Source organism: Eptesicus fuscus, chromosome 18 (genome assembly GCF_027574615.1).
Source record: "Eptesicus fuscus isolate TK198812 chromosome 18, DD_ASM_mEF_20220401, whole genome shotgun sequence".
Lineage (NCBI taxonomy): Eukaryota > Metazoa > Chordata > Mammalia > Chiroptera > Vespertilionidae > Eptesicus > Eptesicus fuscus.
Genome location: NC_072490.1, coordinates 6,758,674 through 6,826,603, shown reverse-complemented (window position 1 = coordinate 6,826,603; position 67,930 = coordinate 6,758,674). Strand labels below are relative to the sequence as shown.

Genomic DNA, 67,930 nt, shown 5'->3' with positions numbered 1-67,930 from the left:
GGTGAAGATAGCCCATAACCCATAACTAAAGAGGCATGAAGGCTGGGGGTTGGGATCATCTGAAACCAGGCTCACTCATACATCTGGCATTTGAGGCTGGCTGTCAGCTGGGACCTCAGCTGGGGTTAGATAGAGATCAGAACACCCACACATGGCTTCTCCGGGTAAGCTGGGCTTTCTCACCATATGGTGGCTGGGGTCCAAGGCTGAGCATCCCAAGAAAAAGCCAGCCCATAGCTGTATCATCTTTTTTTTCTTTTTTAAACTTATCTTGGAAACCACACAGTATCATTTCTTCCACAATTTGATGGGAAACAAGTCACTAAGGCTGCCTGTATTCAAGGGGAGAGGAATTAAATACTCCCTTTTGATAAGAAGATTGTGAAAGAGTTTGTGGACATTTTTAAACCATCACAGCTAATATGATTATTGTGGCCCTTAGCATAGTTTAAGTTCTAGTAAGTGAACTGCCCTACTTCTTAGCCTCAGCTCCCTGTGGAAGGGCAGGGATTCATTAAGGTGCCTGCACCCCGCTGCTCCCCACGGGAATCCTGCAGAGTTCACAAAGGTTACAGAAGCGAATTTCCTCTCCTAGGAGCTGGCCCTGACCTTGGTGCTCCGGCTTCTTTGGATGCCATCCCTGCTTGCCCCATAGAAACTAAGGAGAGGGACCTGGGCAGGGCAGGTGGTTTTACCAGCAGGACCATGACCTCCACTGGCTGTACTCATCCTGGGGCTGTGGGTGACCATGAGGGTAAGTTATTGGCTTAAATAAACTCACTCACAAGCCTGCACTGAAGTTGGGATGGCAAGGTCACTGTCTGGGAGTCAGGTCATGGGCTCGTGGTCTGACTTCTTCCTTGGCCTCAGGTTCCCCACTCTGTCAGTTGGGAGTAAGTATAGGTCTATGGGTTGGGCATTTGGAACAAATCATCTTATTATTTAGGAAGCTGGGCTGGAAGCCAATTTCTTCTTCTGGCAATGGTTGCCCAGGTCACAAGCTGCTCTCATAGGAAACAGGGAGAGACAAGGCAGAGAGAAATCTCCCGCCTTCTTCTGTGGGACATGAATCCTTCTCACAGTGTGTTTGAGATCCACAGACCTGGGGCCTAACCCCAGAGAAAAGTGTGTGTGTGTGTGTGTGTGTGTGTGTGTGTGTGTGTGTGTGTGTGTGTGATGTTGGGGTGACTTCTTTAGGAAAGACCCAGAAAACCTTCATTTCAGTGATGGGGCAGGGAATAGGAGGAGCACCCACAAGAACTGGAGAACAAGCTGGGAGGGGGGGCTCGGGGGGATGAGAAGGTGCAAAGGGGTCATGCCCAGGCCCCATCTGGCCTCAGCTGCCCCTCCTCTTGTTCCTCTCCAGCCCAGTTTATGGCGGCAGTTTCCTGTCTTCTCTCAGCAGCTCTTCCAGGTGAGCCTGAGAAAGGCTGAGGGCCCCGCGTGCCACGCCTGAGTCAGGGAGCTCTATCAGACCCTCTAATACAGCCCCAAGGGCATAGGACATCGGCCTGTGCTGGTTCCCTCACAGGGAGCTCCAGGACCAACCGGGCTGCCTGTGACACAGTGTGACCCTCGGCACATCAGGTCCCCCACACCAGGCCTCAGTTTTCTCATCTGTAAAATGACCAGAGTTGTCTAAAGCAGTTTTCCTTAAAATGAGGCTCATGAATCTCACGGTCAGCAAGGGTATTTCAGAGCAAAATCCAGCCTGGGGTTTTTGCTCTGAAATACCCTTTCCCCAGAAGCGGGCCCTGAGACAAAGATGTGAGTGTGGGTGTTTCGCTTGGCAGGTGAGCCCAGGAAGCACCAGTGGAGGAAAGAGAAGGTGCACAGTGAAGGAAAGGGACCAACCCAAGGTGTGTGGATGGGCTTTTGCAGTTACGGCTCAGTCCCACTGGGACCTCCGGGACGCGGTGTGGGACCGCCTCAGAGCCCCCCACCCCAGCCCACTAAGGGTAAGGGCTGCAGCCAGGGGAATCGGCTCCCTGGCACTCCCAGCCTGCCCTGTGTGCCAGCTGAGCACAGTTCTGAGGCCAGAGAAATCCCCCGGGGCTGAGAGTTGCGTGTGTTTACGGGGAGAAGCCATCAGCACACGTGAGTGCGAGGGCACAGAGGAAGGTGTGGCAGGGTCTGCTACGCAGACAAGCGATTTTGTTCATGCACATTTCACAAATGTGAGATCAGCAATAATTTCCATAGAAACCCATTACCTTTGTAATAATTATCATGGCCTTGTAGGTGCACCCGTGCCACCAGAACGGAGTTGGCCAGTTGAGCTCGGTTCATTTTTAGTAAAAAGAATGCCCTTAACTGTAGTTCAACTTGCTAAAATATGATTATTTTTTTATATTTATTGAGGTGACATTGGTCAACATGAACATATAGGTTTCAGGTGTGGGTCTCTATGTTACAAGATCTGTATATGGCACCATGTGCCCACCACCCTAAAATATTATTTTTACACCATTTTCTTGTTATTGCTTACATTTGTTATATTTTCATTTTACGGGTACTATTATACAGTAGTATGGCCCCAAATCATAAAGATGGATCAGTAGTTCCAAAGAGGCTCATTAAAGCAAAAAAGCAGTATTGAAAATAGGAACAAAAACACTGCAAAATAAAATGTGATTATGTATAGCAGTATAGATGAGGTTGCAGAATGAGATAATTTTATACGAGCAGGGGAAAAAGTATGAATAAGAAAGACAGCTATGGGAATGAATATCTGCAATGGGATTTTGTTAGCTGGTAATACATTTCCTCGGGTCCCAAAGGCACTATCTATTATGCAACTTTGTCAAGTAGTGGCACAAAGCCCATTGAGACGTTTGCATCAAGTCTCTCCAGAATGTGGAAAGTACTGATGTCCAGTGTGATATCAATGCATTTTATCATTAAAGACAGAGAAAAGATCAAAACCAGAGAAGAGTCATTAAAGTTGTCCAACTTACACTGAAAACCAACACAATTCACACTATGGCTTGTGAATTGAGTCATAGGCTACTGAGAAATAGTATGATCAGAGAAAAAGTAGAGCAAGCCCTTGACAAAACTCCTCTATCAAACAACACTTTTGGACGTCACATAGAATCAATGGCACACAGTGTGAAAGAGCCATCGCTGTCCTGAGAGCTAGCAGACAATCGCTTTATTGTTGAATTAAACCACTTGTGGCAAGCCTTGTTCATTGTGGGTCCAGAATTTATGCCGTCCCTTCTTCCTTGATAACAGATCTCTGATTTTGATCCTTGCACCCAGATCTCCAGTCTCAGGCAATAAATGACAAGTGGCCTGAATCAATCATGACCAGCCCATTTTCCACGTTCCCAATCTCCCTTGCTGGTATAGGAGACCATGAGACCCAGTTCTGGCCAATGAAATATGATGGGAAGTCTGCTGAGGGTACTTCTATAAAAATTTTTGGATTTCAAAAAACAAACAGGCAAACATGCTGGGACCTCACTTCCCCTTTCTTCCTAACTTAACTGTGGTCATGATCCTGGGGCTGGCACACAAGGCCAAGCCTGAGAGTTCTAGACACCAGCACTGACATTACTGACGTGACTGCCTGTGAGTGGCTGCCTACTTCCAGCCTGCCTGTTCTGGCACAGAAGCAAACCTCTCTCTGTTCAAAGCCACTCTAATACGGTAGTTGACAGCATTCCTAATGGGCATACCGCTGATGTGTCTGCTCTCCAGATATTTGCAGAAAACATGAGAGAAAGGTACCGGATGACTTTTTGTTCTATTTGCAAGATAAGATAAACAAGGACCGGCTCGCCTGGCTCAGTGGTTGAGCATCGACCTATGATCCAGGAGGTCACGGTTTGATTCCCGATTGGGCCATATGCCTGGGTTGTGGGCTCGATTTCCGGTGTGGGGCGTGCAGGAGGCAGCTGGTCAGTAATTCTCTCTCATCATTGATGTTTCTATCTCTTTCTCCCTCTCTCTTCCTCTGTGAAATCAATAAAAAAAATACACACACACACACGCACTGAGTGGCCAGATTATTATGATCTCTGGACGCATAATAATCTGGCTACTCAGTGTGTGTGTGTGTGTGTGTGTGTGTGTGTGTGTGTGTGTGTGTGTGTATTAGAGGCCCGGTGCATGAATTCGTGCATGGATGGGGTCCGGCCAGCCTGGCCAGGGGAAGAAGACATGGGCGGTTGGCCGACCTGCCTGCTGGTTGAACTCCTGGTCAAGGGGACAATTTGCATATTAACCTTTTATTATATAGGTTATATACTGAGTGGCCAGATTATTATGCGTTCAGAGATCATAATAATCTGGCCACTCAGAGTGTGTGTGTGTGTGTGTGTGTGTGTGTGTGTGTGTGTGTGTGTATTAAGATGAATGAGCTATAGATCCCAGTTGGGTTTAGCCATGGGGAGCCTCAGCAAGAAAGGGAAAGGGAAGAGACTGAGATCAAGGCATTTAGTCCCCTGGGTCCCTGTCTGTGAGTCTCCATGTGTTGGATGCATCCTTCACCGAGGGGCCACTGAGCCTCCCAAGGCAGCCAGCCCACATTACTCGGTTCTCTCCTTCTGGTGAGCCTTTCCTCCCCTTTCCTCTCCAGGTAATAACAGCTCTGTTGGCGCTCATGCAGGTTATTGCACCATTCCTTGGGATGCTCCTACACTCACACGTCTGTGGATAGTCTTTTTGAAAATAAGCTTTCCTAAAAGTACCCTGTTTTTTGAGTGTGCTATTATGTATTGGTAACTGGCTGGTCAACCAGCATCAATTCACAGGTTTAAAAGAAAATACACACACACACACACACACACACACACACACACACACACACACATAACTTGCATGTGAACGCCAATCATACACCACTGTATTTATAAACACCAGCTGTCAGGCAACAATCTGGCTCCTGATCTCGGTATGTGTGGAAACAAATAGCAAGAAGGGTCAATGCCCTATATTCATGTCTTCTCTGACAGACTGTCTTTTCAGACACCGTGGGGAGAGATGGACAGCAAGTAAGAGACACTGTTAAACAGTATGCTGCCTGTTAAGGGAAATATATTCACATGAGGTTTTGATATGAGGCGATACAGCATCCCTTTGTGCTATCGCTCTTTGCTATAGGTGGTCAGCTCAAGCAGCATCTCAGTGGCATGTTCAGAATCTTGATCACTCCAAACTCTTGGCCCCAGGGCAAGACTATCACCATTTCTCACGTTGAAGATAAGATATCAAGAATTCAAAGACAGAACTTGAATTGCCAAGGCTCAGCCTTTGAGAATATGACTCCTTCCTACATATGAAGGGTTTTCTTCTCTTGGCAGAGAAGTAACTCAATAGAAAGGCAACCACTAGAAAAATTAAAAGCAGACTATAAACCTTCAAATCACCAGGCAAAAATACAAACACATGTGCGCGCACACATGCATATCAAAGAAAACAAAAAAATACACATAGTAAAACAGAGAACAGAGGAAGCATTGAAATAGAAAACACAGAAGATAAGATGACAGAATTAAGACTAATATATCAATTATATCAACAAATATAAATAGGACAAACCCGTCCTTATAATAGAAAAAAGGTTCTCACGTTGGATCAAAAAACAATGTCCTGTTGTGTGTTGTATAGAAGAGATACATCATTACCAAAACAACCTGGAAAAGTTAAAAATAAAATGTGAACCAGATAGAGAAGAAAATACTGAGCTGAGGCTGCAGTGCTACCATCAGTCAAGGGTAAATTTAAAATAAAAATGTTAAGTGAGACAAAAGGAAGTTAAACAGAAGAGAGAACAGTATCCATGTTAAGAATCTAGTTTTTAGAAATCTCTATGCACCAAATAGCATAACTTCAAAATCAAGAGTACGAGATGATAGTTGAGAATAAAAATACACAGAAGACGCAAGTAGAAATGGGGTGAAGAGTACCTTTTAATTGAGCACATCAGCTCATGAGCTAGTAAGAAAACAAAAGACATGGAGGAATGTGGAGCATCTGAATAATATTAAATATGATTGAGCTTGAGGTGCAAAAATCTCAAATAAAATACAAGCAATATAAATCATCAATATCTCAAAAAAGTCATCACCTCCAAGTAAGTTCATCGTAGTAACATTCAGGTGGTTCAATAATATTAGGGAATCTAATAAAATTGACCACATTATTAGATCACAGAAGAATGATATAATTTCTTCTCAATAGATGCCAAAAAGAGATTTGATACATATCTACATCTAGTCCTGCTTAAAACAAACAAAACCATAACAGAATAGCAAAAGTATGTATAGATGATGTGATTGGAAAAGATGATCACAATAATCAGAGACAATAAGAGAATTGAGGGTGGTTTCCAAGGTTAATATAAAAAACTCGGTAGCCTTCTTTTAAAAATACAACTTATCAGAAAATATAATAGCAAGAAATTGAAGTGACAATAGCACTCAAAAAGATAAAAAGTTCAGAAAAATATTCAAAAGACCTATAAGGGTCTTTACAAAGATAATACTAAAGTTATACAGGGAACATTCTATACTGTGCTTTTGAATAGAAGGACACAATATTAAAATGTCAGTGCTCCCGGCCCGGGTAGCTCAGTTTTTTAGAGTGTCATCCTGATACGCCAAGGTTGCCAGTCTGGGCACATACAAGAAACAACCATTGAATGCATACATAAGTGGAACAACAAATTAATATTTCTCTCTGTCTCTGTCTCTCTCTCTAAAAATCAGTAAGTTAAAAAAATTTTAGGGGGGAGGGGGGAGAGATCAACCAAAGGACTTGTGTGCATGCATATGAGCCTAACTAATGGTTAAGTTCAACAGGGGGTTGGGGCATCCGTGGGGAGGGGTGTGGGATGGGAATGGGGGAATGAGGACAAATATGTGACACCTTAATCAATAAAGAAATTAAAAAAAAAATTTTAATGTCAGTGCTCAATTAACACATTAATTCAATGTGATCCTAATTAAAATATATTGACCCTTTAAAAAGTGGAGTTAGAGGCACCAACCCCTGCAGTCAAAAGTCTGAATATAACTTCTGACTCCCCCAAAACTTAACAATAGTCTTCCCTCGGTATACACAGGGCATTGATTCCAGGACCCCCTGCAGGTACCAAAATCTGTAGATGCTCAAGACCCTTATATAAACTGGCACAGAACAATGCGCACAGTCAGCCCCCTGCATCCGAAGGCTCCCAACCGTGAGTTGAAAATACTGTTTTCCGTCAGTGGATGGTTGAGCCTTCGGATGCAAAGGATACAGAGGGCAGACTGTATATTTATTGAAAAAGTCTCCATGTAAGTGTGAAGTTCAAACCCATGTTGTTTAAGAGTCAACTATATTCATAGGACTTTTTTTACTTGTCAGTGGAAATTCCTAAAAAAAAAAAAAAGATATGAAACTCAACTGCAGAAATAAATAAGAGCCAGGAAAGCCCTGAAAAAGAAAAGTAACACGATGGGTTAGACCAGTGGTCGGCAAACTCATTAGTCAACAGAGCCAAATATCAACAGTACAACGATTGAAATTTCTTTTGAGAGCCAAATTTTGTAAACTTCAACTTCTTCTAACGCCACTTCTTCAAAATAGACTCGCCCAGGCCATGGTATTTTGTGGAAGAGCCACACTCAAGGGGCCAAAGAGCCGCATGTGGCTTGCGAGCCACAGTTTGCCAACCCTCGGGTTAGACCTATCAGATGACAAAACACACTATGAAATTATAATTTGTGAAGCAATGTGGTACTTAAAGATGAAATAAGTAGATATAACCCAGTGGACCAGAATGCAGAACCCGAAGCAGATCCCAATATACATGAGAAGTCAATTTCTGTTAAAGGTAACTGATGTGAAGGGGAAGGTAAAGTGGGAACCCTATTCCATTCCTTAAATCAAAATAAATTCCAAATGGATAAAGGTTTTAGTTATTAAAAATAAGACAATAAAATGCTAGAGAAAAGAACAGGTAAATTTATTTATAACATTATGATAGCAGTGCAGCACAACAAAACCAGGGTCCCTCAATTGACTATACAAACATTCAGAACTTCTGTATGGTAATAAAACATACTAGAAACCAAGGTAGACAATCAACCAGGAATAAGTGTAACATGTGTGACAGGCAGAAGGGCTTATTTCCTCAATCCTCAAAGACTTAAAACAACCCAACACAAAATAGGTAAAGACTTGTAAGCCAGCAGTTTAGAGAGAAATACAAATGGCTTATAAAAGTCTCAACTTCACTCATAATTAGAGATATGCCGATTGAAACAGTAAGATATCTTCTTTGTTTCTCCTATCAGATTGGCAGAGATCAGTAAGTTAGATAAGACCTAATGCCAGGGAGGGTGTTAGGAAACAGGCATGTTCAGCTACTACTGGCTGAGTGAAATTGGTGCAACTTTTGGGAGGATGATTTGGCAACATCTGTCAAAATCCTTTGACCCAGAATTCAACAGCTCGGGTTTTTAATCCACAGATCTATACTCAAAAGCCTTCCAGTTTAGCCCAGCCAGTGTGGCTCAGTGGTTGAGTGTCAATCCATGCACCAAGAGGTTGCCCATTCGATTCCTGGTCAGGACACATACCCAGGTTGTGGGCTCGATCCCTGGTAGGGGGCATGCAGGAGGCAGCCGATGGATGTTTCTCTCTCATCGATAAACAAGAATGTTCCCTGTAAGAACTTTCATGCCTACATCCGTAGCAGGAGCCTGGAGAAGTAAGTTCCTTTGAGTAGAAGGAGGAAGAGGGAAGGTGGAGATGGACAGGATTCTCCCCAGGACTGGAAGGATAGGGCTGTCCAGAGAGGGGTGTTTGAGCATCCTAAGGAGATAGGACCTTAGTCCTTACTCCCAGCCTCACTAAAGACTCCCTGCCTTCCCTCCCACAACAGAGGGTGCCACCACCTACTCTGGGTAAATCCATAGGCTTGGATAAGAGGTGCATTAGCCATAAGCAGACAACATGGATGAAACATCAGAGAGCCAGGCCTTCCTGGACAGAGAACGGCACCCTCATTTGTGAGACAAGCCTCGGAGGTAGTGGGGTTGGGGAAGCACATGGGAGAGTGTCCCTGCTGACTGAGGTTGAAGTTCTGGGGACTCAGCTGCTTTGATTTGACTTTGACAAATAACATCTTTTCAATAAACGTTGCTGGAAAAACTGGGTATTTACCTGCAAAAAAAAAAAAAATGAAGTTGGACTCTGGCCTTATACTACATACAAAAATTAACTCTTAAATAAAAGACCTAAATGTAAGAGCTAAAACTATAAAACCCTTAGATGCAAAATAACATGCAGCTCCTGGCAACCTAAGAATCATGGTGGAATAAAATTCTTCCCCGCCCCACTAATTTAGACCTACACCATTGAACCTGACCTGTGAGCCCCAGGCGTCCCTCATTGATAAGGAGGTAGACTTACTGGTGGGAGGCTGAAAACAAGGGCACCGATTGTCATGCCCTCTCCCCCCTCTTATCACGGCAAAACCTGCATGGAGTGAATCAATCTGGAGTGTTGAACTTGACTTTTTACATGTGTACATACTTGTCCAACCACTGCCCAGATCAAAATAAACGTCTCCAGTGTCCAGAAGACTCTGGTGGCTCTTCCCATTCACTACTCCCTAAGGTAATGTTATCTGTCACTGTGCTTTAGTTCTGCCTATTTTTAACCTTCATGCAAATAACTGGAATCGTCGTTATTCCTCTTTTATGGTTGGCTTCTTTTACTCAGTACAATGTTTTAGAGAGTCATCCCTGTCATTGAATGAGGCAATTGTGTGTGTTTTTTTTCCAGTGCCGTGTAAAATTCCATTGGATGATAAATCACAATTTGTTCCCATGAGCAGGTTGGATATTTAGGTTGTTTCCAGTTTTAGGCTGTTATGAGTAAAGCTGCCATAACATTCTTGTGGCCTTTGGTGAACATAAAAACCTTTTTTCTCTTGGGTATATACCGAGGAAAAGAAGGATAAGATCATAGAGTTTACCTATGTGTGATCTTAGCAGGAACTGCCAAATTATTTTCCAAACTGTATCAATGCACTATCCCACCAACAATGTTTAATAAAGCTGGTGAATGTTCAATCTTGCTGCATTGGCTACTATTTTTTAAAAAATCCTTTTAATTTTAGTCTTTCTGTTGGGAACTCATCATTAATTTTTAAAAATATTTAAAACTAGTAATTTTTTTATTTACCTAAAACAGGTGGTCCATGGATGCTGAATGCTTGAGAAACCTGTTGGACTCTCTCAAGTATCCAGCAATTCCCTGAGGATGGGTGGGTGTGTTCCTGCCGATGTATGTGCCATAGTCCTAGACGGATGCTGCTTCAGACCCCACCCTCCTCCACTTGGAACAGACCCTTTATTTCCCCACCAACAGGAAGCGCTTATTTGGGATCCCAGAGGGAGATGGTTTCCATCATCGGCAACATCTGGGCAACATCTGGCGAGCCCATCCCAGGTCAGAGAGGCTTTTCTGGAGAAAACGCACCCCTTGTTTGATTCTTTTTAGTCTCCTGTATTTCCCCTTTATTCTCTCCTCTCTTCCTGGCCCCAAACCCCGTCACCCATTGGGCTCCCTGGCCCCCAATCCCTTGCCAACTCCCTGGCCTGGTGCCCAGCAGGATGCAAACCTAGGCAGCCTGAGAAATCCTCATGAACTCCAGTGCTCAATCTGGCCCCGTTCCCTGATCAGCAGGCAGGGTCTTCTCATTCAAGGAATGTTGAAGCTGGTGGGGTTCTCTGGTCTAGTGCTTCCATTGACGAGAGAGAGAGAGAGAGAGAGAGAGAGAGAGAGAGAGAGAGAGAGAGAGAGAGAGAGAGAGAGAGAGAGAGAAAAGAAACCAGAACTCCACTCTAGGTCACAGAGATTCCCTTTCTCCTGGGGACCTGGCCAGAGAATTAGAGACAGGAAGGAGGCAGCCCCAGGGAGGGCGTAGCTGAGTGCCTGATGGGGAGGGCGGTGGGCATCATAGCCCTAAGGGCTGAGTCACCTCTAGCAACGGACACCTAGCTCCACAGCCTCAAACGCCCTCCTGAGCTGTCTCCGCCGTCAGCGGTGGCTTCAATGCACCAGCCTTAAGCTGATGACCCTTCCATCGCCACTTCCAGCCCGGCCCTCTCCTGCAGCCCCACCTCCCCGCACGCACTCAGAGGGCACCTTTCATTCAGCCGGCAATCTGGCCGAGGGCAGAACACACCCTGGAGCTTTATCTAGGGTGTGTGGGGTGGGGAGTGTGGAGGTAAGGCTGGGAGAAACTTAATGAGATAGAGAGCAGACGACCTCACGTGTACGTTAAAACTATGTGCAGCTGGACCGACGTAACAAGCACAATGCACAAATAAAAAAGCAATGAACACAAATGAAAGACATTAACGTGGAGGTGGGAGTAGGAAGAGAGAGCCCTGAGCCTGCCAAGGTGGGCTCGGGAGTTAGTGGAGACGTCACCCTGAGGGCGCTGCGAAGTCCCCGGGAACTTGGCCCCAGCTGTGCAGGCACCTCCCGTGGCTGGCCCCCAGGAAGGACAGGGACGGTGGCTTCCCGCAGCCCGCTTTTCTCCTAGGGCTCCTCCCTGGAGAGGTCAAGGCAGGCAGGCCCCTCTCGGCCCCTTCTACTTATACGCCTCTGGCTGAAGAGGGGTCCCCGAAGGCTCCCTGGAGGAGGCATTGGAAGCTGAGGCATTGGAAGCGATGGGGTGCTAGTCAGCAGCAAGGGGTCAGAAAGGCGAGAGGGCCGGCTGCAGCGAAGGGGTGAGGGTGGAAACGCTCAGGGACGCGTGGTGGGGAGGGTGGCGTCTGCGGCCGGGAAGAGAGGCGGAGGGTGGGCTCCCGGGCCGGGGCTCGCTGCGGGGCGTGCACACGTGCCCCTGCGGGAGAGCGGGGAGAGCTGGCTCGCGGTCCGGACAGGCCCGGGCGGAGCAGGGAGGCCGTGCGCCGGCGGGGCGGGACGGGGCGGGGCGGGGGCGGTGCCTCCGGGGCGGGGCGGGGCGGGGCGGGGCGGGGGCGGCGCCTCCGGGGCGGGGCGGGGCGGGGCGGCGGGAGGCCTGGCCGGCGGCCGGGCTGCGTCAGCGCGGCCAGCCCCGGAGTTTTCCACTGACGACGAGGGCGGAGCGGCGGGCGGGGCCGCGCAGACTGTCTCCCGCCGCCGCCGCTGCCGGACCGCAGAGCCCGGGGAGGCTGGGCCGACGGCTGCGGGCCGAGTGGACGCGGGGTCGCGGAGCGGAGGGCGTCCCGGCGGGACGTGGGTCGCGTCGGGGTCCGTGGAGAGCACCTGGCCGGCAGGTAGGCGCGAAGGGTTCTGGGCCGGACCGGGCGGGGACTTTGGGGAGGGGGCGTCCCGCGCGGGGGGCGCTGCACCGCGGGCCCCTGCCGTTTGCCCCCTGACACCTAGAGCGGGCGCGGGGGCCAGGACAGCCCAGCGGGCCCCAGGCGGCGTGACACGGCCGGGGTCCGGGCGGGCGGGGGGGAAGGGGGCAGGGCCCGGAGGCGCAGGCTTCCCGCTCCCCTCCCCCCGCCCCGCCGCGGGCACCCCACGAAGTCCCGGCGCCCCGAGCCCCGCGCCGGCGGCGGCCGAGCCGAGCCGAGCCGAGCCGAGCTGCGCGCGGAGGCCGGGTGGCGGGGTGCGCGCGTCCGCGGGCGAGTTCCCTTCTGACCCAGTTGCGGGAGAACTTTTCAGAAGTTCCTCTCGTGGCCGGAGCAGGTGACATTTGTCGCTTTCTTCCTCGGGCTCCCCCCGGGGGTGGATGCTGGGGCTGCGGCGCGTGCCCGGCGCCCCGGGGAGGCGGGCCCGGGAGGGAGTGGAGGGATGAGCGAGGAGGAGGCTCCGTGAGTCACGGACCCCGGGCGGGAGGGGGGCGGGAGGAGGGCGGGGGGAGGAGGGGTTGTGTCGTACACTCACCTGTTTGTCAGTCGCCGTCACACGCGGAGGCCACCACGGTGAGTCACGGCGCAGCTCCGCCGGCCACCCCGGGCCCCGCAGGCTGTCTCCCACGCACTTCCTCTCCCCTCCCCAGCACGCACTTCCTCCCCGGCCTCCGGGTCTCCCCCCCGGGGGCTTTTCCACCGGCACCCACTGGAGATGCCGACTCCACGGCAACCGGCACGCACTGAGTCACTCCGGCTCCCCGGCACAGTCACACGCAGAGCCCACACTCCCGACACCGAGGGTCCCTCCCCAGCTCCACTGCCCACCGACACCTCCACGCAGATGTCCCACCGCCCTCCAGCACCCCTCATCCCCCCCTCGGCCCCACATCCTTCAGATCCCTGCCCCCCGTGGTCCCCACCGCCTGAGGTCACCCAGGCCGTTCCCCGGTCTCCCGTGTCCTTGTCCTGTCACCTCTCCCTGAGCTCGGGCTGCACCGTGTCACCCCCGGGCACACCCCCTCCTCCCGTCCCGGTGCTGAGCCATCTTTTTAAAATGCAAATCTGGTATTGTCACTCCCTGCTTCCACCCTGCGGTGGCTTCCTGTGCCCTCGGGGCCGAGGCCTGACCTGGGCGCCCTGGCCCTGCAGCACCGCCCACCGCACGCCACTCAAGCTCTCCTCTCACGTCCCTCACTCACGTGCCCCCTGTCTGAACTCTCTCTCCATCCTTCCCGCGGAGAGCCCTGGACCCCTCCTGCCCACCCCTGCCACCCACCGTCGCAGCACACAGCAGGGCTTGCAACCTCTGATGGTACCCCTGCCCACTAAACTCAGCACCTCAGGGGGCCGCACTCATGTGTGTCTTGCTCCCTCTGTGCCCAAGTGCCAGAGCAGTGCCTGGCACCTCCGTTGGAGTCCCATAATTGTTTGTGGAATGAATGAATGAATGAATGAATGAATGAGAGTGCAGGAGGCCGGGCCGGGGTGGAGGAAGCAGCCGCTGTCAGGTGCAGTTTGCCTGCTGCAGAAGCAATGGCCTCACGTAGCCAGCAAGCATCTGGCACCTGCCCAGTGCCAGGCCCTGGAGGCCAAGGCGGAGGAACTGTCCCCGCCCCCCCTCTGATCACTTTCAGAGGGAGAGGTGGGGGAGGGGTGTGCCCAGGCTTCCTGTCCGCCCTCTGGGCTGCCCAGGCTGTTTCTCCAGCCAAGCCCCATGGGGGGGGGGCAGTGCTCAGAGGCGCCCTCCCCCTTCTCCCAGGAAGTAGTTCTTGAGGGCCCCTTCGGGTCTTGGGGGAAACTGACCTGCCCCCCCCCCCCCAGGTCAGGGGCTCTGAGGTTAAAAGACACATGTTTCAGATTCTTGGAGTTAGAAGGCGGCTGCTGAAGGTGCCCCCTCCCCAAGACTAGCTTGGGGTGGGGGCTGGGGCATTGGGACAGCTGGAGTGCACAGAGGAATGGGTGTGACTTCAGAGGCCCCGAGATTGTCTCTTCCCCTAAACCCCACCCCCGCCCGCCCCCCACAATAGCCTTGGTTTGTTTGGTGCCCAGGGTGAGGTGCCCTTTCCTGGATGCACACGGTGTGGCCTGAGTGTGGAGATAGTTACGGTGAGTCGGGTGGGGAGGTGTGCCCCCCTCGCCCTGGACTGTCAGCTCCTGTGTGTGTTGGCAAGAAGGCGGTCTGATTCTCAGGGCCCAGGCCGATCCCGGAAGAAGCCTGGTTCTCTTTGATTCCGGGCCTGGCTCCGGGGCTCCGGGGGGTGTGGTGTTTCTGTCTGAGCCAGCTCCTGGGAATTGCTTTTCCTTCCTCCAGGACCCCGGGCGGGGGCTGTGCTCCCTGGGAACAGGGCCACGGTCGGGGATCCTGATTCCTGGGTAGCTGCTGGAGGCCCCTCCCCCACCCTCTGACTCACTGTCTGACACTTTTCTTGGACTCTTCCACTATCTTTCATTCCTCTTTCTTGGCTTCTCCTTGTCTCTGGCTGAGTCTTTTTGTCTTATCGCCTGCCTCTGCCTCTCTCAGCCTCTGGATTCCCAGGTGGGATGGTGGCTCTTCCTTCTTCCCTCGCCCCAAAGGAGTATCGGGGAGGAGACGGTTTCTGGTTTGATTCCAGGCCTGCAGATCCTGCGGGGGTTCATCACAAAGCCTGCAGCGCAGCCCTGGTTTCTCCATCTGCAGTTTTGGAGCTTATAACCCCTCACCTTAAGTTCCCATTCTGTAGCTCTCCCTGAGGCAGAACCAAGGTTAAACCTGCTTCCTTGACCTCTCTCTCTGTTTACTTGGGAACAGGGAGCCTCCGGAGATGCATGTGTTGGCACCTGCTTTGGCACCTGCCTGAAGCAGACTTTCTTCTCCCTCAGAGCCACCCCCTTCTGGGTACCCTTCTTGTTCAAACCTGCAGGCTGGGGGAGGGGTGTGAACCCCGCCCCCCTTAAACTGACTGTGACAGGAGCTTGAGATCACACTGACCACTCGCTCCCTCCCCCCACCCCAGAGAACTCACGTGCTTAACCTTTTGCACTCGGATGTCGGATGTCGAGTGTGACTCGACACGGTTAGCATCGAGATTAAAATTACTCTTTGAATGTATCAATAATTTGAAATATAAAAAAATCCAAATAAGTTTGTATGAAAAGAAACTCCCAGTTTTTTATTCTACTGCCGTGCTTTGTCAAATCTGGGGTATTTAAAAAATTAAATCCCGAGTAGAATAAAGGAATCGAGAAAAAAGCAAGCGAGTGCAAAGGGTTAATCTTGTTTCTGCGCGACACAAAGCACCCACCTGCCTACCTCTGATGGTCCTCAGTTGCCTTCTCTATGCCAGGCTCCGTTCTAGGCCCGGGCACCATGACAGCCAGGCTGAGAGGCCCCCAGCCTGGGGAGAGGGAGATGAGCAATGAGGCCACTGCAAGGTGGGGAGGTGAGGGCTGTGATGTGGGGCTCCCAGGACCCAGAGAGGCCTGTAGTGAGTGAGGAGGAGTGGGGGTTTCGGGGAGGCCCTCTAGGAGATGATAGGCCAGGAGGTGAGCAAGTTGTGGCGATTAGGGGCGCCCCAAGTTCTGCTGGAGTGTCAAGTGAGAGGGGGGTGGGGAGACTCACAGGATGAGCCTGGAGGATGGGCTGCAGCTAGGCCTGCTCTGGCCTCTCAGCCTTTCGTGGAATCCCCTCAGGGGATTCTAAACATGGAGGTGGCAGGTAGATAGGGGGTTTAATAAGATTACTCTGGCTGCAGGGCAAAGAATGGCTCTGGGGAGAGGACGTGGGTAATAACAGTGGGGGTGGAGACACAAGGGTAATAAACTTCTTAAATTGCAGGTGACGTACAGAAAATGCATGAAGTATATGAATCTTACACGCACAGCTAGATGGATTTTATGGTTTTAGACACGCATGGAACAAATATCAACCCAGATCAACTTAGAACATTTCCAGACTGCCCCCCCTCTCCCCTCCACCCCACCACTTCCCCAAGATTCCCTGCTGGCTGTTCTAGTGCATCCCTCCCCTCCCCCAGTAGTAACCACTGTTCTAACCTGCATTACCAGTGATCGGGTCTGCCTTTTCTTGAGCTTCATTCACATGCATTCTTGCGCCTGGCTCCTTTCATCTGACGTGGCATCAGCGAGATTCATCTGTGTGTGTGTGTCCCCAGGAGCTCATTCTTGTCTTCACGGTGCAGATTGACACAGGCACTGAGCACTGAGCACTGAGCACTGAGCACTTGACATGAATTGACTCAGGGAAGCCTCCTAACCCTGCGAGGTTTTATGACAGAGGGTTGGAGTGTCGTGGTTAAGGAACTGATCCAGGGTCACTCAGCTAATTAAGAGCTAAGCCAGGGTTAAATGCCAGCAGTCTGGTTCTGGAGCCAAGGTTCTTAACCCTGTGCTGGGTGGCCTCCATGATACCTGCCGAGCCCGCGCCGGGCCTTGGGCGGATTAAACGAGTTAACGTGTGACGGGAGGTGGATGGAGGGAGAGAAGAGGGAAGAAGGAGTTGAGGATGGCTGCAGGTTTCTGGCTTGAGTAACCGGGTGGGTGGCAGTGCTGTTACTAAGATAGGGAACACAGGAAGAGGAACAGATGGCACGGGTGGGGGGGTAGGGGGGCACAGACAAGGGGTTCGATTTGGGGCCTGCAGAATTTTATGTTTCTAGGGAACAGCCAGGCAGAAATACCAAGTGGGCATTTGGCGTTGGGGGAAGGGGGTCTCAGGCTGGGGTGTGTGATTAGGGAGCCACTCAGCACCCCGTAGACACATCTGGAGCTTGGGAAAGGATGGGCCTCGTCGGGAGACTGGTGGGGACAGCGAGCCTGGGTGTGGTTTGTCCCTGTGTGTCTGAGCGTCTCTGGCCTGCATGTGTTGTTATATGTGTGCAAGCCTGATTCTGGGTCGCCAAGTCCCCCCATCTCCTGGGAGAAGCTGCAGGTCAGCTGCGAGCTGGGTTGTTTTTGTTTGTGGTTTAAGCCTGGGAGGGGGTGCCGAGCCTGAGAACGCACCGCCGAGAAGCCCCCGGAAACACCTGTGTGTCCTCTTTCCCCTCATCCCCCACCCCCACCCCGGGCCCAATGTGGAGAGTTTGCAAGGAGGCCAGCCCTCTCTTGCTCCCCTTGTGCCTGCGGGGACAGGCTGTCCCTGCAAAGAATTTTATCCAGTCAGCCTACCCAGTAAGTCCATCGACAGCACACCCTCTAGGTCTAGGGTGCAGGGACTTGGTGAGAGGGAGGCTGGGCAAAGGGAGAAAGGGGTGTGTAGAAAGGACACCTGAGGAGGGGAGATCGCCAGCCTTCTGGTTGGCTTTTCCTGTTCTCTCTCGTTTCCTGTGATAGCTGTGGGGGAGGGGCTCCCCAGCTCCGGGGCCCCTGCATCGTTTCCCTTTCCTCTCGGTGACCTCCTGGGGGCCGAGCCCTGAGTGCCACCGGATGTGCAGAGACAAGGTAGCTGTGATCAGCCCTTAGGACGGCGTCCTTCGGGGATTCCCAAGGGGGTGGAAGGGACTGTTATTTGCCTTGGTATTTAGGGGAGGGAACCCCAAGTCCCCTCCACTCCACTTGGATGGGGCCAGCCAGACTGTGGGAGTCTGGTTGCATTCCCGCGGAGGACTGCGACCTGCAAAGGGGAGCCCGGAGCAGGGTGTCCTGGGGAGGCTCCAAGTCACCGAGCTACAGACTGGAGAGAGGGGGGCATTGTCCTGGCAGGTCGGTTTCACTGGAGAGTTTTTTTTTTTTTTTTTTTTAATGGGAAACAATAATTTCCATGGGAAGTTAATTCAAACAAACAGGGCTAGATATTAGAGAAGGCAGATGGAGGTGACCTTGTAAGACCAAACAGGAGATAGGAAAGCGACATGAAGCCTGGGTGTCCCCCGTGGGGCGGGGGTTTCTGAGGGAGAGTCTGAGCAGGTCCTTCCCGGGAGAGGAGGGGCCCGGGAAAGGCCTGGGTGTGGGAAGCAGGGCCAGCGGCAGAGCAGCCTGTGTCCCTCCCGGGGTGTCCTGGCTGGCCCGGACCGGGACCGGGGCCGCAGGGCGGTGTGCCTGTGGGTGTGCTCTGAGGGGAGGGGGAGGGGGAGGGGGAGCCATGGCCGCGCAGACAGTCTCTCACACACACACACACAAGCACACAGATGCGAGCCCTGTGAATCACCCAGCCCGTGAGTCAGCCCCCAGGATTCCTGTCGGGGAACGAGCGAGGCTAGGCAGAGGTCTGTCGGTCCATCTGCTAGTCTGGTGTGTGCGCGCCTGTGTAGGTGGCTGTGGGAGGTGGTGGGGACGGAGCCTGGCCGTGTCCTGGAAGGGCTTCAGGGCCGAGGGCGGGGAGTCTCCAAGCACCAGGACGAGGGTTCGGGCCTCTCTGCTCTGTCTTGTGCAAAGGAGCCCCCTGGGGATGTGCCCCCTGCACATAGAGCTCCGGGGCTGGGGCGGGAGGGCCTGGGACACCTCTGAGGGTCAGGGGGAGAGGGGACGATCTGGGACACCTCGGAGGGTCAGAGGGAGAGGGGACGATCTGGGACACCTCGGAGGGTCAGGGGGAGAGGGGACGATCTGGGACACCTCGGAGGGTCAGGGGGAGAGGGGACGATCTGGGACACCTCGGAGGGTCAGGGGGAGAGGGGCCGATCTGGGACACCTCCGGCCCACCTCTGAGAGCTTTCTCCTTCCCGTTCCAGGCTGTCTGCGCCCGGGACCCGCCATGGCTGGGTTGCTGAAGAGGAAGTTTGACCAGTTGGAAGAGGATGACTCCTCACTCTGCTCGTCTTCGTCTTCGTCCTCCTCGGGCCACCACTCTGGCTCCTGCTCCCCAAGCTCTTCGGTCTCCCCAGCCTGGGACCTGGAAGAGGAGGGCCCCTGGGATCAGATGTCCCCGCCTGACCGGAACGTCTGTGGCCCCCAAAGTTTTACCCGTGAGTCCCTACTCCCCTGGGGACCCCACCACACACCGCCCCCCTCCTTCCTTCCTAAAGATGAAATCGGGAGGCATATGTCAAAGCCATCCTGGGCACTGAGGAATGCCCACTGTCCAGAGGCGCTTGGTCTTGGCTACATTCACCTTTGACCTTGGGACTCCCCTGTTTCAAAGTCATGACATTCAGGGCAGAGCTCCTGAGAGTGGCCCTCAGCCCTCCCGCCCCGGCTCCTCCCTTCTGTTCCAGTTTCGTTTCTCCAGCTCTCGCCCTGTCCTCCTTCCAGCTGCTCTGCCGGAGCCCCACGCCCGCACTTCTCCGCTGCGAGGCCTGTCAAGCCGGTCCCTCTCCTGTCAAAATGCCACTTGGCTTTACCTGACCGGAGTGAAAAGGTTATTTTTCAAGCTGGCAGATTCTGGTTCCAAACTGACAGAGGAGTCCTGGGAGCAGTTTCTCAACCTTTGCTTTGTATGATTGCTCCCCCCAGGCCCAAGGAGCCTTTTCATTTTTAAAAAATATATATTTTATTGATTTTTTACAGAGAGGAAGGGAGAGGGATAGAGAGTTAGAAACATCAATGAGAGAGAAACATCGATCAGCTGCCTCCTGCACACGCCCTTCTGGGGATGTGCCCGCAACCCAGGTACATGCCCTTGACCGGAATCGAACCTGGGACCTTTCAGTCCGCAGGCCGACGCTCTAACCACTGAGCCAAACCGGTTAGGGCCCCAAGGAGCCTTTTCAGACCACGTTTTCCCTCATCGCCCCCACCTGATATTTTATGAGATGATGTTCGTTTATGTACTACCTGCATGTCTGCATTCCGTATAAAAAAGTATGATTTTTAGCACATAGATCTAACGGTGCATTAACTGACGAAACGACTGTGGGTTTATCCTGGAAATAGAAGGATGTTTTAATATAAAAACCAATCTCATAGTTTGCCAACTGTCTGTGTCAGAGGAAGAAAAATGTAAGAGCTACTCTAGATGCTGAAAGAATATTTGATAAAACATAATGTTCCTTCTAGATAAGACTCTCGGTAAGATAGACATAAGTGAATTCTACTTAAATGGTTAAAAAATAGGTTTCATCCCAAAAGCTGGTTCTGACTAATGAGGAAATACTGGAAGCATTTCCCACTAGGTCAGGAACAAGAGGAGGATGCTGTCTGTCACCACTGCGGGTTCCCATCGTCCAGGAAGTGCTAGCCAATTCAGCTCGCAGAGGGAATGAGAATTCTGTGTATTGCATTGGACAGGCCACATTGCCCCTAATGTCTCTAGTAGCATATGTAAAGCGCTCCTACAAATCAATAAAAAAAACAACAACTAGAAAACCATACAAGGGACCTACAATCTGCTTATAAAGATGGGAAAGATGTTTACACTTACACATGCTCTCCTTTCATCTGGTAATAGCTATAGGCTGGGATTGGCATAGGGGTGGTGCCCAGTTTTACCAACTCTAATCCCAGCCAGGCTGGCTCCTCATTTTTTTTTGGCTTCTAAATTTGAATCCATCTCTTTTGGGGCGGGGGTGTGTGTGAGGAGCAGTGGACCAGGGTCCTCTTCCAGGGGCTCGTGCTGCGGATCACAGAGAACTCATGCGCGACCCCCTCTCTGCTTGCCTTCCAGCCTCGTCCATCCTGAAGCGGGCTCCCCGGAAGCGCCCAGGCCGCGTAGCCTTCAATGGCACCACCGTCTTCTACTTCCCTCGGTGCCAGGGCTTCACCAGCGTGCCCAGCCGCGGTGGCTGCACTCTGGGTATGGCCCCTCGCCACAGTGCCTGCCGCCGCTTCTCCTTGGCCGGGTTTGCCCAGGAGCAGGCCCGGGCACGGCGAGAGAAGCTCCGCCTGCGCCTGAAGGAGGAGAAGCTGGAGGTGCTGCGGTCGAAGGTAGGAGACCCCACTGAGGTCCACAGGGAAGGCCTAGCCTCGGGGGGCGGGGCACCAGATGCAGGTGCTGGTTTGCTCGCTGTTTGGGGGAAGACATGCATGGGGCCGTGGTGGCTTGATCGGGACCTGTTGCCCGGATGATGTGCAGGCAGAATGGGGCATGGTACCTGAACCTGTCTGACCTCACTGGGGAGGAGGGTGTGGAATTGACGGACACTGGGGGGTCGGTGTATCTGGCGGGGGGAGGGCGTTGTCCATGAAATGGACAGGAAATCTCTTCGCAGATGCCCTGAGGGCAGTGTTCTTGGCTGTCCTGATCACTGGGATACCCTCAGTGTCCATCCAGCCCAGAGTAGCACGTGGGGGGCGTTGGTCGGGTGACTGGTGGCTGTGGGGACTGAGACCACCGCGTCTGTGCCTCTCACATCCCTCCTCTCTCCCCTGGATGCAGCTGACAGAGGCTGGGGTACCTGAGGCGGAGGCCGGCCTGACACTGACAGTGGATGCCATTGATGATGCCTCTGTGGATGAGGAGTTGGCAGAGGCCATGGCAGGTGGCCGGTTGGAGGAAATGACCTCCCTGCACCCCTACCCAGCCCGGAAGCGGCGGGCCCTGCTGCGGGCTGCAGGCGTGCGGAAGATCGACCGGGAGGAGAAGCGGGAGCTGCAGGCGCTGCGCCAATCCCGGGAGGACTGTGGCTGTCGCTGCGACAGGGTCTGTGACCCTGAGACCTGCAGCTGCAGCCTGGCGGGCATCAAGTGCCAGGTACGGTGGTCGGGCTGGGCTGGGAGCGGGAGCCTGCGCTGGGGGGCTGCTTCCCTGGGCTCCTCAGGGTCCTCACCCGTGCCTCTGCCTTCTCTGCAGATGGACCACACAGCGTTCCCCTGTGGCTGCTGCAAGGAGGGCTGCGAGAACCCCAAGGGCCGCGTGGAATTTAATCAGGCGCGGGTTCAGACCCATTTGCTCCACACGCTCACCCGCCTGCAGCTGGAGCAGGGGGCTGAGAGCCTCGGGGAGCTGGAGGCCCCTTCCCTGGGCAGTCCACCCAGCCCCGGTGGGCAGATCCTGACCCCCGCTTTCCCACTGGCCAACCCGCCCGTGAGCAGCGAGCTGGGAGACCACAGCTGCAGCAGCGACATGACGGATTCCTCAGCAGCATCGGGCACTAGCGAGCCCCCCGACAGTCCTGCCCATCCAGCCCTGCCTGACCCTGGCTCCCAGCCTGGCATGGACGACGACAGCCTGGAGCAGATCCTGAGATTCAGTGACTCAGACGCGGGTGGAGAGGAGGAGGAAGAAGCGGGCGTGGGGAACCTCGACAACCTTAGCTGCTTCCACCTGGCTGATATCTTTGGTTCTGGTGACCCCGGTGGCCTGGCCGGCTGGACCCACAGCTGTTCCAATACCAGCTTCACATCGGGCATCCTGGATGAAAATGCCAACCTGGATGCCAGCTGCTTCCTAAACAGTGACCTTGAAGGGCTGGGAGAAGGCAGCCTCCCTGGCACCGAGGTGCCGCCCAGCGTGGACGCCGGCCAGAGCAGCTCAGTGGACCTCAGCTGGTCTTCCTGCGACTCCTTTGAGCTGCTCCAGGCCCTGCCAGACTACAGTCTGGGGCCCCACTACACCTCTCGGAAGGTGTCTGACGCCCTGGACAACTTGGAGGCGCCCCACTTTCCCTCACCTGCCTTTTCCCCGCCTGGGGACACCGGCGTTTGCTTCCTGGAATCCATCATGGGCTTGTCTGAGCCGGCTGCCGAGGACACTGGCTTCCTTCTGGGACTGCCGGTTGTGTGAGGACACTGCCCTGGCGTCCCTGCTGGAGCCCGTGCCTGTGCGAGGACTAGGGTGCCTTTTCCCGGCCCCGAACGCCCTGTTGCTGCTGTGTCATAATTTGGGGGCTCCGGGGTGGCCTGTATGTAACCGTCTCCCATTGGCTGACTCACCCATGTGGGCATTCCTGATTTTCATGCAACACTCTGGATCGATGTATTATTTATTTTTGTAACTTTCTGTGCTGAAGAGAGTGGGAGGGGGCTCCCCCCTTCGGCCACCCAGCCCCTGGTGCCCAGTCTCTCCCACTTCCATGGCGCATGCCAGGAAGAGGAGGGCATGATGTTTCTTAGCCTAATGACAGCGAGACAGGGCTGGAAACATCTACCTCTTCCGGCTTCTGCCACCCTGAGCCCTCCCCCCCCCCCCCGGGTGGCTGAATCCTCTGGACTGTGAAGACTCTAATTTATTTCCATAATTTATTTGGAGACAGGCAGCTTAGGCTTCTCATCCCTGGCTGGTAGGCAATGCTGAGGTCAGGGTGGGGCACGGACCCCGTGAGTCCCTTTCACCTTGTAGGCCTGCAGCCCCGCCCTGCCTGGTCTTGGGTGTAGACCAGATGTGGATTCAAACCCTCTGTCTGCTGTGGCAGCTGCCTGGCTCTGGGTGGTTGAGCAGGCAGAGGTTAGCCTCGGACAGTGTTTGGGCAGAGGAGGGACGGAGCTGACCAACCGTGACCCACTCGGCCCCCTCCACTTCCTGTCCTCTGCCCCATCTCTCCCCTCCCCCAAGGGCCATAGCCTTTAGTCCCGGTCCATCAATGCAGGAAGGGGAATGCAGGAGGCCGAGAGAGAGCCAGGGGCCGCCTCAGTGCCTCCGGGCCCACCGCATGCCCTGGAAGACAATCTCAGGGCTTTCTGGACACTGCACTCCGCCCGGCCCACCTGCCTGCTCCCTGGGCCAGTTGGCCAGGGCCAGGGGTGGTGCCTTATGGCTCTTCTGCCGTTCCTTGATGATGAATTTTGCATCCTAGTTTCTATATTGCCCCTGAATATTGTAACTATAATTTATTCATTTTTCTCTGTGTCTGTGCCAAGGAGCCCAGGCTCTGCGCTTGCCTTCTCACCCAGGAGGCCGTCAGCCTGCGTGCTTGTGGGAACACCTTATGCCTGAACTCACAGGCACCAATAAAAAGGCTCTATTTTTAATGGTGTGGTCTGCGTTTGTGGGGAGACAAGAACACGGGTGTACGCTCAGGAGGTCGGGGGGAGGGAAGGGGAGACGCCCTGCAGGGCCGCGTGGGTACTGAGGCTGTGTTGGGAATGGGAACGAGGACACAACACGCTGGGCCTCCTTCCGTGCAGGCCAGGCAACCTGCAGACGAAGCCAGCTACGAGAGGCTGGCTGGGCTCACGGAGTTCTCCCGGTGGAAGAACCCCTCTCTCTCCAGGGGTCTCCGGGGTGGGTAGTCAGACAAGCTGTGTGCTTGGATGGGTGAGGGCACGCACTCCCACTCACCCTCACGGAGCTGGGGCTCGAAGGGTGAAGTCGCCGCCCCTCCCCCAGGTGGAGGCAGGCAGAGGGGTGGGGTGGGTAGAGGCCTTGTGTGGGGCTGAGCTACTGAGGTCCCTGGGGACTTGAGCACCACACGCCGGAAGCTGTAGAACTTCATCCATCTGCACCAGCCAGACCTGTCTGACCTGCCCCTGGCCGCCTGGGCTGCAGGCCAGAGGAGCAAGCTGCACTCTGCCCTGGTGAGCCCCCCTTGAGGGGCAAGGTCAGCCTCCCTCTTAGCAATAATACTGATTTGCACAAGTGCTGGGAAGGGGACCCAACAAGGAGACCGGACTTCTTGTTCGAATCCTCTGCCTCTGTTTGTACTCTCTGTGGTTTACTGGTTAAACGCACGGACCCACAGTGCCAAGTTCAAATCCCAGCTCTTCTACTACCAAGTGAGATTTCTTATGCAAATGACTTCCTCCTCACTGTGCCCAGGTGTCCTCAGTACTGACTGTGCAAATAACCCTGCTCACCTCCTAAGCTTGTCTAGTTCATGTATGTACAGCACTCCGAAGAGAGTCTGGAACATGCCTCATGACTTCCATGCTCTTTTCATGCTCTGGCCTCTATTTCTATGTTTTAGCCTCTTTTTTTTTTTTCTCTTACCAGTTTTGTCACCTTATTTAGGTACATCTCTTGCCTCGGGACATGCACACACATGGCCATAAGGTCAGTGGCCACAAGAGGACTCAAGGCTTCGAGTCTGGCCCGTGGTGGGGTAGGCTGTCCTTGTGCCCAACTTAGGCAGGGACAGCCAGGTCTTAGGCTTCTCATGGTGGACACCGAGTTGCCCTGTCTCCTCTCTCACTGGCCCCTGGATTCCTTTTGTAGAGATTGCTTCAGCTTGCGTGATCCCCAAGCCCACCTCTCCAAAGGCAGTGAGGCTCAGCTCTGACTGCCCTGGGGTCTGGGTGGCAGCCTCCAGCAGCTCCAATACCCCAGCTGTTAGGCCCTGCGAGCTCCTACCCTGTGGACACAGCCCATGGCTAGACTGAACCTGCTCACTCCCCCTCTAGAGCCACAGGGCCACTTGACTTTTTGTTTTTTTAAGATAAATGAAGACAGTCTAGGTCAGTGGTCGGCAAACTGCGGCTCACGAGCCACATGCGGCTCTTTGGCCCCTTGAGTGTGGCTGTTCCACAAAATACCACGGCCTGGGTGAGTATTTTGAAGAAGTGGCATTAGAAGAAGTTTAAGTTTAAAAAATTTGGCTCTCAAAAGAAATTTCAATCGTCGTACTGTTGATATTTGGCTCGAAGGGTAAAGTCACTGCCCCTAATGACAGCGTGGTGTGCGTGGCCTAATTGTTGACTAATGAGTTTGCCAACCACTGGTCTAGGTTTTACAGCAATATGAATGTGCTGAATATACAATATTTTTTGGCATCGTTTTCCATACAGACAGACCTCTCAACATAGCCCCTGTGGAGAGCGGCTACAGTGTTTGGACAGGTTATGGTCCCAACCTGTGGTCCCACGTGGCTGAGTGATACAGGCTGCGGGAGGCGCAGCAAGTAAACAAAGCTTGATCAGGTGCACGTAACTGAGTAGATTCGAAACCACGAGAATGTTGTAAACATCTTGACCACGGCCTTGCTTTGCCTCCTGGAATCTGGCTATAAAATAAAGACACGGCTTGCAGGCCGTGGGGCTGTCTCGCCATCAGAGAGGGCAGCGTCCCAACCAGACCCAGCCTTCTTCTCCTGTCTGTCTTTTCTCAATCCTTCACCGCCCGCCTCAGGCTCACCGAACCTGGCTGTGCAGGCGCGGCACAAGCCCTCCCGAAGAAACGGAGCTGTAAGCACCTCACAGTCAAGTGGACTGTTTTCCCATAAGAAAGAGGGGAGTCCCTTGGGGAAAGGCTTCCAGGTGATCGACTCATACCAAGAGGCCATGCACACCACACGGCAAACTCATACCAACAGGCCACGCACACCACACGGCAAACTCATACCAAGAGGCCACGCACACCACACGGCAAACTCATACCAAGAGGCCACGCACACCACACGGCAAACGAGGCTCAGCCAGCAAGGACAACTCGAGCTGCTCTGAAAGGGACCCTCACTCGTTCGCTGTTCCCAAACCTTAGTCACCGGACTTCTCTCGATAACTTTGCCATATCCACACGCTACTCATACTAAGCATTTTACGCCATATATCAATTATATCAACATGCTTAAAAGTTAGAACCATTCTATGTAACACCACCCACGGATTCATGGGTTGGTTGTGCTGTTCTTCATTGTATAAAACTAAACTCACAGTTATTAAACTTGAAACATGTTTTCTAAACATCACTGGCAGGGATTTGTACCTTGATTTGGGAACACACAGATCTGGTCTAATTTCCTGCCACAGGTGGGGACATTGAGTCCAAGAGAGGGGAAGGAAGGATCTTAGGAAGGTTACACACGGACATTCTAGAGACCTCCCGATTCCCAGAGTCCCTTCCCCCGAGGTCAGCCGGGCCCATTATTGCCATCCTGATAAACAGGAAGAGAGGCACTGGGCGCACAGCAAAGGTGACCTCTACCACCCTCTTGCCAGTCACAACGGACGATGCTCACCTAAGCAGGGACCACTGCCTTTGTCCCCGTAGGTGCTAAAGGGTTTCTCTGGAGGATGAATGACTTGGTCAGTGTCTTTTACAGAAGCTGAAGTGGGAACTATTTTTTCTTATGATGTGTTTCCCTGTCCTAGGCAAGGGTAATTGCCCAAACCAGTGGGGACCAGCAGAGGCCAGCTGGGGACTCGGGGAGGAGGAGACAGAATGCAAGGGACAGAGTGGGCCGACGACCCTTGCAGCCCGCAGGGTGGCGGTCTCTCTCTCACACGGCTCCGCAGCCATGGGGACCTCGTGCACCTGGTCCTCCCATCTGCTCCTGCTGCCAGGGAGGATGCAGCGAGCACCGTGGCAGGGAAGAGCATCATTAAGGAGGGCTGCCTCTTTAGCTCCAGGACTCGGGGGACCAGACAGGAGAGGAGAGGCATTTACAGGGCTACCGTACCAACATTAAAATAGCTGTAGGGCATTTTTTTAACCACCTCTTTGCTCCCCTCTGTCGCTTTCCAGAGTCTGGAATAAAAGTGGCTGATCGAAAGGGGCCTGATCTAAAAGAGGTGCCCCGTGAGCCAGTGGAAGCTCAGCTGCTTGTTGTCCTTAAACACAGAAAGCTTTGGGGCGCCCTTTAGACCAGAGGAGGCATGGCTCGAATAAATCACACACTACAGGCCTGGGGAAGAATATGTCATTTTCTGAATCTCTACTCCACTGACCCACATCCCACCCCCCCTCCATGAAATTTCCGTAGGTTGGTGGCTTCCATCCGACCTGGCTCCCACCGACCACAGCTAGGCCCTCAGGCACCCCTGGGCCTTTACCAAAATGTCTTCTCTGATTTTGGGGTAGTTGGGGTACTTCCCGAGGACCTTGAACAGAGAGAGAAAGGGGGTAAAAACATCAGATGGGCTCCCTGCCAACACGTCAGGCTGCTGCCCCAACCCCCGCCCCCCCCCACTCCCCCCCCCCCTCCCACCCCGGGCCAGTGCTGGTGGCTTACATTGTGGCAGACTTCGATGGCCTCCACGAACTTCTTGCCCTTCAAGTAGTTGAAAGCTAATTTGAAGCCTGTTCAAGGGCAGGGAGAATACAGACGGTGGTGGCACTCTGATGACCGGAGTGACCCTCTGGTTCCCACCACGGGCCCGAATAGAGGACCTGAGGCCTGCGGTGAGGTCAGGGTGGTGGTCCTGCTGCCGACGCCCTCCCGGGCCCACGTGCACCCGGGCCTCGACGGGTGGCCTTACCGACGGCAGGGTTGGCGTAATGGCTGAACTTCCAGGCCAGCTCGTAGTTGGCGGCTGCGTCCTGGTAGGACTGCTCCTTCTCCATGATGAAGCCCAGGTACTCGTAGGCCTTGTAGCAGGACTGCGGAGGACGCCGGTCAGACCTCTGCAGCGGGCAGGCCCTCCCCGCCGGAGCGACCCCTGGACCCAGGAATCCTTCCCAACTCTCTCCCCCATCCCACGTTCCCCTTGGCTGCCTGACTTTGTATGCCTCTTTTTTTTTTCCTTTTAAATATATTTTTATTGATTTCAGAGAGGAAGGGAGAGGAAGAGAGAGATAGAAACATCAATGATGAGAGAGAATCATTGTTCGGCTGCCTCCTGTGCGTCCCCCACTGGGGTGCGAGCCCACAACCCGGGCATGTGCCCAGACGGGGAAATCAAACTGTGACGTCCTGGTTCATGGGTCAACATTCAACCACTGAGCCACACCGGCCGGGCTGTACGCCTCTTCTTGCCTTGCCCCGTGCTGTGCTCCCTGTTCCCATCCTGCTCTTTCCTGGTCTCTCCTCCTCCCACATCTGCTCTACCCTAGACGCCTGCCACCCGGTGTCCCCCCCACCGCTCCCCGGGCATCGGGCCCCTTGCCTTGTTGTGCTGCACGCAGCGCCGCAGCAGCTCTGAGGCCAGGTCGAACTTGCCGCCCTGGCAGTAGATGTCAGCCAGCAGGAGCCAGCTCTTCTCCAGGTCCTCGGCCTCGGCCAGCGCCCACGGGGCCTTGGCCAGACGCTTCAACTGTGTGCGCGCCTTGGGGACCTGCTTCAGCAGCATGTAGGCCTGCGCCATGGCCAGCAGCGCGGGGACACTGTCCCTCTGTGCCCGAGGGGGGTGGGAAGCGGACGTCGGCGCCGGGAACCTCAACCTCTCCCGCCGGCGCCCCTGCCCACCTGGCCGGCCAGCGCACCTCCACCTGGGCCATCTGGATGAAGGTGCCCAGCGCGGCCTCCATGTTCGCCTTCTCCTTGGTGGCCAGCAGGCAGAGGCCCTGCAGCAGCTGCAGCTGCGTCTGGCCCCAGGCCGTGTGCGGGTGGAACTCCCGCAGCAGCTTCTCCGCGGTTCGCACGCCCAGCTGCTCCGACTCCTTCCTGCTGGGGCAACTGGAGGCATGGGGGGGAGCCTGAGGCCACGGGCCGGCCTGCACCGCCCTCAGAGCGTCTGGGCCCAGAGGGAGGCTGCAGGCTCTCCCCGCCCTTCCCAGGGTCCCGCCCCTGCCCCCAGGCCCTGACCTCTCCTCGGGCACAAGGTTGGGGAAGGCCTCTCCTCCCACGATCTCGTTGTCTGGGTTCAGGCAGATTTGCACCATGGAGCAGGTGGCGCTCTGGCCCCAGGTGCTGTCCTTGCGAGCTTTGTTTAGGAACTTGAGCGCTTCAGTGGGTTGCCCTATATGCCTGCAGCGGAGGAAACACCAAAATCACAGGGGGAGACTGAGACCCGGGGTGTGCAGGGGCTGGAGCGCTGGTCTCCCTGTTCCCGGGTCTGGAAGCTGAATCTCTGCAAAGGCCCAGCCTGCCTGTGAAGGAGAAAGCCTCCTCACCGGAAAGGCTGGACACCGCCCCCCCGGACCCCCCAACGCCCCCTCCCTGCCCCCACACTCACCAGTGGTAGATGCCTGTGCAGTAGTTGAACCCTGGCTCCAAAAGCACTCGGCTAGACACCTTCTTGGCCAATTCAAAGAAGACAGGGGCATCTTCGAGCCTGCCGCTTCTTCGAAGCAGGTCAATTAGTTTATTCAGGACAGAAAAATGGTCTAAAATAAAAGAGCAGCGAGGGGAGAAGCTGGGAGGAGCAGGGAGGACCAGGAGACACTGCCCATCCGGGCTGAGCAGGGTCACTCCAGCCGCTTAGGTCTCCACGATCGTGATGCGTCAAGGAGCAATCATCGCCGCTGACAGTTATACTGAACCTGGCATTAGGCGTTTTACCTGGACGTTAACTACACAATGAAGCAGTTGACTCTTATTGTTCCCATTTTACAGATGAGGAAACGAGACACAAAGAAGCTAAGAAATCTGCCAAAGGTTCCACAGCTGATAAGTGGAAGACCAGGATTCAGACCTAGACATTCTGGCTCCAGGACCCACGCTCCGAACAGCTACGATCCGCTGGGCCTCTGGGCAGACTGCTGCTGCCTGCTGTGTCTGGCGCCTTCTCCAGCCAGAAGCGGGGGAGGGGCCTACGCCGCCGTAGTGAGAGGCAAGGGAGCCACACACCAGGGGAGAATTTCTTAGCCCCTTCCAGGGGGCTGTGGCCTCAGAAGGGGACTGAGGTTGAACCCCACTGCCTGGGGCTTGGGGACAGACAGGCTGTCCTGGGTCCAGTGCCAAGCACTGCCCTTCCTGAGGCCCGGAACCGGCCCCTCGGACAAGGGAAGGACCAGCACGTTCCATCGGGGCTTTATCGGTTTCCGGCCTCTCTGGGAACAATCGGAGAGGAAGGGGTTTCCTCGGCCCAGTCAGGAAGGAGGGGAGAGGGCCCACCCTTCTGGGGAGAGCGGCCCTCGCTGGTGGGAACTGCCACAGGCAGTCTCGGTGGGCAGGCTCCACGCAGGCAGCTACCTGGCGCTTTCTCCAGGACTTGGTGGTAGAGGTTGATGGCAGCTTCGTATTCCTGCTTCCTAAACATCAGGTCTGCCATCATCTATCAGAAAAGACAGGGCTCCAGAATTCCTGACAGCATCTTGCAAGGGGGTGGGGGCGGGGTTAAGGGTGGGGCTGAGGAGCAGGGTGGGGGGTGGGGGAGGCGCGTCAAGGGTAAGGAGGGAAAGTAGAAAAGCTTCCCTGGGCACTTGGGAGGAGCTGCCGCAGGAGGAGCCCAGAGGTGGGGCTGCCTGGGGGATGTGGGGGGAGGGCGGGGTGGGGGGTGGGGGGTGAGAGCATGGAAATGGGAAGGGAAGGCCAGGGCTGGACACCAATGGGACCTTTTGATAGCTAGCACAGCCAGCCAGCCCCTCACCCGTGTCTGAGAACTGCCAGCCCCAGGCAGGGGAGGTAGGCTGGGGGCTCCCCTGCTCTGCTGGGGTGGCCCTAGGTGATAGGGACAAGTAGCTCTGGGGAGGGGGGCTTTTCCCACACACACTTCCCCGAGCCCCAGGAACCAGCCCCACCCTGGCCTTCACCAACTGTGGGTGTGGTTTCCCCTGGTGTGAATGGACCTCACCGCCTCCCCTGGATTGTCCCAGGAGGTAGATGCTGCCCCCTGCTGACAGCCCACCCCCCTCCCGTCTGAAGGACAGCAGGTCCATGTGAGGAGTCCCCTCTGCCCCGCAGGTCTCCGGGGTCGGCCAGGCCTCGGAGGTGCTGGGGCTGGGAAGCAGCCTGCATGGGGTTGCGGGAGCCTGCGGGGGGCGGGGAGGAGGTCCAGGGGGGCCTCTCACCACGCAGGCGGTCTCATGGTACTTGTCGGTCTCAAGGAGGACTGCGCAGTACTGCTGGCACAGGTCCAGGTGGCCCTGCAGCAGAGAGATCCGCGCCAGCTCCAGCACCACCTGGAACGAGACCGGAAGTGATGAGCCAACCAAGGAGCGTCAGGGGACCACTCGGGGATGGACGCCCCGTTCTACCTGCTCTGCTTCCAGGATAAGTCTCAGGCTCCCCCCAACACTCCAGCCATGCCGTGCGTTTCACTAAGGACCCTCTCGAAGTTGGGGGCCGGGTAACTCATCCTTCCGCTTCAACTCTGACCTCACCTCTTCTGGGAAGCCCTCGGCACCCCAGACTCAGGGACTGGCACCCTTCTTCTGAGTTCCCGCCGTGTCCTGACCCACATGAGGCTCGGGTCTCATGGTGGGAGAACTGCTTGTACTTGTCCACAGACCGTTGCCCGAGGGCAGGGACCATGTCTTGCCCCACGTGTCTCCGGGGCCTAGTGGACCACCTGGCATGTATTAGAAATCTGGGAGGTGAGCACTCAGTCAATGAATGGATGGGCCAGTCACTCAGCTTTTCATTTACTCGCTTAGCGTGAACTCCGGCCGCGTTCCCTAACCGGAGCCATACCTCCCTCACGCCGCCAAGCCTCCCTGGAAACAGCCTGGGCTTCACGCCCAGAGCCCCTGGCAGCCGCCCTCTCATTGTCTCCCCACCTCCAAGAGGGACCTGAAGACGCCAGACTGACATGACTTTCAGCAACGTCTTCCCACTCTGCCTCCACAAATGGCTGTCAAAGTGGGGGCTCCCCAGCCTGGCTCCAAGGGCTGTGGTGGGAGAGGCCCTGGGGTCAGCTAGAGCGGGCCCCCCACACCAGAAGTCCCATGCCGCTTACGCCTGAGCTCCTCAGGGAGCCACAGGCTGTGCCCTGCTGGCCTGTGCCCTGCTCAGGGAGCTCGACAGGGCATCGTGCCCCGAGAGAAGGAGTAGGGTCTGGCTTTGAGGACCCCACCTTGTTGTCAGTGGGCGTGTAGGAGAGGGCATCCTTGTAAGAGCGCATGGCCTTGGCGTACTCCTTCTCCACCACGTAGTGCTCCCCAAACTGGAAGCAGATGGAGGCTGCCAGCTCCTTCTGGGAGGGAATCACCTCCGGCTGCTCCAGCGGAACACGCTTCAGTATCCGAGACTGGAGGTCCAGGGCCTTGGGAAACCAGTCAAATCAGGGTCAGAAACCTGGAGCCTGATGCGCCAGACCTCAGGCCAGTTCACAGCAAGTCCCCAGCTCTGTTTCCAGAGCTCGCTGTGTTAGAAAGGGCATCTCAAGCCCCTTTAGCAAATCTGGGTCCCTCTGGACACGCGAGGCCACTGGCTGAGTGCTCTGGTGGCAAGCTGGCACCACCTCCGGGACAGCACTCCAACAAAACACTCTATTGTATTCTACTTGTTTACCGGTTTCCCTCACACCTTGGCACTCACTGTGTCTAATTGGCTTAGGCCGGACCTACGGGCTAGAAAAAGCACACAGTAGGTGTTCAATGCAAGCTGTGTTTTGATGGATGCATTTGTTCTGAATATTGCCCTGCTGCGAATGTGAGGCAGCCCTCACACATGTCCACGACATGCAATGACCAAGTGAGTCACTAGAGAGCATCAGGGCCAGAGGAAAATGACGATGCCGGGAAGAGGGCACAAATCAGCACTGAGCGCCCCAGGGGCCAGAGAGAGGAACGGGAACCCCATGGCAAACAATGGAATAAATCCAGCAGTCGGAGTGGGCTCTCCCTCTACGACCACAGAATGCACCCCAGGAGCAAGTGGCAGGCCACACCTTTGGGTGCAAAGAGTGAGGTAGGCAAAACAGGAATGGCCAGGAACTGTCCCGTCAGGGGAAGTATGGAGAGCGGCAACAGCGTTTGGACAGGTTCAAGCCTCGGACTAATGAGAGGGCACGGTCCTCTCCTGGCAAAGCCACGTTCAAGTCCCAGCTTGGAGGGCAAAGCCCTCCCAGCACAATTAGAGCCAAAGGCTATAGTTGTAAGCTTGACCTGATGGTCCGAACCTGTGGTCCCACGTGGCTGAGTGATACAGGCTGCGGGAGGTGCAGCAAGTAAACAAAGCTTGATCAGGTGCATGTAATTGAGTAGATTTGAAACCCACAAGAATGTTGTAAACATCTTGACCACGCCCTTACTTTGCCTCGTGGCATCTGGCTATAAAATAAAGACTCGGCTTGCAGGCTGTGGTGCTGTCTCTCCATCAGAGAGCAGTGTCCCACCTAGATCCAGCTTTATTCTCTTGTCTGTCTTTTCTAAATCCTTCACCGCCCCCTCGCAGGTTCACCCATGACCATGCCAGCTAGGCACATATGGCACCCAATGTGGGGCTGAGTATGGGGACCTGGGGCCAGCTTGGCGCAGAGAAGGGCTTGGGTTGGGACCGGCCCTATTCTGATTCAAACCTCAGCTCCACCACTTATTAGTAGTGTGACTTTGGGCACATTTCTTAATCTCTTTGAGCCGTATCTGTCAAATAGCAATGTCACAGTGCCTTTCTCAAGGGGCTACTGTGAGAATTAAATAAGAAGGCAAAAAACCTAGTACAAAGTCCAGCATAGAGCTATGGGCATTGCCCATTATCATCACCATCAGCATCCTTGAGGACAAAGGCACTATCTTGCTCCCTGACTTGCCCAGCCCAGCCCAGCCAGGCTTAGAGCACTTTGGTGCACCATCAAATTAGTGAGCAAGGGTTGGGGAGTCAATGGAAGGTGGAGCTCAGCGGTGTAACCAAGTCTTCTTTTGAGGACCAAGCCTAGAGACTTCCAAACCTTTAGTCCCGTCATTCCTTCTTCAGCTCCATCAGAAAATGGCAGGTGACGAGCTTGAGTCTACTGGTCAATTACCTTGTTCAAGGTTTCCAGCACATCTTCCTTCTTATGGCTCTGGTAAACCTTTGCCAGCAAAAGCAAGCACTTGACATCATTCATCATGGATGGGATGTCTGTGGCTGCAAAATGGAAACTCAAATTACTGTTCTCTGCCCCTTGGGAGCCCTGGGGTGGGTGGGTGGGAAGGAGGGGGTTGGGTTCAGGACCTCAGCTAGTGTCTAGTCGCTGCATCATTCTGCAAGAGAAGACAGAACGGGGGTGGGGGGTGGGGTGGGGGGACGACAATAAGCCTGCTCCCAATGCAAGGGGAGTGATCTAGAATGCTACCTCACCTACGTCATGTTCCAGTGCCTGCTTCAAAACCTTTTCTGCTTTGTTGAACTTCTTCAACTTCAGGAGCAGTTCAGCTAGATCACAGCACAGAAAGTCCTGCCCGCTAATCTTCTGGGCAGCCTCATAAAAATTAATTGCCTTTGTGCAAACAGGAAATACTGGCATCAGGTCGGGTTCTACACTTGAGTGCCTCCCCTTGTGTTCCCCTCGGCAGCCGCCACACCTGTGGGCCCCTCCAGAACACAGAAGCCTGAGAGGACAAGGCCCTCCCAGCTGGCAGGGCTCAAGCTTCAACCTGAGCAGGTGTGGGGAGTGGGGGAGAGTTGCTGAGTTTTCCCCTTGGCACCCCATTCAGCAGGGAGCTCAGGGGAAACTCGGCCACTTCCCTCCCATCCTGACCCTCTCTCCCACCCATGCACCCTCCTCCACCTTCCCTGCTGGGCTGGCCCTCCCCACCTCTTCCCGCCCAGCTCAGCCCAGCCCAGCCTGACCTTGGTGTACTCGTGGGCCTTCACATAAGCTCGCCCGATTCTGCTGACCAGGGAGGCGTCGTGTGGGTTCTTTCTATAGGCCTCGTCATAAGCCTCCAGGGCCTTCTCGGGCTGGGGGGGAAAGGGTCAGGGGTCTCTGCCTTCTCTCCCACCGGGGAGGTGAGATTGGGGGGCGACTGGCAGGGTCATGAGGCCCTTGCTCACCTCCAGAATGTTCATGAAAGCATCGCCCAGGAGCAGGCTGGTGTCGGGGCCAGGTAGATGTTCACAGAGCTCCCTGCACAAGTGACCAGGAGCTTATCTCAGACCTGTGTGTCCTTCATATTCCTGAACCCAGCTCCTTCTCTTCTTTCCACTAGTCCTGGCTGACATTCATTCATTCCTCCGATACTCATTGAAAGCCCAATGTGCATGAGGCTCTCCTCCTCTGTCACCTGGGCCATGGCCAGAGCCTCCGCTCAGCCCTCCAGACCGCTCTCCACGAGATAGCCACACGGCTCTTTCTAGGACTCCAATCCGACCACGTCACCCCACTGTTTACGGTTTCCCACTGCCACTGGGATAGTCTCCCTCCCTCTTCCCAGCATGCCCCTCCCACCTGAATTGCCTAAATGGAGTTTTGCCTGAGGAAAGGGACTGGGAAGGTACACTCTGGGTCCCAATGTCAAATCATAGAGACAGCGGCTTGAGGCTTCAGATCCGTTCTCCATCCTCCTTCACCTCACATTAGTCACATTCCAGTCATTGGACATTGCCTCAAGGATGGGCAGAGCCGGGGGCCAGGGCAGAAGTGCGTTCCCATGGTTCCCCCCAGAATGTGGGCCATACAAGGGGGAGGGGGTACAAGCAGGGCTCAGTGTCCTCGGAACTCGGCACCGAGCCAGCCTGGCTGACCCACCATGCTCAATTCTAGCCCTCGGGGCAACTTCACACTTTCATCCCACGCCACTGGAGGGGAGGCTGTGGGTGCGCTTACCGGTAGCATCCAATGTAGAGGCGGACGTCTTTGCGGGTGTGCAGGTAGATGCTGGCCATCTTCTCCTTGGCTTCCGTGTAGTAGGGCTGCTTGGGCGTGATGTTCCTCAGCATGCTCAGCGCCATGTCCACGTTCCCCTTGCTCAGGGCCAAGTCCACGTTGGCAATGGTGATGCGGGTCTCCTCCGGCGTGCCGCTGAACTCGTCGATGGCATCCTGCATGACCTTGGTGGCCTCGTGCTAAGACACGGGAACCCAACACACCCTCCATTTGCCTCCACCCACCGCACGTGACCTGATAACACTTAAAATCTCTTCTAGGAGACTCAAAGCAATCCCCCTTCCCAACCTGGCCCGGGAGAGGAATGAAACAGGGAGACGGCCAAAACCGGTTTGGCTTGGTGGATAGAGCGTCGGTCTGTGGACTGAAAGGTCCCAGGTTCGATTCCGGTCAAGGGCATGTACATTGGTTGCGGGCACATCCCCGGTAGGGGGTGTGCAGGAGGCAGCTGGTCGATGTTTCTCTCTCATCGATGTTTCTAGCTCTCTATCCCTCTCCCTTCCTCTCTGTAAAAAATCAATAAAATATATTAAAAAAAAAAAAAGAAACAGGGAGACAGCTGCCGGGAGCAGTCCTGCTACATGGGAGCCAAACACAGGATGACCCACCTCCATCTGCAGAGGGGCTTCCGGGGTAGAAAGTGGAGAGATCACTTAGCTGTCCAGGGCCACTGTCCTTGGAGGGCAGGGGGAAGGTGCCCAGCTAGCTGGGGGGTACAGAAACCCCCAACTGTAAGAACCTCCCTATTCCTTACCACCTCAAAGTCTTCCCATGGGAGACCTATGGACGCATGTTCTTGAACTTCCCTGTTTAAATGTTGTGGGATTGGGTGCATAGAGGTCTCTTTACATTTTCATTATATCTGTACCCTTGATTATTTTTTTTTTCTTTTCTTTTTTTTTTTAATTTCTTTATTGATTAAGGTGTCACATATTTGTCCTCATCCCCCCATTCCCATCCCACCCCTCTCCCCACGCATGCCCCAATCCCCTGTTGAACTTAACCGTTGGATAGGCTTATATGCATGCATACAGGTCCTTTGGTTGAACTCTCCCCCTCCCCCCACCCTCCCCCTACCCTCCCCTATCCTCCCTCTGAGGCCCGATAGTCCGATCGATGCCTCCTTGCTTCTGGTTCTGTTCTTGTTCCTCAGTCTATGTTGTTCATCATTTCCTCTAGATGAACGAGATCATATGTCACTAGATATATACTAATAAGAACTGAATGTGAGACGAGCAATAATATTTATGCTGACAGGCAAATGAATCAATCTGTAGCGAGCTTCCCCCTGGACCAACAGTTCTTTTGAGACCCAATTTCGATGTCCAGTAGTTCCTTATGTGTACATGTCAGCACTGACCCCTCAGCTCTGGATGGTGGACAAATGGTGGTAACGGAGGTCCGACTCCCTCTGGTTTGGTCTCGGCCGAACCCAGGGGCACGGCGTCACCCAGACTAAGGGGCACGTGGCCTCACCCATACCCAAGGGGCGCGTGGTCTCACCCGGGCCTGGGACCCAGCCTCACCCGGATGGATCCAGGGGTGCACGGCCTCACCCGGACCCAGGATCTGGCTTCACCCGTACCCAGGGACGCTTGGCCTCTCCCAGACCCAGGGGCACGTGGCCTCACCCGGGCTTAGTTGCACAAGGCCTCACCTGGATCCAGGGACACATGGTCTCTCCCGGACCCAGGGACGCTTGGCCTCTCCCAGACCCAGGGCCACTTGGGCTCACCCGGGCCTAGGTGCACGAGGCCTCATCCGGATCCAGGGACGCATGGTCTCACCCGGACCCAGGGACGCTTGGCCTCTCCCAGACCCAGGGGCACGTGGCCTCACCCGGGCCTAGGTGCACGAGGCCTCATCCGGATCCTGGGACACATGGTCTCACCCAGACCCAGGGACGCTTGGCCTCTCCCAGACCCAGGGCCACTTGGGCTCACCCGGGCCTAGGTGCACGAGGCCTCATCCGGATCCAGGGACGCATGGTCTCACCCGGACCCAGGGACGCTTGGCCTCTCCCAGACCCAGGGCCACTTGGGCTCACCCGTGTACCCTTGATTATTTTAACACAGATACTTTCTTTGCCCATTTTGGTGCTTTTTGCCTTGTATTCAGCCTCCCCAGCATTTCTTCCTCAACCTCTGCCCAATCTCCTACTACTGTGTCCTCAGTGCTTTCTGTGTTCCATTGGTTCTCTCTTCTGTAGGAACATTGGTTAAGCCTTTAGTGGAGACCTGTTGTCTTTCTTATCCATCATCCGCTCAAATCACTTATTTTTCCTGGTTTTTCAACCCTTTCCTCTGGTCAGAGAGCTTCAGCAAGGGCTAGACACAGTTTTTGTGAAACTCAAAACTTCCTACTCTTTCTCATGAAATCATAGTTTCATAACGACATCATTGTTTTCGGTGGTTACTCTCTTGAACTCCGCCAGCTGACTTTTCATCTCTCCCTGTTTTACTAGGACCCCTTTCTTGATCTCTTATGTTCTACTTTGAGCTCGTTTTATAAGACCCCATGTTCTTTTTCTTTTCACTGAGTGCAGAAAAGTTTTCTGGAAAAAAAATATATTTCTTCTATTTCTTATAGTATTCTTTCTCCTAAAGTATAATCTTGTCTTTTGTCTATTTTATCATCCCTTCTTCCCTCCATTCATTCAGTAACCTATAGTTCCACATTGGGCCCATTCTGATCACCCCTCGTCCTCTCGGGAACAGCCTCCTCTAACCTTGCCCTTTCTCACGAGCTGGACTGAGAGCACCCCTCCCCTTAGCTTTCTCCCTTTGGAGGTAGCCTTTTCGAGAAGCCAGGGTCAGGATGGAGCCTGCTGGCTCACAGCGAAGGCTCAGCTCTCAGGTCTGTTATCTTGGCCGAGGGAGCTGTGAAACTGCGGCCAGGTTATTCCCCTCCTTACTTTTCTCTGGCCGCCACCCCGATGAAGGAGTCTGGGACAGCGGAAACCACCGGCATTTCAGAGGGGAGTCCTTGCTCAGTAGCCTGCCCTTCTACGGGCTGGATGTGGGTTCCTCCAGGAATGTCCCTGCTTTTCCTGTGGCCTGACCACAATCCCCAGTTCAGAAAGTTTCAAGCCAAGGCCAGAACCTCAGGCCCCCCCACTCACTGCACCCTGCTTCCTCTCTGTCACCCAGGGTAGCTTCGGCAAGGACGGGGGTCTTGTGACCTGTTCTCCTTTACCCCGGGCCCCATCCCAGGGCCTGGCATAAAGCAGGTCCTCCATCCACAACTGAACAAATGACTAACTGTCAACTCTTCTCAGATGCAGCTGTCCCCTAATTTTGTTACAGATGGAGATTCCTTCTCTACTTTTAATGCTTTTTGGCAGATTTAAGGGAGGGAAGTACCGTAAACATTCCCATCTTTGCCCAGGAGGCAAATTTTAACTTTAGGAAGAAGAGTCCTCACGGACTGATTCCCCCATGCCAAGATCATTGTCGGAGGAAGCAGGATGGCCCAGCACTGGTGGACCATGGAGGGAGGTGGTCCTGGGGAGCAGGTGAGTGGGCAAGGCCAGTGAGGCCAAGGGTCACATGCAGAGTCCAGCTCCCCCAGCCCTGGCCTTGCCCCTGCCAGACCTTCCACAGCCCCGAGGCTGCCTCACACAGGTCACACACTGCAGCGCTCCAGGGGACACGGTTCATAAAGATGGTGGCGTGACTGGCATCCACCGGCAGGTATGCATTGCCCAATCTGCACAGCCACCTGGGGTGGGCCGGAGGGGCCTGTGTGTTCTGCCTCCCTGAGATGCTGACGGGGACAGGGACACAGGCAGGGGACGGATCAGGCAGGTCCCAGTCAGAGTGGGGCTTTATCTCGAGGGCCCTGGGGGCCACTGAGGCCTGTTAGGCAGCAGAGAGCTGTGCTTTCAAACGAATAAAGACTCAAATGTTAGCCTAAGTAAATATTAGCCAGAACCAAAAGGCCTGGTGCCCAGGCCGACCCTGGCCCTCCAGCATGCCCCAGACCCCAGGGAGGAGAGCCTGGCCTTGCTTACCAGCTCCCCATTCATCCGGAGGGCATCGGCCAGCTCCAGTAAGATGGACACCCGCTCGCTGGGCCCCACAGAAGGCCCGCGGACCTTCTTGCCTTCTTCCACCTTCAGAGTTGGCAATTTGATGATCATTTTCAGGGTCTTGATGGCTTCTGGATAGTCCCCAGACTTGTTGAGGGCCCTGGCCTTGATGAAGTGGTACAGGGGGTGGTCTCGGACCTAGAAGGGCCGGGCAGAAGGTGGGGCTCCATCACCGCTGCCACTCAGAGCACCCTGAGCCCACTGAGCCCACTGAGCCCGCCCCCGCCCGCGGGCCAGCGGAGGGTCAGAGGATGCAGGGAGCTCCCGGGGCTTCTCCCCCAAGGCCTGTGGGGACCGCAGCCAGCTGGGCTTGGGGGTGCCGAGCAGGTGACAGGGCGCAGAGGACCCCCACCTGGAAGTTGTGGCTGACGCCCAGCTCTAAGCAGTGGGAGCACATGGCGAAGTTGCCCTGAGCCAGGTAGATCTGGGACTTGAGGAGGTGGGCGTGCACGGAGGTGGGGTCCAGCTCCAGGCAGCGCTGCACGGTGTTCTGGGCATTCTCTAGCTCCCCTAGAAATAACCAACAGACCCCTGCATCCAGGGAGCCTGGGGGCCTCCCGGGACCCAGTGCGCAAAGGCAGAGTGACCTCTACGTGTCCTGCTGCCCAGGAGCACCCAGGGTTGGCATTTTACCCAGTTCTGTTCCGCCTCACTCAGAGGGCTCCTCCTAAAATGAGAACGACACAGTTTTTGTGAAACTCAAACCTCAGTGCCACACCTCCCTGCTCTCTGTCACCCTCAGGGAGACGGCTGCGTCACGGCACTGCCCCACCTGGCAGCTCCGGGGAATACCTAAGTCCTGGTTCCACACCTGAGAGCAGGATGAAACCTAATCGTAACGGCAACTAGACTTGCCACAACTTACGAAGCACCTGCTCGATGCCCAGCCCACGCAAAGCACGTCAGAAAGGCGGGCTTAGTATTTGCCCAGCCCTGCCAGGTTGGTATCGTCTTCCTTGGTTTTTAGATGGAAGACTGGGACAAGGCCAGCCTGTGACCCGGGGCCCCCCAGCTCCTGAGGCTGAGCTGCGGACGCCCTGGCGCCGCGGGGCTGAGAGCCTCCCTGCGGCTGGGCTGGCTGGCCCTTGGCGGTGGCAGTGGCAGGGGTGGGGTGCAGTGAGCCGGGAGGGGAGCCAGGCCCCTCAACAGCTCCTGCTCCAGGAAAAACAAACATTGAAAACACAAGCTCGGGGGTCACCAGAGGCTGGGAGCAAAACAGGCCATGGGCCAGCCAGGCCCCCCAGCAGCCAGGCCCTCCACCACATGACCTGTTGGGTGGGGCACACCTGCTCGTGGGTCCCCTGCTCCCTGCTCCTTCCCTGTGTGCTGCAGAAATGTCAAGATGTCGCCATGGCAACACCACCCGCTGGAGGCCTTGCTTTGGCCCTACACCTGCTGGCAGCTGCCGGCACCCCAGGGGGAGCGCTCCTTCCCTCACCTGGTACCCAGAGACCTTAAAGCTGGGGGCAAACCTGGTCCCAGATGAACACTGGGAGGACTGAGGATGAAGACGGGGAGCCCTCGGCAGAGTGCAGCCCAGACAATACAGCGCCAGAGGACAGACAGGCGCATGGCATTCGGGGTGCTTGGGAAGCCCCGAGACAACAGCCGTCAGCGTCAGCGTGGCTCTCAGGCCGAGGGGGTGAAAGGCCGCAGGGAGAAACAGGGAGGGAGGGAGAGGATGAGAGGGCACCCAAAAGGATTCTCTCCTCCTTCCCCTCTCTCTCCAGGATCTGGGCCTTGAGATGGGAGAAGGAAGCCACTCTGGCCACCCTCCCCGCTTGCTGCTGTAGTTTTCTCCTAATGAAACAACACAATGTGCTTAGCTGTCGTATCTTTACTAGAAAGCAAACTCCAGGAGGAATTTCTGCCTGTCTGAGCGCTGGGGTGTCCTGGTGTCAGAGCAGTGCTGGCACGCCATGCAAGTTCAGGGACCACTGCCTGGCAGAGGCCACGCAATCAGCAAAAGGCCTGGGTGGGCCGAAACTGGTTTGGCTCAGTGGATGGAGCGTCGGCCTGCGGACTGGAAGGTCCCGGGTTCGATTCAGTTCAAGGGCATGTGCCTTGGTTGCGGGCACATCCCCGGTGGGGGGTGTGCAGGAGGCAGCTGGTCGGTGTTTCTCTCTCATCGACGTTTCTAGCTCTCTATCCCTCTCCCTTCCTCCCTGTAAAAATCAATAAAAAAAAAAAAAAAAAAAAAAGGCCTGGGTGGGAGAGACCCCTGCTGGTGAGGGAGGTCAGGGAGGTTTCAGGGGATTGGGGGCTGGAAGGCAGGACTGGGCAGGCCTGGTGAGTGTGTGAGTGTGTAAGTGTGAGTGTGTGTGTGTGTGTAAGTGTGTGTGTATGTATGTGTGAGTGTGTGTGTAAAGCATCCCAGGCAGGGAGCCCATGGACACTAACCTGGGGGCGCAAGTCCCACCAGGTGTCTGAACAGATGCGGGAGGACCCAAGTCCCCACCTGGCCACCAGGACCCACGGGCTCACCTGAGAGATACTTGACCTGAGCCATCACATACAAGGGGCCAATCAGAGCTGGTGCTGCTTTCACGACAGGAGTCAAGATCATAGCGACTTGCTTAAGAAGTGGAGACACGATCTGGCCTGGCGACCGGGGCTGTGGGAACGCGGGCCTGGCTGTGAGGTTTGGCCCACCCTGAGAGGAGCCTCAGAAAAAGCTCTCCCGGGAAGGAACGGGACTCCACGCAGATTTAGTGCCCGCTCTGTACTACCTGGTGCGGAGCAGGCGCGCCGGGGACAGGGACTTTGTTTCGTCCATGCTGTGCCCCGAGTGCCTAGCCTGGTGCCGGGCACGGGGCAGAGCACTCGGTAAACAGTTGTGGGATGACTCATGAGCAGGCATGAGGGATACTAGGCATGTCAGATCTGCTCCTTGCCCACAAGGAATCTCAACTGGCCGGGAAAGCAGGACGGACAAGTCAAGACTAACATACTTCTTGGAAGACTTCTGGGAAAAGGGAGCGCAGTTCCTCTCTAGGATAAAGGCCGGGGCACGAGCCAGGGCCCTGCTCCTCCAGGTGAGGTTCCTGGACCAGCAGCACTGGCATCGCCTGGGGGCTTGTTCCAGATGCAGGGCTTCTACCGCCGAGTCCGTACCTGCCCCGGAATGACCCCCAGGCGATCTGCGCGCTGCGCGTGCGAGTCTGAAGAGCACTGGGCCCCCCCACCCGCCAGGGGCTCCCGGGAGCCCGGTGACCGGCCAGGGGAGGTCCCTGCCTCTGTCCCAACCTGCACTCCGACCCCCGCCATGAAGATGCGCCTGCGTCTCACCTGCTTGGGGCAGAAGAACAGGTACTCCCTGACGATGCAGACCAGGAAGAGGGGGTCCAGCTTTTCGAAGTACTCGGGGCCCAGGGGGAGGCCCTGCATGCAGGAGAAGTGCAGCTCGGCCGCCTCCTGCAGGAGCGCCGTCACCTCCTGCTCCCCCTTGTGCCTCTTGGACGCCAGAAGGGCTTGGAGGAAAACCAGCACCTGTGGAGGCAGGCCCAGGTCTTGGAACCAACGCCGGCCAGGCAGAGTTGGTAGATGAGGGTGAAGCAGAGGTCCAGGCCATCTTGGCTACTCTCTACTTTGGGGTGGAGGAGTTTGGGGAGTGTGTGTGTTGGGGGGGGGGGGGGAGAAGGGGGGAGCAACCCATGCCCTCAGGGAGCTCTGACCTCAGACTTCCCCAGGGACTGCTGCACCTCCTTCAGGAATTCCAGCTGGTGCTCGGCCTCCTCCAGGTGGCCCTCTAGGATTTGGCCCCAGATGATTCCTGGGAATGGAACAGAACATGGATCAGCAGCCAGCTCCCAAGCACAGCCAGCAGGCCAGCAGGTCAAGGAGCGTGGCGGGACCGCGGCAGGAAGGGTCTCAGGGTTGGGGGGACCTTTTCCAACATCTTCATAAACTTCAAGTGATACATGCTCCTGGGAAAGAATTCAAATCCTAAGGCAAAGCAGAAAAGCCTCCCTCGCTGGTGCTCTGGCTTTAACCGTGCCTCCCTCCAGAGGTAACTTCGGGTTCTTAACGCACACACGGCTTTTCCCAGGAGGTCATACACATCTACCCCGTCCTCTGTCATGAAGATGTGCTATTCCCTGGTGGTTGGAACCATTTACTGAACTACTGCCCTCTGAAGGACGCCTCATCTCACGTTTGGTTTGTGTTCAGTGACTAGCCATTGCAGGGCTGTGGTGAGCATTTTGTGTGCGTTCCAATCCCTGAAGTAGAGGCGATGGGTCAAAGAACATGTGTATCTAAAACACTGAGAGATAAGGCCAGCTTGTCCTCCACAGATATCTGAATTCGTATTACTGCCAAGAATTTGAAAGTAGCCTTTCCTTTTCACCTCGCAGACACACTTTCCTCTTTGCCAGTCTGAAAAGTGAATTCTCACTGGGTTTAAGTCACATGTTTTTGATTATTAGGAAGAATGAACGTCTTTTCATATATTTAATGGCCTCTTCTTTTCTACTATGAATTTTTTGTTCAGAGCTTTTTCCTGTTTTTCTTTCGGGGGGGATTTTTTTCTCTATATATATGTATTATTAATTCTCTGTAGCTAACATTTCCTATTAGTTTGCATTTACCTTGTAACTATTTTTAGTGTATTTTGCCATCCATGAGTTTTAAATGTTGACACAGTCGAATCAGTAAAATATTTTCTTTACAGTTTCTGAGTTTGTGGTCAGGCTTAGAATCCCCAGTGAACCCAAGTCCAATTTAATATTTATGTTTAAATACTTAATTCATTCGGAACTTACTATTGAATATGGTGTGAGGCGGAGAGTCGCCTTTGGATAGCCAATTATCCAACTATGACCACTGGACTTGGGTTTGAAGTCCATTGGTTTGAAGTGTCATCTTTATCCTAAAACCTGTTTCTATCCCATTTTATCTGTTTACTCTAGTATTGGCCTCAAGCTGGTTTAACTACTGCTGTTTGGGGATATGTTTTGAATTTGGGAGGACAAATCCCTTCTGTTTCTACTATTCTTCTTTTGATGTTTTTTGGCCATTTTGGTGTATTTATTCCTGACTTCCTAACCACCATCCTGGTTTTCAATGATATCTGTCCCGCTATTTGGCTCATCTGTGGAATTTTTTACTTTGTAGTCGCATTTTTAATTTCTAACAACTCTTTTTTGTCCCCTGTATTTGTTCACAGTAGCATGTTCTTTACTTATTGACACCTTAGCCTCTGGAGCCAGCCGACGCTGGAGGTGTTTTGTAGGGGAACATCTTCTCTGTATCGGCCATGACCTTGCATGCCCCGCTCGGCCCCTCATTCAAACGGCCAAAGATTTACAAAAGGACTAGGCCAGTGGTCGGCAAACTCATTAGTCAACAGAGCCAAATAGCAACAGGACAACGATTGAAATTTCTTTTGAGAGCCACATTTTTTAAACTTAAACTTCTTCTAACGCCACTTCTTCAACATAGACTCGCCCAGGCCGTGGTGTTTTGTGGAAGAGCCACACTCAAGGGGCCAAAGAGCCGCATGTGGCTGGCGAGCCGCAGTTTGCCGACCACGGGACTAGGCTAATCCGTACTAGCAGCTGGGCAGATTTCCCGAGTTGTTAAGGTTACTGATTTTCTCAGCCGGGCCAGATAAGATGGTGACGCCAGGACGCGTGCGAGTGGGCCTGGCCTGGGCTGGAGGCCCGTGGGACTGCCCCGTGGACTTCCCTTCTGGCCCACCGCTGGGGCTCTCCCTCGGATGAGGAAACAGGGAAGGAGTCAGCCTGCTGGAGGAACATTTGAGGGGATTTTGCCCATGTGCCCAGCAGCCACGTCTTGTGGTCCTGCATGTCCCGGTGGTGGTGGGAAGCCACCGGGGGCTCTGATTCCTCCAGAGCCTCCTGACTCCGTCTCTGGTCGCCAGTGTTGCTTTGAATACACTTTTGAGAGTTCCTGTGCCTCTCCTGTGTGAGCATTTCTATGCCTGTAGATTCATGGAAAAGCACCCTGCCATACAATGCACCCCCAGACTCACACACCCTCCGGGGACAATGCTCCCCCTCACCTCTCTTTTGGACCCAGGAAGGCCACCCTGCTTGGCTCCCAACACCTGCCCTTCCAGCGCCCCACCCTCCCCAGCCCGCAAAGACCTGTCAAGGCGGCCACGCTGTTCTCATCCACTTTCATGGCCTCCGAGTACCACATCGCTGCCTCTTTCACTTGGTCCTGCAGGATGAAGAGATAGCCCAGCTCTATGGCCAGGTGCGTGTAGGTGGGTGCGGCCAGAAAGGTACGTTCGATGAAGCTGCACACGAGCTGTAGAATCATCTGGTGCCTCCCACACTGCAAGGAAGGGACACACAGGGATGGGGAGACCAGTCAGCCCAGCGGGTCTGACAAGGCCACATCAGAACTGGGGGACATTTTAACAGGCCTAGGAGGGGTTGCTGAGGAGAGCCTCGGAGGCACCCTATGTCCAGGCAGCTGGGTCTGTGTCGCTGATCAGCTCCCAAAGAACCTCCCACGGGCCACATCTGCCTCCGGCCAGAGGGACCCATCCCCTGTCTGGCCGTAATGACGGGTCCAATGGATCACCATGAGGTTTTCCAGAAATTGAAGCTAGGTGAGAGAGGTTCTTGTGCCCCGCTGATGGGAAGTGACCCCAAGGGCTGCGAGCAGCCACGTTCCCTGCCAGGTGCGGAGTCTGCAGAGACACTCAGCATAGACGTGGAGGGAGAGAGAGTCTCCCAGTGGCATTTGACCCCACGGTTCTGTCCCCTGAGGCCCGAGTGCTACCCCTGTTCTTGCAGCAAGTCCTTCTAGTAAGTCCTGCTTTGGGGCTGATGGGGCTGACAGAGGCAGACGGTCTGGCGGCCTGGCCTGTTCCCGCCTTGCCTGATGTCAGAGCGGCCTCCTAGATGGGCCGGCCTCCCCAGGTCGCTTCCACAGAAGGAATATGGGAGTTGGGTGCCCGGTACCCTGAGACCAGAGCTGGGCATGGCTCTGCTGTACAACAGCCATACTACCACCCTCTTTCCTGAAAAGTGGCGCCACCCATTCTAAAAGTGCTCCCTGACCGTATCTCCCTGATCTTCTTAGCCTCTCTGAGGGCCACGGAGACAGAGCCCACATGACCCAGGTGTCGGCCAGAGGCAGGTAGGGGCCACAGGGTGTGGGCCATCAGCCCGAGAGGCCAAGTTCGAACCGGAGAGAGGAGAGGTGGAGTACACAGGGAGCTTCCAGGGGGACCATAGCCCCCCTCCCCCAAGGGACACCGTGAGAAGCAGTAGTTCAGAGCCAGGAAAGCACCTTCTTACCAGTCTGCTAACCACAGTAATTTTTTTAAGATGGAGGCTTGGATTTTGGGGTTCTCTTGTCTCCAGGGCCTTAATCAGATTTCTAACGTGATCGGCAGCCTGCAGGGACAAACAGACAACGGCAGAGGCAACGTGTCCAAGGGGAGCTGGGCAGAGGCTCTCCACCCTGGCTGCGCGTTCCCATCAGCTGGGGAACCTTATGAACACCCACCCGAGTGCCAGCCCCAGAGACCCAGACGTAACGGGACGTGGGGCCCAGGCATTGGCACTGCTTCAGAGCCTCACAGGTGGAGCTCTCAGGAGCAGTGTCCATCGCAGAGCTGGCACTGCCCCTGGCGTGTGTGAAGAGAAGCTGCCCTTTCGCACCCACCCAGGCAGAGCCTGGAGCCAGCTGTCACTGTGCCCACACCGCAGGGCACCGGGCCAGCAGCAGACTGCCTGGCAGGGAGGAGGGAGCCGAGAGCCAGGGAGCATCCGCCAAAGCCTTGGGGTTGGAGGTGCTATGAGGGGTTCCTCCAGGGCTATGCTGGTTTCAAGGCTCAACTTCTGAGTCTTGAAAGAACTCACTGTGGTCATGTTCCCTTCTCTTGCAAGCTCATGCACAGCTAGGATTTGGTAGGCATCGATATTTCTTTTATCCTTTTCTAGGATTCTGAAAGAGGAAGAGGAGCCACGTGAATGGAGAGTATTCCTAGGCGAGGCGAGGTTGGTGCAGCAGCGGCAACTTCTGGTTGTCTTCCAATATCCATTCTCCCATCTTTTAATACTAGAACTTCCAAACTGGTGGGGCACATGGCTACCCAGAACAAAAACTACACTTCCCAGCCTCCCTCTCTGCAGCTTAGGTGTGGCCATGTGATTACGTTCTGGCCAATAGGATATACACTAAGGTGCCCAGTGTGATATCCAGTGATGCCCTTACAGCATGCCTTCCAGTTCTTCCTTTTCCTCCTTCCTGCTGGCTGGCACGTGGACCCAGTGAGCCACATGCAAGGGATGGCAGAGCAGCGAGACAGAAGGGGCTTGGGTGTCCTATAGCCCTGAACCACCAGTCAAACTTTTTCCTAAGAGAGGAACACCCTTCAATGTTATTTAGGTTATGTATTTGGGGGTCTTTGTGAGAGAAGCCTATTCATATCCCAACGAACACAGACATGACCTTGGCACCAGGGTGTGGGGAGGGGCATGGGGTGCACGCAGCTGAGAGATGGAAAGGGCGCTTTGGTTTCCATCCTCTGCTATTATGAAGGCTGCTTCTGGTCATTCTACAGACTACAATATTCCGTTTCTTTATAGGAAACCTCCTATTTGTTCAGCCTAGTCAGGGAATGGCCTTCTGTCTAATAGAGGGTTACTCTAATTAACATGTAAAATTCCAACACAATTAGGCACAGTCCACATTCAAGGAGTTCTAACCATTTACAATGATTGTGGACCTCATACGTTTGGGGGGAAAAAAACCACCACTTTTAAATGATTTACGAACTAAAGAATCAGAATGGATATCAGGAAGTTCTTAGAACCAAATGGTAAAAAATCTGTAGCTACTACTAAAATGGTACCTCAAGGGCCAGCCATAGATTGACATGGCTATATTCCAAAAGAAGATTGAGAGTGGATGAGCCAGACATTCACCTCAAGAGTTAGAAAAAAACAACAACACAAAAACCAAAACCCAACAGAATAACTCCAAAGGAAGCTGTTGGAAGGAAATAGTAAAGAACAGAACTTAATAAACTAGAAAACAGACATAATAGCATCAACAAAACTCAAAGCTGATTCTTTCATAAGACAGATAAAAGAGACAAATTATTTTAACAATGCTGAAGAAAAATGAGAGAGGAGGGAAAAAATAAATAATATTACGTATGACCAAAGCAACACACCCAGAAACAACAGCAGAGATTTAAAAGTGGGCGAATTCCATGAACACCCATAGCAGGCAAAGCTTTGGGGAGGAAAGTGTCAAGGTGTGAGGCACAACCCCCTGGCACCAGGCTCTGTGTCCCTGGGGGGGGGGGGGCAGCAGGACTTGGGCGAGGGTGGCCACGTGTACCCATGGCTGTGACCTTTTCAGCCACGTGCTTCTAGATAGCCTGTGGGTCCCAGGTCCGAGGCTCCAGAGCAAGCTCCTGACCCAGCTCCTGCCAAGGACACTGGCCAGGTATCAACTGAGAGAGGGATGCTAGGGGGCCACAGAGTCACTCCACCTGTGGGGCCCTGTAGGCTGAGCAGGGTGGGATCACTTTCTTTTTTAAAAAAATATATTTTTGTTGATTTCAGAGAGGAAGAGAGAGGGAGAGAGAGAGTTAGAAACATCAATGATGAGAGAGCATGATGGATTGGCTGCCTCCTGCACACCCCCACACTGGGGATCCAGCTTGCAACCTGGGCATGTGCCCTGACCGGGAATTGAACAATGACCTCCTGGTTCCTAGGTCAATGCTCAACCACTGAGCCACGCCCGCGGGCGGATCACTTTCAATTTCTACCAGCGCCCCCTCTCTCTGAGACGCCAGTTCCACTCATCTCCAGAGGAATTACCATCTCTTCACAGGGAGGGCAGAGGTTTGTTTGTGTGTTGTTTTCTTCACAAGTATGCTGTGCATTACCACAGAACTTATTAACAATTCATAGTGATGACTTGGTCACTTAGGAAAAAAAAAAAAAAGGAAGATCCACAAACTCTTTTTAGGGAGAAAATTAGTATCATACATTTTAGCATTACTTGATAAAAACAGTTAAAGCCTTAGAGTTAAAAAGATAAGCTTCAGTTATCTAGAAAACACCATCCTCAAAAAAAAAAAAACTCCCATCAGACATCCCTCCCCGGAAGTCTTTATCTCACTTCACAGGGAAAGTGCTTCCAGACACCCTGCACTTGAGCTTCCACAGTCCCAGTAACTCCTGAAATCTCCGCTGTTTTGAGGACCTGACCAGCCCCAGACTAACAGTCTTCTCTCGGGCATCAGTGACCTTTTGCCCCTAAAGTTTATTTATTTTATTTTTTAACATATAAGGAACCATATTCTTTTTTGAAATATACTTTTTTTCATTGATTTCACAGAGGAAGGGAGAGAGAGAGAGAGAGAAAACATCAATGATGAGAGAGAATCATGGATTGGCTGCCTCCTGCACACCCCCTACTGGGGGGAAGAGGTGGGGACCCAGCCTGCAATCTGGGCACGTGCCCCTGGCTCCAATCGAACCTGGGACCCTTTAGTCCGAAGGCCAGCGCTCTATCCAGTGAGCCAAACCGGCTAGGGCACCCCTAAAGTTTTTATTAAAATAAATCATATCCATATTTAAAAAAAAATTAAATAGCACAGCAGTCCTTAGTCCCCTACCCCAACTCCTCAGCAGCGACTGCTTTCACCCTGTAACTCGTGCTGCTTTGGGTTCTACAGGCAGTTCCCTCCATCTTTCCTCTAAACGACATGCTCACACTTCTTGGGATGCCTGTCTCTGATTTTTCCCGCAGCCCACAGCTGCCGGCTTCCTGCCTGGCAGGTAGGTGCCCGCCCTCTCCTCCCCGTCATGATAAGATGCTATTGGTACTCACGACTCCTCTGGTGACAATTTTTACTTTTGTTCCACCAAATACACAGAATCTCCCACCTCCCCACCTTGCACGATGGGAGCATATCAGGGGCACGGTCGCCCCTCGCCCGTCGCCCCTCACCTGTGTCCCGTTTCCACCGTCTGCTCCCAGTCCTGCCGAGCCAAGAACAGCTTCATCTTGAGGACCCAGGCGGGCAGGAAGCTCTCCGAGACCACGGTGATCTGGTTCACCACCTCCAGGGCCCCCGAGTAGTTCTGCTGGGTCATGTGGTACGTTGCCTGCAGGAGCCCAAGAGCCTCCATCAGTGCCCACGGAGGGGGGTGGAGGTGCCCGTGCCTCCGCCAGGTCAGGAGCAGAGGCGGACACCGGGGCACCCAGTGGCCAGTCCAGGTCCACCATAGTCCTGGGTCCCAGGATGGGCGAGGCAGGGGCTTCAGAAAGAAAGAGAGAGAGCTGACCCCTGAGCTGGCCTGGGCTTCTCGGAGGCCATGCGAGGGCTGCCCCCTAGGGACAGAGCTGGGGTTGCGGGCACTTGCCAATTCTAGAACCCGCCCATTCATTTCCCATCCGCTTTCCTGAAGCTTGTCACTGCAAACTGCCCCCTGGGGCCCGGGACAGCAAGTTGGTGTCAATTAGGGTTTGAGAGCAACCTCTCGACAGCAGGGTTGTGGGGCTTTTTCTCTGTCGTGGCCACTGGGCCGGGCTGGCCAGTGCCAGCCACCAGGTTCTCCCGGGTGAGTCTGCCTCAGAGGTGCCCGCGGGGTAGAGCGCAGTGCTCCTAAAAGACTTGAACCCGCACCCTGAAAAGGCTGCGAGGATGCTTATGTTGGACCTAGAGCAACCTTCTGCGGAGGGGACTATTCTCAATGAAAACTCACAAATAAACGTGTCCACCGCAGCCCTTTTCCAAGCCTGCAACCGGAAACAACCTCAGCACCCGAACAGGAGCGGGGTGGCAAGTTACGCTAGGCGCCGTTCAGTGGGGGACCGGCCCTCTGTGGCCATTCCAAACGACGTTTGCTCATTACATCTCACCCGAGGGAACGAACCCAAACGGTAAGAAGCCCCACGATGACGACTATATTGAATCAACACACGACCCCCCACCCTTCCCTGGGGGACCGTGTGTGACCGGTCCCCTCAGGTCCAGGAGAGTAGGCAGCTGGTGGCTTTCGGGGGAGCCCCCCCTCCTGGGATCGCCCTTGACTGAAGGGAGCTGCCTGGTGCCAGGTCAGACCCTTCCCCCCGGGGGCGGCCCATACCCAGCATCCTGTCCACGAGGGGGGCAGGGAAGGGCCATCCCGGCTCCACAACTCCAAGCAGAGTGGGCCGAGACCTTCGCTGTGTCGGCTGTGCCCCCCCCCGGCATCTCCCTCTGCCCAGTCCCACGTCTTTCTCCTTCCCCACAGGGGTTGGTCCCAAGGGTGCTCCCTGCGAACGCCCCTGTGTGATCATCTCCATCAAAAGCAGCCCCGGGGACCCCCGAAGCCACGCCCCGAAGGAAGATGGGGCAGGGGGTGGGGGGGCACCGCCCCGGAGAGTTCACATGAGTTGTCTTGGAGTGGGAGGGCTCAGGGTGTCATTTCCATTCATCTTTTGACTTTTTTAGACTTCTGCTCTTGAATGAGTGCATATACATTTTGTAAGGAAGAGATATACAAACAGAAGAGCATAAAGGGGTAGTTTTTCTCTTAGGCTGATTTAGTGAGGGTCGCATAAGGAACAAAGAACTTAATTTAAGATCAGAAAATACAAAAACACAAGACATACCTCCCTTCACTGATGGCCAACTAAGTGAACTGAACAGGTGGAGGAGAAAAGGTGAAATGAGGAGCATGCGAGAGAGATGCGGAGGAAGGGGGCAGTGAGCGAAACCAAAAGGCACAGAAAGCCTGGAAAAGCTAAGGCGGGACAGACCCTGAGGGGGAGACCCTGAAGACGCCCTGCAGAATGAGACAGAAACTCAGCCTGAGCAGGAAGGAGGTGGGAACTGGAGTGGCTCCTGGGCTGCTGTGTGACCCTGACCCCGTCTGCTCCTCATCCTGGAGACTGAGGGTCGGGGCTGAGGTCGCCGGGGGTGGGGGGGTCGCCGGCTCCAAAGGCCCGGTCAGGGCTACCCCCTCCCCTCCTCCCCACTGCCCACCTTTCCCATCAGCCCCAGCACATCTTTGGTGTCCTGAACGCCTTGTTCCAGGTACTTGATGGATTTCTTCACGGTGTGGGGCTTGTCTGAGGTGAGGTCCACCCAGCCTCTCAGCACATAGCCCTGGGGTAAGAACAAGAGGGAAGGTGAAGTCTCTGGTGCTGCGGAGCCTAGAGCCAGCCCGTGTCTCCTGCCTCCCGTCCCACCAGGTGTCACTGCACACCTGAGGCCCTGCCGGGCACAGCGGCATGCAGGTCCCGGGGCCGCCCTGCTCTCTCTCACGGCCAGGCCTTCCTTTGTGCCGACTGTCCCTTTGCCTGCAACGCCCTGCTCAGCACATGTCCCCCAAACCAAAACGTCTCCCCTGGTTAACTACCACTAGTCTTTAAAACTCAGTCTCGGCGGCCTTCCTTGACCTTCCGGGCTGGTGTTGGGCCCTCCCCGGAACCCCCAGCTCTCTCGCTCCCCCGGACCCCCAGCTCTCTCGCTGAGGCACTCTCACCCCTCTCGTCAGTGCCTGCTTAATTTACACTGTGCTCCGAGGCCCACATGGGCCGCTCCTGCTCTCTGCACGGGAGCCGGGCATGCCCTCTGAGCAGGCGAGCAGGAGCCATTCTGAGCTCCCCGGCCTTGCCGGCCCCCCTCCAGCCTTCACCCAGCCTCTCCTGGCAGATGGGGCAGGCAGGGAGGGTGGGAGGATCGGAGGACCCCTAGGGAGGGCCCACCCTGGACTCTCCCTCATGGCCCAGACCAGTGTTTCTCAACTCTTCCATTACTGCCCTCTGAAGGAGCCCTTTTAGACATCCCCCCCTAATCATTCCCTCCCGCTCCAAGACATTTTAATATCACAGATATATTGTGATACGTGTTGTACGTATATCTGTGTTTTACACGTAGCCGATTTTTCACCCCCTCCTCCCAGAACCAGTTTCCAGCCTGTTGGGGGTGATATCTCCCCTGCTGAGAATGCATGGCCCTGGCTGAGGCCGCAAGGTCTGCTCTCAGTGCGGCTGTGTGCCTGGGAGGTCTCTGATGTCTGAGCGCACCCTGCTCCCCAGCAGATCACCGCGAGGAGGACATGCAGGCCCAGGGCCGCTGGCTCATCTAGTTTTAAAAAAACATGACATCTGGACTTTTAGGTAAAAATCTTTTGATTTCTAAATGTCAGCAATGAATTCAAGATTTTTAGAATATAGTGCAGGCCACGGGACACCTATCTGCAGATGGGACGCTGGACAAATGTCAGTTTGTACCGGACTGAGCCCTGAGACAACCTGGGTGGGGTCACTTGGAGACCCAGGGTCTTGGCAGTGCCGGGCTGGGGCCCTCCCCCCATCCCATGGCCGTCCGTGGGAGTCATGGCCACGCCACTCTGCTGTGTTGGGACGCTGCTTTCTCGGGCGGTTGCCCTGGTGATGCCCGTGGTGGGTACCTCTCTGGCGCTGTTGGACAGCTGTAGCATGCGGTCGACGTACTCCTTGGCCTTGTCATGGCGGCCCATGAGCCAGAGGAAGAGGCCGGCATAGTACAGGGCAATCCAGCTGGCCGTCTTGCGGATTTCCTTCAGGCTGCTCTCCAGCTCCTGAATCGCTTCTTGGTCTGTGAATCCGAGAGAGGAGGAAGAGGAGTGAGAAGAGAGGAGGAAGAGGGGGTGTGCCTGGTTTCGCAGGGGGCACTGAGGGCCCTGGTGGTTGCCTCTGGACACTCTGAGGCTCCCGCAACACATGGAGCCAATGACACACCAGCCTGGGGCCTGGACACAGGGAACACCGGCCCCGTGGTGCCCCGGGAGCTGCCCAGGCCTGGACTTGGGCTTGCTGTCTTTTCTCCTCGGTGCCCAGCAGTATGCTGAGCAGACAGACCAAACCCGACTCCCTCCCCTCAGGTGCACCATTCATTCTGGGTGGGGAAACAGTAGTTCGTGGTCTCTTGGAACCTCTCTGGGGAAGTGGAGATTAGTAATAGAATTATTTATATCAGTTTGATTTTTCATGACAACATCTTGGCAAAGGAAAGCAAGGTGTCTCCCCAACTCTTGGGGTCTGGATGGAGGGCCCCTCCCACTGTTATGCTCTCTGCCTATGGCTCCCACTCAGTTGGGCCTGGGCACGGGGTCTTCTTTGAGGCCTTGCAGGGAAGGGGAACAGCAGCCACTCCTCACAGGCCAACAGAACCTGCAGCCACCAGGGCAGGTACTTCCTTCCCCAGCCCTGGAGGGGCTGTCTCCCGGAGTGGGGCCAGGCCCAGCGGGGCGGAGCTGCACTCACCGATGGTTTCACAGCACTTGTGAGCATAGATGAGGGCCATGATGGAGCACAGGGACACGTCTGGGTGATTCCGGAGGCTCTCCAGGCTGCTGATGGCATCCTGGATGTGCTCTGCCAAGAGAGACCACGTGGTTAAGCTTTGGGCTCCAGGCCCAGCGGGCAGGAGGCTCCATGGCAAGTACATGGGGATCCTCATTAGGGCTGACCCGAGGCTTGGCACCGCCTGGCTTTCCCCGGGATCAGAGGACTAACTGGTACAAAAGGTCCCCAATGGCCTGAGGTCCCTGAAGACCGGAAGCTCCTTGCAAAGGCTGCTGGCACCATGGTTCAGGCTGCCAGGGGCCGGAGGGCTTGGAGCTGAGGATGTACCCGTGAGTACACAAGGGATCCCTGGGAGGTTGAGATGTTTGCCTTGGGACAGTTCCGGAAAAAGAACCTCGGGGCATTTCTCATGAGTTGCACCAGAGCCAACAGCTGCATTTATCTCTCCATGTCCACTGACGTTGGCCACGGGCAGCTCAGCCTGCCCCTAGCCCAGGGTCCTCCTGAGGGTCTGAGTCAGCACCTGTCTGGGCCCCACTCCTCCCCCTGCTCCTGTACCATACCTGCTGGTACCCACACCCACCACTCCCTCCTTTTCCTGCACCATCAGCTCTCAGCTTCCAACCTGGGGGTCAGTTCAATAATCGCGCAGCCGTTTCTCCACCCGCTCGCTGTCCAGGTAGGGAAACGGAGGCGCAGAGCAGCAGCAGTGAGCCCTCTGCGGTCTCGCAGTCAGCTACCTACGGATTGCACTGGCTTCCGTGCACGAGCCTGGGGACCTGGGCACCGAGTGGAAGACTGTTGTCACGACTGGGGTGGACGTGGGCACCTGGGTGGAGTCCGTGTTAGTGCTGGGCGGGTGCCCAGGTCCGGAGGCCACCAGTGACGAGCCCTTACCTTCCCTGAAGGCTCCGTAGGCTTTAAAGAACTGCAGCACAGGGTCATTACTGAATTTTTCCAGGCCCGTGGCCGCCGCCTGCTGCACGTGGCGGAAGTACTTCTCCTGGCTGTAGTAAATGATCCCAGCCTGTGGGAGGGAAGACGCCACTGCGACAGCCCTTCTCGGTCTCCGTCCTGACCTCTCCCTCCCCTATCTCCTGCTCCTCCTCAGTTCCGTGAAGGAAAGAGAAAGACACGTTCCCGGCCTCATCCTGTTCACCAGGCCCAGGAAGGAGCCTGGAGGTGTTTGTTGTGGAATTGTCTACAGAATTCTGGCTCAAAGGTGGAAAATTCAACTCGAGCTGTCTTAGGAAGGAACTCAAGGGAAAGAGAGGGGACCAATAATGAGAATAATTGCATCAGGAGTTAGTTACAACTTAATGTGGGCTAACCACCTCTGGAATCTGTACCCAGGGCTTTCCATCCATTCTCTTCTGCATTATTCTCTTCCTAGCCTTCCCGGTTAAGAAAGCCGAAGGCCATGGCCACTGTGGCTTGACAAAAGTCACACAGCAACAGGGGCTGAGAGTTCAAAGCGAGTCTCACTTCCCCTAAGGTTTGTGGGTGCTGGGGTTGGAGACAGATGTGGTTGGATTGTAACAGCCTCGTGGGCCATATGAAAGGGCCCAGACATCATCCTGAGGATAATAGGAAGCCGTGGGAATGGTTTTGAGCAGGGGAGAGGGACGTATTCAGATGTGCGTTTTTTGCAAAAACCACCCTGGTAGCTGTGTGTGTGTGTGTGTGTGTGTGTGTGTGTGGGGGGGGGGGGGGGGGTTAGGTTGGGTAGGGGGACTGGCTGGAGCAAAGAGCTGAAGCAGAGAAACCAGTTGGGTGGGGGACTGTTACAGGTGCCCAGGGGAAAGGTGGTGGTTTCCCAGGGCTCCGAGTGGATGTTTCTTGCTGATAGATAGGATCAGGGGATGGGTATGAGGAAGCGTTAAAGCTGGGGGATCAAATGGTGGTGCCATCTACTGAGGTCGGGGTCACAGAAGAGGCACAGGCAGAGAAAGGGGAGCTGATGGCAAGATGATGGAGATGAGTTGGGCGCGCTGGTTTGGAGGAGCCTGGGGACAGGGCTGGGTGGGGATGCTGACTTGGGGCTCATGGTGCACAGAAAGCACCAGAGGGGATGCCCTCGTCAGGGAGAGTGAAGCGAGAAAGCGTCAGGACCCCCAGGAGCAGCGGAAGACAGCGAAGTGCGGGTCAAGGCGATGGCAGGAGCGGGTCGAGAGGTGGCAGGAGAGCGGCAGGGCTCGGGGGTCACCGGGCTAGCGGGGCGGAGAGCCCCAAAGGGAGCGGCCGGCAGCGCCCGGGCCACGCACCATCAGGGAGGAGTCATTGCTGTTCATCTCTGGACGCCAACGGCTCGGAGTCCGGGTCTGGCGGGGCGGAGCGGGGGCCGGATTCCCGAATCAGGGTCCCGGGCACGCCTCTAACCGCCCGCCGCGGGAGGCGCGCGCGTCCTTGGAGACGGAGCCGCCGGCCGGTTGCTAAGAGCGTCAGAACCGGGGGTGTGTGGGCGTGGCAAGCCGCCCGCGTGACCAGACGCTGGTAATTGAGCGCCGAGAGGGCGAGTCGGCGCTGGTGGCACCGGGTCCGCGCTGCGTTCGGGGACGCCGGCGCCGGAGCCGGGCCGCTGCCATGGGCCTGGGCTCCAGCACCGAGCAGCCCGCGGAGACCTCCGAGGGCTTCCACCTGCACGGGGTGAGTCGCTCCCGCGGCGCCGGCGGCCCGGGGCCGGGCGTCCACACCGACGCGCCGGGACGCCTTAGCGCCGGCCCCAGGGCGGCGGAGGCGGGGACCCGGCCCTCGTGCGGCGGCCCCGGGTGGAGGGCGAGGCCCCCTGGCCGAGGGGAACGGCCCGCGAGAGGCGGCCCCGCGGCCCTCCTGGCCCCGGCCCGTCTGCGGCCGCTGGCGGCCCGGCGCCCGCCCCAGTGCCAGCTGTGCAGGAAGCGGGCGCGTTTCCTGGTCCGGTCGGGCCGCCGGGAGTAGCCCTTCTCCCGGGCGAAGATTGCAGCAGCTCCAGCCGTCGGGACGCGTTGGTGCTCGTAGGTCACCTGTGTGATTGCCTGCTGTGTGCCGCGCTCCGTGCTGGACCTGGGACCCGGTCCCCGCTCTCGAGTCCGCGGGTCGGGAAAACCCGGTGGACGCCAGCTGCTGGGGGCTGGCGGGCGCACACGCCGCGCGCCCGGGGGTCGGAAAGGCTCGTGGGGCTCGAGGACCAGTGCTAACCAGCCGGGGGAAGTGGGGGCGGGAGAACCCGCCGCAGACGGTGGGGACAGCGTTTGCAGCAGGGGAGGGTCCCAGGGTGGAAAAGATCGTGGCGGGTCGCGAGGGTCCCGTAGCCCGATGGGGATTCGGGGTCGAGATGTGTACTGTAGAGAAGGAGGGGTGGTAACGGAGGGGAGCAGACCAGGGCGGGGGGGGGGCGCTCCGACTCACTGGGGAAGGACCCCGTTTCCCTTGTGTAGCGTGGATGGCTGCAGAGGGCGGTGCAAGCTTGTCAGTTTGGTGCCTGGCTGTTGCATGGTCTCCTGGGTTGTGATGGGAGGCTCTGTGGGTGGGGGGCTGGAGGGTTGGACGTGATGGGAACCCCCCAAGGGAAAGCCAGACAGAGGGCCCTGCTTGCTGCGGGAGTGGGGGTGCGGTGGGGGTGTAGTGGGCAGCAGCACAGACCATTTCCTCTGTAGAGCCGTAGTGGTCAATGACCAGGCCCAGGGCCAGGGCAGTCAGCACAGCCAGACCAGCACAAGGCCACAGGAGAGGGTAGGCAGAGGCTCTGGGTGGCTGGGAGGGGGCTGGGCCTGGAGACCGGGGGCCTGAGCCTCTGGAACCTCCTTAATGGTGGAGGGCAGCAGTAGCGGGCAGGTGCCAGGTGGCATGGCTTTAGGAGCAGGGTCTTACCAGAGGGAGGTGGGGTGGCTTAGAGTGGCCCCGGAACAGGGAGGAGCGCCTCTGCCAAGCTCTCTCTGACGGATTGTCCTTTGCTTTTCGAAAGCCACGTGGTCCCAGCTTCCCCCTAAAGGGGTGGGGAGCAGGGGCCCTCTGAGCCAGGCTACCTGGGGCTGGAGTGGATCCTCTCATTGGAAGCCACGGCAGCTTCCGGAGGTGGCACGCAGGGGCTTTGATCCGAAAACTCAGCGGTGAGCTCTCCTTCAGCTTGGGGCCGTGGTCGGCAAACTCATTAGCCCACAGAGCCAAATATCAACAGGACGACGATTGAAATTTCTTTGGAGAGCCACATTTTTTAAACTTAAACTTCTAATGCCACTTCTTCAAAATAGACTCGCCCAGGCCGTGGTATTTTGTGGAAGAGCCACACTCAAGGGGCCAAAGAGCCGCATGTGGCCGGCGAGCCGCAGTTTGCCGACCACGGGCTTGGGGGATCCACGACTGGAGGGGCTGGTGGGTGGCAGAAGCCACAGGGCCTTCCCGTGGCAGAGGTGAGCGGAACCGGAGGCCACAGGAGCCCCGTGCCCTCTGGGCTGGGGCCTGGCAGATGCCTGATCATCGGGGCATCAAGCGAGGACACCCGCGGCCTGAGGGGTGGAGCCCACCTTCGGGGTTGGGACCTGGACCGGAGATAAAGGCCGCATTGTTTGGGCACGGCTCTGTAAATGGGGCCTCTGAGAGGGATGGCGGCTGTAGCTGCAGCCCTGGTTGCTGTGCTTTGGGCGATGGCAGGAGTTGGGAGTCCAGGGCAGGGAGGGAGCACCCTGGGGCCAGGAATGACTCCCCTGTCCTGCACGGGAGCCGAGGCTGAATTGTGAGGCACTGCTCACCAGGCTCCAGGGCTTAGGCTCCTTCCTGCCCCTGCGGTCTGCTCTCCTCAGCAGCTCCCGTCACCTGCTGGGCTGACCCTGGCTCTGTCACCACAGGGTCCGGGGCCCTCTGGCCACAGGCTGCCTTCTCCGCTGCCTCTTTCTGGCCACAGCCCTGGTTCTGTCCACCCTGGGGCCCTGCCCACTTCCGTACGAAGGGCCCTCCCTTTCTGCCCGCATCTTAACCTCTCTGGGAACCCTCCTGGCGCTCCCTGTAGGCCTGCGCCACCCTGCTCCGGGGGGCCTCCTGGGAGCGTGGTCTGTGGATCAGGGTCAGGGAAGAGCTGTTTTCCTACAGAGGACACATGTGTGCCCAGGAAGGTGGTGAGAGAGGAGGGAGGTCACCTTAGCCGTGCCCACGTGTGGCCTGTCCGGGACAGTTCCATGCCAGTGCCCGTTTCCTCGCTGGGACACGGGGAGTGGTGCTGGTCTCTGAAATTGAGGGCTGGGGCTTCTTGGCAGTCACGGGGCTGGCTCAGTGACCGGCCTCTGCCCTGGGACAGGTGCAGGAGAACTCCCCCGCCCAGCAGGCGGGCCTGGAGCCCTACTTTGACTTCATCATCACCATCGGGCACTCAAGGCTGGTGAGCTTTGCTGTGTGTGTGTGTGTGTGTGTGTGTGTGTCCCGTATGTCCCAAAGGAGGCTCCGGCCCAGCTCCCGCCTCCCTTTTCTTCTGGAGGGAGGCCCTGCCCAGCACTCAGCTCCTGAGCTCTCTGGGGTGGACGGGAGGTTAATGGGCGCTTGGAGGTGGCCACGGGGCCTAAGGGGCCTGCCTCTTGGGGCATGAGAGATGTGAGGGCTCTGGCCAAGGGGCAGCGCACAGTGGGACAGCCTGCAGTGCCCTGAACCCAGGAGGCTCTTTGATGAGTTTGTTGTGCTTTCCGGGGCAGAGGGGGAGCGGAGGGAGGCAGATTTAGCACTACTTGGGGGAGGGGTGCGGGGGGGGGGCCCATCCCACCCCAGGCCCTGCTGGGGCAGCTGGCCACCAAGGCCCTTGCCCCACCTCAGACCCAGACTTGGGGTGTGGGGGTCCTTGGAGTCAGCCCCCTGCCCCCGTAGAACAAGGAGACGGACACGCTGAGGGATCTGCTGAAGGCCAACGTGGAGAAGCCGGTGAAGCTGGAGGTGTTCAACATGAAGACCATGAGGGTGCGCGAGGTGGAGGTGGTGCCCAGCAACATGTGGGGCGGCCCGGGCCTGCTGGGCGCCAGCGTGCGCTTCTGCAGCTTCCACAGGGCCAGCGAGCACGTGTGGCACGTGCTGGTGAGTGGGGTGGGGCTGGGCATGGATGTGGGTGGGGCGGTGAGTGGGGCATTCGGGCCCCAGGCCAAGCACTGCAGGGGAAGGTGGTGGGGCCAGAACACGCGAGGGCGTTTGGGGGGCATCTGGGGGTAGGGAGCAGGGTGTGGGGGCAACTGGGGCAGGGCCCGGAGCCAGGTGGACTATGCGAGGACTCCCTGAGGGCAGGGTCTCACTCACCCCAGTGTCCAGAGAGGGCAGCTCTCTGCCTGCATGGTGTGCCTCGCCTCTGACTTTGGGCACTTTCTTACCCTCTAGACCAGGGGTGGGGACTTCCAGCCCGCGGGCCATAGAAGGCCTGTGAAATCATTCAGTCTGGCCCTGCCAAGGCATCAGGGGTGAGCTAATTCAATGTTTGACCGAATAGAGCAGGCTGGTTTTTAAGCTGATAATCTTGTGTGGCCCTCGAGTGATATTATAAATATCCAAATGGCCCTTGGCAGAAAAAGGGTTCCCCCCTGCTCTATACACGGCTTCTGATTTTGAGAGGTGGTGCTGCCATCTACTGGAGGGAGGTTGCGCTGCCGGGACGCTGCTGCCGCCCCGCCTCCGTGTTTTTTTCTGGCAGGTCCTCTGAGAGCACCTCGGCCCTGGGCTGGTGCCTGGGGTCTGAGCCTAGTGAATCTCAGTGACGCAATTGTCACCGACGTTGCTGTTCGTGTCCATCACAGCTACACGTGCACATGTGACACGGGCGTCCGCTGACGGTGCCCAAGTTCGCAAGAATGCTTGGTCCCGCGGCTTGGTGACAGGAGGGTGCCCCGAGTTGGAAACTGGCTGGTTTTCTAGCCTCCCCTTCTGTTGCTCACCGACTTCCCGGGGAGCCTTCTCAACCTTTTGACCTACCTCAGCTTGTCCACTAGTGCCACGGGGCGATGGTGGAAATCCTGGCGCGTTCCTCTAGGACAGTGGTCGGCAAACTCATTCGTCCACAGAGCCAAATATCGACAGGACAACGATGGAAATTTCTTTGGAGAGCCACATTTTTTAAACTTAAACTTCTTCTAACGCCACTTCTTCAAAATAGACTCGCCCAGGCCGTGGTATCTTGTGGAAGAGCCACACTCAAGGGGCCAAAGAGCCGCATGTGGCTCGCGAGCCGCAGTTTGCCGACCACTGCTCTAAGAGGCTAGGACTGGTCCATTGTCTCAAGGCCCCTCTCTAAGGGAGAGGGTATCCTTATACCCAGTCCTGCTCACTGCCCTCGCCTCCATCCCCTACCCAGGGGTCTTAACAGCCATGCAATTGGGCACTTACTGTGGGCCACAGTGTGGTTTTCATTCTTTACATATATTATTTCTAAAATCTTCTCAGCAGCCCTGTGAGTAAGCACTGCATGCCGTAGTTTTAATTGTTGGGAACCTGCGGCTGAGTGGTTAAGTATCTGTCCAGTCACCCAGCTAGCAGTTGGTGGAGTCAGGAGTTGAACCCAGGTCAGGTGCCAGAACTCAGTGCTGTGAGCCATGCCACGGTACTGCCCTCTGCTGGGCAGGCTGTGGACCTGGGGGACGGAGGGGAATTCGGGGGGTAAGGTAGGAGAGTCTGGGCTCAAGGCCTTGGCTTGGGGACGGAGGGCAAGTGTCCTACAGACTACCTGGAGAGATGGCTCCCGGCCCCTCCTCCACTCCAGTAGTGAGGTGATGGATCTCAATTCTTTCCCCAGGAAGTGGAACCCTCTTCGCCCGCCTCCCTCGCTGGCCTGTGCCCCTACACAGACTATGTGATTGGCTCAGACCAGCTCCTGCAGGAGGTGAGGAACCCGAGGCCCAGCCCTCCGCAGACCCCAGTGGGTGTGGAGGTGTGGGTGCTGTCCACGAGAAGTGCCTCCAGTGCCAGCGCTGGGGCCCGGGCTCAGGCCTGTGTGTTTGTCCCAGTCTGAGGACTTCTTCACTCTCATCGAGTCCCACGAGGGGAAGCCCTTGAAGCTGATGGTTTATAACTCCGAGTCCGACTCCTGCCGGGAGGTGTCTGTAACTCCCAACGCAGCCTGGGGTGGAGAGGGCAGGTACTTCCGGGGGTCGGAGGGCTGTAGGGTGGGGTCCTGGTGGGGCCCTTGGGTGGGCCTGGCCGGTGGGCATGGACCCCAGAGTCCCATGGTTGGGGGTGGAGGGCTGGGCCCTGGTTTAGGGATCCTGAGGCTGACCATGGTCCAGGAGGCATCCTTTTAGCCCCCTCACTGCCATTGGTGGGTGGGGGTGGCAGAGATAGGAAAGGCTGTGGGACAACTCCTGGATTGAATGTTTCTGGACTTCGGCAGTCTGGGGTGTGGTATCGGCTACGGGTATCTGCATCGGATCCCAATCCAGCCCCCCAGCTACCACAAGAAGCCACCTGGTGCCCTGCCATCTGGTACCTCGCCACCTGGCACCCCACTACCTGGTGCCCTGCCATCTGGTAACCCGCCACCCGGTGCCCTACCACCTGGTACCCCACCACCTGGTGCCCCACCATCTGGTACCTCACCACCTGGTGCCTTGCCACCTGGTACCCCGCCACCCGGTGCCCTGCCACCTGGAACCACCCCCCTGGACTCTCCTGCCCCTCCTGGCCCAGAGATGGGTTCCAGGCAGGGTGACTACTTGGAGGTACGTGGGGAACACCTGTCAACTAGGGGGTGAGGGGAGCTTCATGTGGACAGAAGGAAGAGAGGGTTCTGGAGGCCCTTAGGCCCACCTGCTTGTGGGACCCCGTGGGAGCAGGTGGGCCCATTCTGGGACAATGACACCCGCTTTGGTTCTCCTGCCACTGAGGGGAGGTGAGGGTAGTGGCAAGGCACTAGGAGTCATTATATTTTATGAGTGGGAAACAGGCTCAGGGGTGGGCGGAGCCTTGCTCTGGGCCTCAGTGAGTCTGTGGTAAGGCTGGGCCAGAGGCTGGCATCCAGAGTCCCAGCTGGGCTGGTGGTCCGGCCACGCCTGCCGGAGAGTGCTGGTCTGGTCTTCATGGCTGTTGAGCAGGTCCCCTGGATGCCTTTAGGCACGGCTGCTGCCTGGGATCTGTGCCCGGGGCATGGGAGGATTGCTTTCCAAGCATGCTGGGATTCAGGGAGGCCCTTTCTTCTTGTGGGTCATTGACACCTGGGCTCCTCAGCCGAGTGGCAAGAGTGCTCCCTCTCCGTGCCGGCACTGCCGGGGAGGCCAGCCAGGCCCCTGTCTGACTTCACCTCACCCACAGAGAGGGACCGACCACCAAGGCTCCTGGCTCCTTCAGGCAGAGCGATGCTTCTGGGGCAAGTGGGGGCTGGGGGTGAAGCTGGACTACTCTGTCCCAACGGCCCTCTCCCTGTGCCCTCTTCCCCTGGCTCCCCTAGGCCCTGCTGCAGGCACCTGGCTCCTCCGTAGAGAGCCTGCTTCCCGAGCCTGGGCACCTCGGCTATGGTGTGCCTGACCTGGGGGAACTGCCACGGCCCATGGAGACGCCTCTCCAGCCTCCGCCTCCGGTGCAGCGAGTCATGGACCCAGGTAGTGAGCAGGCCCTGGCAAGGAGGCTAGGCACCTGCAACCCCTGGTGCCGAAATGGGCCCCAGGCTCAGGCCTGGACTTGGGCGACAGTACCGAAACCTTCCTCAGACCTACTGACCCCTGCTATGTGCCAGGATGGTTGCAAGTGACCACATACAGCGTGTAGACGGGGAGACTACTGTCCAGAGGAGAGAGGTGGCCTGCTCAAGGTCACAGCAAATTGGGGACAGAGCAGGGCCTGGTCCTTCGGCCACTGGGCTACTCCCATGATGCCCAACGCCAGGCCCCTTTCTTTCCTGTGAAACAAGCAGTTGGTGGGGGGGGGGGGGGAGGGGAACTCGGCATCACCACAGGCTGAGATTGGTCTCAGGCTGAGCCAGATGCCCCAGGAACGGGGCAGAGTGAGCCAGGATACTGGCCTTCAGCAGGCAGGGTCTTGTGCTAGCAAAGAACTGTGCCCCGTGCCCTAGGCTTCCTGGACGTGTCGGGCATCTCCCTCTTGGACAGCAGTGCCAGCGTCTGGCCCAGCCTGCCCTCCTTCTCAGAGCTGACCTCCGCCGCCGTGCCCGCCGCCGTGCCCGCCGCAGCGCCGGAGGACGTCTGCTCCAGCAGTGGCTCTCACGAGCGTGCCGGTGAGTGGCTTGCACCTGCCGAGGCCTCTGGGAAGGCTGCCCCGTTTCTCAGTGGGTCAGAGGCTGGCGTTTGGGAGGAATCCAGCCACGTCCAGGTGTTTGTACTCTGGCTCTCTCCTCTCCATCAGTGTCTGGGGTGGGATTTGGAGGTCAGTGAGGTTACTGCCCCCAGCACACTGGCCCCAGGTTCTGCAGGCCTCCTGAGCCCCATCCTGTGTGTTTCAGGTGAGGCCACGTGGTCTGGATCAGAGTTTGAGGTCTCCTTCCCGGACAGCCCAGGTGCCCAGGCCCAGCAGGACCACCTGCCTCAGCTGACCCTTCCCGACAGCCTCACCTCTGCAGCCTCGCCAGAGGACGGGCTGTCTGCTGAGCTGCTCGAAGCTCAGGCCGAGGAGGAGCCGGCAAGCACAGCAAGTCCAGGTCTCAGGGCGGAAGCCGAGGCAGCCAGCCAGGCCCAGCTCGCTACCCCCGAATAACACCCTGGGCAACGGCCAGGCCCCTGATGGCATGTCCTGAGGTCCAGGTGTGGGGAGGTGGCTCAGGCCACACTGCGGGCCCAGCCCCTCGCCTGATCCCAGCCCAGCACGTCCGGCTTCCAAGGCTGTGGCTCCGAGTGATGTGCAGGGACTTCTGCAGGTGGGGGGCTCGTGTCCAATCACCCTACTGGTTTCCAAGAGATGACCTACCAGCATTCTGCGTGATGGTCCTGGCTTTGGGGAATGGAGCCCTTGTTTGAGAATCTTAAGCACATCCTTTTGGGGTGGTAGGGAGCTGGGGTAGGAGAGGAAAGGCTTCTTTGCTGCTTGTGTGGCACACGGAGCCTTGCTGGTGGGGAGAGGAGGCGTGGGCCTTGGGGAAGGGCATCTTGGCTGTGTACGCTGAGGCCCAGTGCTTGCTCTTGCATGGTCACTGTGGCTTCCCAGGACAGCAGGGTCCAGACGTGATCATGTGTGGCAATGGGGTAAGGGAGGAAGGGGTTGGTGTGGTGTTTGCCTAACAGCTTTGCAGAGCTTGCCTTGATTCTTCCTGCACAGCTGAGCCAGTGCTATCTACTGGAAGGCACCCCAAGCCCTGGGGACCCTTGAAGCCCCAATTACTGTCTCTTCTGTCATGTGCCCCCATCCCTGTGCCACACTGCACAGCCGGCTCAGATTGACTGACACCTGCCAGTCACAGCTGGAAAAGAGAGGCAGTGAACTTGCCCACCTCTCATGGGAGGAGGGTTGGAAATTCTAGAACCTTCAGCAGACACTTACCTGTGCTTAGACCACGATGTTTCTTCTTCCCCAGGGCTGACTCCCTACAGACCTAGTATCCCCAAAGTTACACAGCAATCTCTTCTACATACACAAGGCACCCAGCCAGCCCCAGTGGTGAATAGGTTACAAATTTAAATTCACTATCCTAAGCACACTCTCAAAGCCAGTCCTGACTAGATCTCTTTACACACAGCTCCCACCACAAGGGGAAGCGAGAGGCCAGGGCAAGAGTGGGTGAGGGCCCTTCTGTTCTTTCCGCGCGCGCGTGTGTGTGTGTGTGTGTGCCTGTGTGTGTGTGTGTGTGTGTGTGTGGTTCCTCCTACCACCAGGTGCCTTGGGAGGCTAAGGCACGCATGGGTCTTGTGCTCTGTCCTGCAGGAAGAGGAGGGCTCCCCCAGGGACGGGGTCCTCACCTGCCCCGGCCAGAGTCCCTTGCCTTCCCACACTCTCTGCTGGTTACCATGAAGGCTGCCTCTGGCCTTGTCCTCTAGTGTGTCCACTTTGAGCCCCCCGCTGCTGCTTGATTTGTAATGTCCGCATGTACAAGGAAATTCAGAGCTTTAGCCCGTAGCACAAGGACTATCAGCCGAAGGCGGCACAAGCCAGGAGTATGGAGGGAGGCCCCAATTAGTGAACACTAAGTTTCTAGCTCTCTGACCGCACGGACAGCGAGCCCTGTCCACGCCGA

General features: G+C 56.0%; 3 protein-coding genes and 1 long non-coding RNA gene across 6 annotated transcripts in view; 3 read left to right on the top strand and 1 right to left on the bottom strand.

Moving 5' to 3' along the window:
* Nucleotides 1-749, top strand: part of LOC129147129 (uncharacterized) — a 7,445-nt gene extending 6,696 nt beyond the window's left edge. Inside the window, exon 3 of the long non-coding RNA XR_008554469.1 lies at nt 596-749. This is a non-coding gene — a long non-coding RNA (uncharacterized LOC129147129). The remainder of the gene's footprint in view (nt 1-595) is intronic.
* An 11,342-nt stretch (nt 750-12,091) lies between these two features.
* On the top strand, nt 12,092-23,015 carry CSRNP1 (cysteine and serine rich nuclear protein 1). The gene is made up of 6 exons (XM_054729674.1): nt 12,092-12,272; nt 14,406-14,462; nt 19,022-19,255; nt 20,893-21,152; nt 21,604-21,918; nt 22,018-23,015. The coding sequence occupies exons 2-6, from the start codon at nt 14,426-14,428 to the stop codon at nt 22,948-22,950; spliced, it is 1,779 nt and encodes a 592-aa protein (XP_054585649.1). The 5' UTR covers nt 12,092-12,272; nt 14,406-14,425; the 3' UTR covers nt 22,951-23,015.
* A 4,705-nt stretch (nt 23,016-27,720) lies between these two features.
* On the bottom strand, nt 27,721-58,337 carry TTC21A (tetratricopeptide repeat domain 21A). Its single transcript, XM_008157166.3, has 29 exons — nt 58,092-58,337; nt 56,725-56,854; nt 55,786-55,896; nt 54,951-55,117; nt 53,519-53,641; nt 51,496-51,653; nt 48,381-48,465; nt 47,814-47,912; nt 46,647-46,839; nt 44,211-44,308; nt 43,825-44,025; nt 43,021-43,150; nt 40,889-41,046; nt 40,459-40,674; nt 36,387-36,625; nt 35,615-35,687; nt 35,411-35,521; nt 34,919-35,057; nt 34,602-34,705; nt 32,712-32,900; nt 31,708-31,818; nt 30,890-30,971; nt 29,931-30,081; nt 29,561-29,722; nt 29,239-29,431; nt 28,923-29,147; nt 28,296-28,416; nt 28,049-28,116; nt 27,721-27,917 (listed from the first exon to the last, which is right to left on the bottom strand). Exons 1-29 carry the CDS (start codon nt 58,116-58,118, stop codon nt 27,840-27,842), a joined length of 3,942 nt encoding a protein of 1,313 aa, XP_008155388.2. The 5' UTR covers nt 58,119-58,337; the 3' UTR covers nt 27,721-27,839.
* GORASP1 (golgi reassembly stacking protein 1) lies at nt 58,311-66,679 on the top strand. 3 transcript variants are annotated; one of them, XM_028131940.2, is made up of 9 exons: nt 58,311-58,473; nt 61,094-61,174; nt 61,651-61,854; nt 63,554-63,640; nt 63,765-63,895; nt 64,148-64,475; nt 65,201-65,351; nt 65,822-65,983; nt 66,209-66,679. In XM_028131940.2, exons 1-9 carry the CDS (start codon nt 58,411-58,413, stop codon nt 66,457-66,459), a joined length of 1,458 nt encoding a protein of 485 aa, XP_027987741.2. In that variant the 5' UTR covers nt 58,311-58,410; the 3' UTR covers nt 66,460-66,679. The 3 variants fall into 3 exon arrangements, with proteins under 3 accessions (XP_027987741.2, XP_027987759.2, XP_054564057.1); XM_028131958.2 differs by lacking the exon at nt 58,311-58,473 and having other exon boundaries at nt 61,098-61,174; nt 61,635-61,854; XM_054708082.1 differs by lacking the exon at nt 58,311-58,473 and having other exon boundaries at nt 61,117-61,174; nt 61,600-61,854.
* The last annotated feature ends 1,251 nt before the right edge of the window (nt 66,680-67,930 follow it).

Coding starts and splice junctions, on each gene's coding strand:
- CSRNP1 (XM_054729674.1), top strand. CDS start 14,426: ATGCACACGGTGTGGCCTGAGTGTGGAGATAGTTACG. Junction 14,463..19,021: donor TGAGTGTGGAGATAGTTACG/GTGAGTCGGGTG, acceptor TTCCCGTTCCAG/GCTGTCTGCGCCCGGGACCC. Junction 19,256..20,892: donor TGGCCCCCAAAGTTTTACCC/GTGAGTCCCTAC, acceptor CTTGCCTTCCAG/CCTCGTCCATCCTGAAGCGG.
- TTC21A (XM_008157166.3), bottom strand. CDS start 58,118: ATGAACAGCAATGACTCCTCCCTGATG. Junction 47,913..48,380: donor GAGAAGGGAACATGACCACA/GTGAGTTCTTTC, acceptor TTGTCCCTGCAG/GCTGCCGATCACGTTAGAAA. Junction 29,432..29,560: donor AACCTTGTGCCCGAGGAGAG/GTCAGGGCCTGG, acceptor CCATGCCTCCAG/TTGCCCCAGCAGGAAGGAGT.
- GORASP1 (XM_028131940.2), top strand. CDS start 58,411: ATGGGCCTGGGCTCCAGCACCGAGCAGCCCGCGGAGACCTCCGAGGGC. Junction 65,352..65,821: donor GCAGCGAGTCATGGACCCAG/GTAGTGAGCAGG, acceptor CCCGTGCCCTAG/GCTTCCTGGACGTGTCGGGC. Junction 65,984..66,208: donor TGGCTCTCACGAGCGTGCCG/GTGAGTGGCTTG, acceptor TGTGTGTTTCAG/GTGAGGCCACGTGGTCTGGA.